The 72,089-nt window shown below is 39.6% G+C and overlaps 1 protein-coding gene across 3 annotated transcripts; it reads right to left on the reverse strand.

The window, feature by feature from the left end:
- Positions 1–5,721: 5,721 nt before the first annotated feature.
- On the reverse strand, positions 5,722–57,837 carry LOC149218870 (1-acyl-sn-glycerol-3-phosphate acyltransferase BAT2, chloroplastic-like). Of its 3 annotated transcripts, none has more exons than XR_016249196.1 (6): positions 57,311–57,837; positions 57,014–57,217; positions 56,484–56,890; positions 55,946–56,047; positions 55,508–55,801; positions 5,722–6,094 (listed from the first exon to the last, which is right to left on the reverse strand). XR_016249196.1 is itself a non-coding variant. In XM_089384169.1 (5 exons), exons 1-5 carry the CDS (start codon positions 57,435–57,437, stop codon positions 55,574–55,576), a joined length of 1,068 nt encoding a protein of 355 aa, XP_089240295.1. In that variant the 5' UTR covers positions 57,438–57,837; the 3' UTR covers positions 55,305–55,573. The 3 variants fall into 3 exon arrangements, 1 of the variants encoding a protein (XP_089240295.1); XR_016249195.1 differs by having other exon boundaries at positions 6,042–6,618; XM_089384169.1 differs by lacking the exon at positions 5,722–6,094 and having other exon boundaries at positions 55,305–55,801.
- Between the last annotated feature and the right edge of the window lie 14,252 nt (positions 57,838–72,089).

Below are 72,089 nucleotides of genomic sequence, written 5' to 3' on the forward strand. Positions count from 1 at the left end.
AGTGTTTGCCGTGTGAATAAACGAATGATATTTAAGTTCAATTAAATATAGAGCATACACAAATGAATTATATACTTAATATCAGAAAGAAAACATTGATATTGCTAACAAGCCAGAGCAGAGAACATTTAAGCAAATTCAGCCCTTAATCTTCTTGCTACAAAAAAGATGTAACCATATGGAAACTGAGAAAAATAAACAATTTTTACATAAGAAAACACATCACCAATTGCTTGCCATGGGAATCCTCGAACAAAACTCTCTGTATTTTTGTAAAATTGATCACTTTGCGTACAATCCACGACTTACATTAATGTAAAGCTCATTTCTTCATTTCTTCATACATGTTCCAACCCTTATTAAGTCTTATTACAAAATATTTATAGGCTTGTTATTGAACTAACTTCGGGTTCCAAAAAGGAATAAAGTACAAAATGATATTTAACAAAATTACATGTTTCTGAAATGGAACTAGAAAATAGGATTTCTGGACAAATTTGGTTGTTTGTTGAAGCTTTCAAAGAAATTTGTCACTCACTGTTTGGAAAAAAAAATAACTGAACAATACACTAAAAATAAAAACAATCACTAAAAAAGTGCAAGAAATCTAGAATCGTTGGAAAAATCTTTAGCCTTCAAATCTGAAAATTAGCTCATTAATGTGGATCCTCTACATGAAGCCTGCAACTACCATAGGAATCATTTTGAGCCATGCACTACAGCACACATTCTTGTCAGTCTGGTTAACATCAATGCCAACATTCATGCACAATACTAGCACAACCACCATCAATTGTCCAACATTCACTCATGACAACTCACTTATGACCCTTTAGAGACCTTACAATTCAAATCAAGACAAAGACATCTTTTGACACACATATTTTCAATCATTGAGTAATTTGAGACCTTAGTACAAAGATAATTTGGACTATAATCCCTGGTAAATTTATAGGGTAAACTTTACCAGCAGATTCCCAAAATAAATAACTAGACAGACAGACTTTGATTACCTATATTATATGACACAGACAAAGTTTGATTACCTATACTATAGGACCCTAACACCTACAAAGATTTGTTATAAATAAGTTTTCATTTATATCTTGTGTTCCATATGTTACATTATTTGGTTATGATCCATGAATGCTTGAATAAGTAAGAAAATGTCTTATATTGATTCACTCTCTCTTCCACCCCCACCCCCTCTTCATCTCTTTGGCTCTTTATATAAGTGTGAATCCAACAAGAATGACTTACCTAAGTTATTTCCATTAATTTACCCATTTATATGAGAATACCATAAATTCATTAATTTTATATTATTCTCATAATATTACCCATTTCAATGTATGCAATTTAACTATTTTCGTTCACTTTATTTATTTACATGAATGTAATTCAATAAATCATTTATTTATAAATTATTTCCACCCATTTTATTTTCTTACATAGAAATAATTTAATAATCATTTATTTATGAATTAGTTTTAACCATTTTACCTATTTGTATAGAAAACATTTATTTTTAATTTATTTCCAACCAATTTACCCATTCATATGGAAATAATCCAGTAAGTCATTAACTCAATAAATCCTCATTTTTTAGTTAATTATCCATAATAAAGGTCATTAACGACCTTTTTGACCTTTTCCTTTTACAAGTAGTTGGATCTTGATTTGATCCAACAAATCATTTTCATTTTTATCATTCAACCTCAAATCTAGTAACTATTTTGTTATAAATTGGAAAGGTTTTGTCCTCATTTCACCATCACCATTTCAATGTCCAATCTTTGTTCTTGCATCATTCAAGTTCTTCTCACTAGTTGAACTCTCCCATTCCTATTTTTTCTTGTATACCATTTGGAGAGATATTTTACTTGTAAATAGTGCATTAACAAAGAACCCTCCGAAGGAGGTCTACGAAGCCACACATCACCTTAGGAGATCTCCCCATAGATGATATTAATTAATAAAATACTTTCCGTGGGTTTAATTTGGAGTTCATTATATGTTTGTTGCTCTTATACTTCTCTCATTTTTATTTATTGGTTTTCACTACAAATTTATAGGTTCTAATAGTTAAATATGCAATCAATAATTTCTTATGGTTAATTTAATCCTCGTAATTAATTGTTGGGCTAGGAACAACCACTAGTATTTGTTATTTGCTAACCATTGCTACAAAAAGCTACCAACATTGTGCATAGTCTAACCCCTCTCGATTTGAACCTATGGCCTCTTAAGAGGAAACACATTATATACCTTGTTCTAGAGAAAATGCTACAGTGTTCAACCTTACAAGCAATCACCATGAAAAAAAATTATCTATTCTTCATTATAAAATAAGCAAAATGTCAAAAATCTTAATTGTGATGTATCACATTTTCTATATATAATTTAAACAATATTAAATATAAATAAATAAATAAATTATATGTATGTCATTTTCATTATAAAAATTTAAACAAATAATTTGTATATTTATCTTTTTTATTAGAAATCTAGAAAAAAAATGTTATAAACTACAAATTTATAATAAATTTGAAATTTGTAATTCATTATCTTTCAACTTATATTGAAATAAGAATTATTTCATTTGATTTTAGAAATACAATGTTATCTATTATATAACTTCAATTTCAAGTAAGTTTATGCCCAAAAATTAGCAATCATGAATTAGATAGGATGTTGGAAACACTGAAAGGGGGTGAATTAGTATTTCATAAATTTCAACAATTTAAGTATCACAACAATTAACCAATAACATCACATCAAATGGAACACAAGATATATATGAAAAATATATTTATCTTACAATGGAAGCTACGGGCTACAACTCCAAGATTTACCAGCACCCATTGGAAGGAGGAAACAACCTCGTAAAGGAAACTACAACTCCCTTCCCTAGCACAACCCTACCACCCTATATAATAAAAGATAAAATCAAATATTATTGGGCTCCTGTACCAGAGACAATGACCCAATTACAACAACATCCCAACCCTCCGATAATTAATGCAAGTACCCTCACTCTATCTTTAACTCATCAACTTGCTCCAAGACTTCACCAAGGGTTTCAAGGATCTGCTACAAGTGTCAAAGTCTACTTGCAAAGACAACCTCAAGATCTGTTGCAGAACAAGCACAAAAAGGTTTGCTACAAATATCAAGGTCTGCTCCAAAAGAGTCTGTTATAAATGATGCCTCTGACTTGCCTTAACACATGTCAAGGGTCTGATTCAATTCATCAAAGATCTGCAACAAATCACATGTCAAGGTCTACTCTCAAGGTCTACTTCAAAACAAATATTAGAGTTTTCTCCCAAAGGATCTGCTTTAGAACAAGTATTAAGGTATGCTCTCAAAGATACGGTTTTAGAACAAGTCCCAAGGTCTGCTACAAGATTTAATTTTATCCCTCAGCTTCAAACTTCAGACTTGTCTCATAATAATGCTTCGAATATACCATAACTTTAATACATCTCTTGCCTCAAGACAAGCCCCAGATTCTGACTCAGATTTCCTTCATACAAACTCAGACCAGTTCAGCAACCCTTAGGTTTGGAACTCCCATAGAATAACTTCAATTGTTTCAGACTTCAAATGGATTTCCTCGAGTACAGTAGGACTTAACAAATCATCAGCAAAGAGGACTTGACCTAGTACACCAGTCAATAATTCTTTATAGAACAGAACCTAAATTGGTCTCTTACAAGCTCAGAAAAATGTGCCCTAATCTAGGCCTAATTCACCTCATAATTTTGCCCTAAGACAAGTCCAAGTAAGGCCCTAAGGACACCTCAAAAAGAACTGTTGTCAGGCCTCATGAAGCCCAAAGATAAGCCTTGGAAGACCCTTGAAATCTCCCTCAGATGGGCCGAATGGGACCTCAAAGAATTTTCTCAGAGAGGTCGAAGGTCTACTTCAGGGAGGCCTCAATTCCAGTGAAATTGACACAGATTTATCCTACCAGAACTCGGATTATCTACAACCTTTGCTTCAGATAATACTCCAGAAACTATGGCCTTCTTTTACATTTGTCTTTTAAGTTCAGCCTGTATCAGAGTACAGGTGGTCTTGTCCTTAATTTGATTTGTCTTCTTGCCACATCTGGAAGTTATGGTGCAAATTTGTTTTAGCTAATAAGGTCAGTGCAATTCAGTCTTTTTCCTAAAACTGGAAGGAAGAGGTATGTATGCAAGTGTTGGCCAAAGGCCTTCTCATTATTAAAGATGCTAAACATTTGGATGCTATTGCGTATCCTGATTTTATTTTCTGCTATAGTAGTGCTCAAGAAGAGGATATAGTTATCAATGTATACACCCTTCCACTTTTGTTTTTTTTCTTGCAAATATTTCTATGTCAATATAAAACATAATTTGCCTAGCCCATTGGGCTAGCTCAAGTGGTTGTGTGCTTTGAGCTTCATGCAAGAGGTCTTAGGGTTACTCCCACTGTGCTGGCTGGCTCTGTTGAGTGCATCATTCAATGTCCTTGCCGGCTTACACACTGTGATCAGCAACAGGGTTTATACTAGGTACCATCCGTGAAATTTGGGGAACTGCTGTAGAGTTTTCCCGCGAGGTTTTCTTTGGGAAAAAAGATGTATTTTGCCAAAGCAAATGGAAGCAAATTCATACAATTCAACCTTGCTGAAGGTATTCAATCTGCAGCAGTCTAGCAACCTTGGCTATTGTTTTTTTCTTTCTTATCCTGACTTAGCTCCCTAGACAGAGTTAATCGAGGTGTTTTAGAAAAGATAGAGAACCACTCAAGACGGGCTAACACTGATGTGATGGGCTCCCTAGAGAGAGTTAATCTAGGTGTTTCAGAAAAGATAGAGAACTACTCGAGACAGGGCTAAAACTGATGTGATGGGCCTATGTAGAAAAAGCATGCCTCGCTAGGAGCTCTCCAGTCTCCTCGCGTAACGCTTGATATAAGCTTGTTGAAAATTCAATGCAGCATACGATGCATTTTATTCCAGTTAAAAAAGACATTAAGAACCATTTGAAGCATATGTCAGCCACGTCTTTTTTTGCACCTATTTATTTATCTATACACACATGCACACAGAGAATAAAGACGAGCACATACATGAATGCGTGCAACTCATATCTCATCGAATTTAACTTGCGTTGACTATTATCTGGAAGTTAGATGGCTATAAAATGCGTTAAAATGTAAGTGCAATATAAAACACAGCTTGTAATTTCATTATACTGTATGTCAACTGTTGAACATTTGTGTACAACCAATTAAAAAGCAAAAGACAATATCATGCTGTCAAGTAGTGCATTTATAGTTAGGTACGGGATAACCTGAGTTTTTGATGGGTCAACATCTGGTGCAGTGTTCAGCAGGTTCAATGCCTACTGTAACGGAATGAATGTATTTGATGGATGCCCGCATATCAAGAGGGAAGGATACTTCCAAAGGAAAAAGGCCATGGGGAGATACCATTAGTGGTCTATGGACTCCGATGCACAAACCATGTCCTAGCTCCATGGTTAGTCTACAGTCCTTGCACTTTAAACACTCAGCAAACTGAACCATCCAAGCACCTAGACGTAGGTAGGGGAATCAACTGAGACACCATTAGTTGAGGAAAAAAAAGCACACATACGTACATGTAACCTATACTTCATCATATAACCTGTACTCGTAAGTCAAATGGGTATAATATATATAACAAGCTACCATGTAAGTAAAATATAAACTGCTAATGCAAGTAGTCTTGAAACTCTATATCTCTATATTTTTTCCATTTACCTAAAGACAGCATATATTATCAAGAATTTATAATTTATTTGGCCAACATATTTTACTATGCATATTTTAAAAGTATGTTTTGTGGTATCTCCGACTCTAGTGGTGGTGGTAGAGTCGTTCTATTATTTGGAATTCACTACTGCTTTTCACCACATACAAAGAAGATCTGTCTCAGCACTGTAGATGGTCCTTCCGCCAGATCTTTTGGTGACACGGTATTGACTAGATGTGTTATTGCTGTAAGTTTCAAAAGCTTTTAAATATTTCCCTTTACTCAAGTTTCAAAAACACCAGAATTTGAAGTCTTCTTGTACACCTGTTCCAGAGGACAATGACTAAGCCATGATACAATATGTTGCCTGCAATGATCATTTAATGTTGCAACATTTAACTTGAGGGATTTGCCAATACAAAGTAATCCCCAAAAAATCATTGGAGAAGAATTGAAGGACAGTTTCCAACTTTCTTTCTGTTGTTACTCTCTTCTAGAACTTCAACAAAAGATGGACCCCTCCCAGGAGGTCTCATCACTATTCTGCATATTATAGAGTTAAGTGAGAATAGTATGCCACTGCTCTAGATTAATGAAGAGATATTTGCTCTTTAAGTGACTAAACTGGCAATGTAACAAATTACATAACTGATTACTCTGCAGCCAGCTTTATTCTGATTCCATAATAGGTGTGCAGCTATGCCTTATTGTGGTACTAGGTAGATTGCTTTGATTCAGTGCATGGCTACCTACTGCCCGATGATTCTTAATGATGCTGCACTTTATTGTGAACATTATGAAACATGTATGAAGCCGGAATTTTCAAGAATTTTCCATATGCATGGTGGCTGTTAACAAGCATGAGAAACAAAGTAAAGGTAAATTGATTATGTAGGTATAAAGTTCTTCTGGAAAGAATATATCGACTTTTACAACTGAAGAAATTTCCTAATATGACTTTTATTGCAAATTAAGAAGGTTCACCTCTCAATAGAGGTTGTCAGCCTTAGCGCTGATCTGAAATAGATAATTACAGCAGCGAACAGCAGTATAGACTTCACTTCACTTCAATGCAGATCATTGGGAAGTTCAAGAGAAGAGATACAAAACAAGTGTACTTCTACTACTACAATTTACAACCCTTATGGAACACTTTTCCATGAATATAATAGATCTGAAATAAGTTTATCGCAGCAGAATTTACAGCAGTAAATCTGCCCCCCTTATATTCAAGATATGTGTTAAATCACTGAATGATTTCAATCCTATGTTATGTCAAATCAGCATGAACAAGAAGTGCTACAAATTAACCAATCAAGAAGACCATGCAAGCTAAAATCAAATCTGCAAGTACACGATCATTGGGCAGCTCAAACACTTCATTTAAACGTAAGAGATGAAGTATATGCAACTAAGTTGCATGAACGTGGAAATATGTACTAGTTTTGTAACAAGAATGCAAGGAAACACACCCCAAAATATGGTACATCAAAACTGTGGTGTGTTTATGTCTGTGTGTGTCTTAAACAACACACCATCTTACAGGAAAATAAGAATAATAGGTTAATTTGTCTCCATTTGCAGGTAGGTTTAGAACTGAATTAGAGGTCGATTTGTCTCTATTTTCCATACATTAGAGATTTTTTAGACTTCTTATGGCCCCTATTACAGTAAAATATCACACTTCTCAAGATGAAGAATGCGAGACCCACTGCACCTCAAAGGGGGCCACTATTACCTCACTAACCCTCTTCTAACTTCTAGCCAGGTCTCCTTCAGATCAAGGGGGGTTCTCCATAGGATTGGGTTGTTAGGGTTTGGTAGTATTGAGGTTCAAGTTTAAAGGTTCCTATGGCCCAATCTAAAGGTTAGGCTCAACCAATAGAGGCTCAAATAGGTTCCCCAAAAACACACACAGTCACGGGATTATTGAATGGTCTTGGATAGGAAACCCTAACAAAATGATTTGAATGATTTATATAAAAGGTATAAGGTGATGGAGAATGAAGAATCAGTGCCTTAGCTTATCAATGAAATTCTGGGAATATGGAGTCAGTCGAGTAAAGTTTCCAAGAGAGATCATGTATGAGATTCACAAGACAATGGTGAGAGAGCTACAACAAGGTCTCTCGCCTCATTAATCATGAATCTAGGGCAAAAGTACGACAGCTAAACTAAGGTTTCCTACCTTTGTTAACCTAGGAGACTCACTTCTTGAGATAAATGAAAGAGAGAGAGCTAAAACAAGGTCTCATACTAATTCAATGTTTTGACCATGAAAACCAAGATACCATTCATCCCTCGTAACACAAACATAAACATATGTTAACTTCATGAGCTAATAATACCATCAAATCCCTAGCACCATTCATCAAAACAAGAGAAATTCCACATCCAAATTTCTGTTGCAAGAAGTTCATTCAACTTGAGACATCCATAGCCAATTTACAACATAAAAATTGTAGAAAATTTCAGACTAGCTATGGAATTTCTCCCCAAAACTCCATGAGAACATGAGGTTAGATCTCTCCCTATTTACGGGAGAGAACCTCAACTCATTATTACAATAAAATAATATTTTCTAAGCTAAAATCCCCTATTTTAGCCTATGAAGGGGAAAAGACCCTCTTCAACAATAAATTAATTGAAGTGACATAATTTGAGAGGCATTTAATGCCACATGTACAAAGTATAGGGGCACAAGCCCTCCAAAAGTAACTTTCTCCAAAAATGAAGACGAATAAGGGGTTGTTGGTGTGGCATTCAGCCTCCAAAGACCCAAAGAGCTTCCTTTTCTCCACAAAACCAGCAAGTAATGTTCCATGTCTTCTCCACACGTGGGTATGTAGGAAATCCTTCAAAGCCCTCAAAGGCTATGAAGTCCTTTCATAATTCGAAAGGAGTCTACCCATGTGAGGCTTAATCAATTCACTTGCTACTGTTATAATATTCTCTAATGAGTTCAGCGAGTATGCATCGTTTGGCACCCAAGGAGGCCTGTATAGTATAAATTATGTCCATCATTGCTAAATCTCCTATGTTTCTGTCCTCAAACAAGCCTAGATTGGTTATCATCATTCTCACATTTGTTGTAAATAGCTTTATTAACTCTACCTGCAGGGGAACCACTTTTGCTCTAAGAGTTCTTACAGGTATATGACCATTCAACTGAGCATCTTTAATACCATCTACAAGACCATTCATCTGAGCATCTTTAACACCAACGCTGAACAAGACCATACCTAAGTTCATCACACTGCACCATCTCCTGTACCTGACTGTTGTCCTAGCACATTACTACTCTCCATACTTTCATGCTTCAATATCATCATTTCCAATTGAAATCCGTTGCTGCTGGTTGGTTTGTGGAAGACCATATTGGGCCAAGGGATATCACTATTGTCCAAACTTATCAAAATTGGTAGTTAAAAGTGAAAATTAACCATGGTACCCCTTGCGCAAGCTATGGGGTAACAGGTCCCATGGCCCTCATGGGCACTTGGGCTTTTCCAAGAAGTTTTGGAGATGTTCCCATTTTTCTGCAAAATTTCGTCACATGTACATGGGTAGATTCAGAGTTTCGTCCACCAGACATACATACTTACTACTTATCACAAGCTAGTACAATTTCAAGCTCTACAAAAACATAGCTAGAGACACCAAAATAAAACTAGCCACCACCTCCTCCTAGCTAGGAATCAATCCTAACCAAAGCTGGTCACTCAACCAAGAATCCTCAACAAGCTAGCATCATCAGCTGCAAGTCCTCATTGACTAAGACAAAACATCTCCTTCTCTTCTTAACAATTGTAACAAGTAGCACTTGGGTTTCCAAAACCCTAGTCTTATTCTCTCACAAGAGCTACAAGATACAATGCTATCTTATCCCTCTAGGGTTTCCGACAAACCCTGCATTCTTTGCCTCCTTAGAGTGAAACCATATATAATATCCTTTGAACTTCTGCAAAAACCTTAACATCAATGTTGAGATTTTAGCTCGGACAAGTGTCTTCCACATTGGCTTGGTGTCTAGCACATGAGAGAATGTCCAAAAGGAGTCTCTAGAACATTAACTTTATTTGTTACGAAGATAAAGTGACTTTTGGTATTATTAAACAATTAAGTGACTTAAGCAATTTAAGTTGTGATAATAAGAGATTATATCAAAACCATAGATCTTACCAGTTTAGGATTTAATCTGGGCCATTAGATCTAGGTTTAGGGTAAATTCATAATAATGGGAGATAAAAGGAGATTCTATTACTGGTTTTCATTGAGAGATAAATAGAGAGCTGAAGAAAGAGGAGAGCAACAATAAGCGGTGCAAATACCAAGAGAGTTGGTGGCATGCAAACCAAGGCAAGTACCATCATTTATTGCAGGCCGTACATTGCATTTATTGCAATCCGTACAACAGAAAATGTGCACAGAAATCGAAACAGAGTTTGACATGATTTTCAAGGCTTGATTGCTGTCAGAAATCCATACATGTATAGAAATTGGGCACAGAAAATGAGGAGCATTTATTGTTGTTAGACCATAATTTTAAAAACCGAAACTGGTGACTGGACCGGTCCATCTAATAAACCGGGTTTCAAACCGGAACTGATCAAACCGGGACTGGTCAGATCACAATGAACCAGTTTTTAAAAAAATACATTAAATAATTAATTTTTAATGAAAAAAAACTACTGATGTTCCAAATAATAGTGATGTAACCTCAATCCAGTCTTATGCTAACAAGTCGTTACAAAATTCCAGTGATCAGAATACTATACAAAAGATTAATCTAGGATGGTCTGATCCCTTCTCAGTGCGACAATTTTGTTTGTCACTAAGAAGATCATATCAGCTTGTATTGACGAAGATGATTGTTCCGAGACAGAAAGACTTTCGAAGCAGAAAAAGAGATCAAGCCTTTTTCATTGACAAGCTTTGAGGACAAAGCTTTTTGAGGAAGAAGGCAATGTAACGAATAAAATAATATAAATATAATGTAAAAGATAATAATCATAAATAATAGTTAGTTAAGCTAGTAATTAGGTTGAAGAGGCATGTCTAATAGGACATGACTCTTCATGAAGAGACACTTGCTTGGTAGATAAGCAAGCCTCTCGTTCTCATTTGTAAATCATTCTTATTCTTATTCATTTTATTTAATATAATATTTATATCCTAAATGGATATCTTGATATTCCAAGTCTTTTGGAGTAATTAATCTGTAGAAGGAGCTTTGTTCGCTTCATTTGGTATCAGAGCAGTTCGGTCCTCTAAGTTGCTTAACCGGTGCACAGAGCTCGTTCTCCGATCCAGGTCCTTGGCTATCGAAATTCGTCAACCGTGTTGCCGTACAATTGAAGCATTTTGCTCAGAATTTGGGAGTTTCTCCTTTTCTCCGTTTTCTAGGCCTTTGGCCATTAAAATTAAATTAAAAGAAAATTCGCTAGTTGGAGGGTCTCCAATTCGCTAGTTGACCTGGCCATAAAAAAAAATTAACCAAAAAAAAAAGGTAAATAAATTAAAAAAAGAAGAAGAAGAAAAAGTTAAAAAAAAAAAAAAAAATAAAAAAAATCAAATTATATAAAAAAAAAAGGATTTAAAATCACCTGGTAGAAGCCCGAAGCCCGTGGTTTTAGAAACAACCCATGGTAATTGCCCATGGTATTTTAAAAGTAAAATAAAAAACAAAAGGGATACAAAATCTCATACCAAGTGATATTTAAAACTTTTTACGTGGAGAAGCCCGTGGTTTTAGAAACAACCCATGGTAATTGCCCATGGTATTTTAAAAGTAAAAGAAAAAAACAAAAGGGATACAAAATCTCTTTACGTGAAAGGTAAGTTTTACTTTTTACTTAAAAAGTTTGGTGAACATCGTGACCTTGTCATATGAAAAGACGTGACCTTTATATTTATTAAGTGTGGTGACATCATAAAAGTTTATATTAAGTGTGGTGACATCATAAAAATTTATAATATTAAAACAAAACAAAAAAACAAAAAACAAAAAAATTAATATACTAAGTCCAAATACAAAAGTCGGGAAGTGCCACAAAATACAAAAGCAATGAGGCTCTAAATGGCCTATAAAGTCCAAAAACAATGCTACAAGCTATGAGGCCATTGGCCTACTACAAGACTACAACTCTACTGGTACATATCAGTGATCAACATGATCATTCCTTGTCATTATCAAATTCATCACCACTACTAGACACAAGATCATCAACAGGAGCAACATAATATGCAGAGTTATATATGCTTGTGTCTTTGGCAGAGTAATGGTGTGATTAGATCAGAACTGAAAAGGGCCAACGACAATACCATACTAGGTTCAGAGACAAAATTTAGAGTTGTCTAAATATTGTTGAGCCTCTTCCTGAAACAAACATGTTGAACTAACCTCGAAGCTTCCTTAAGAATTTGAGCATAGATAATATCCAGTATTATAATACGTTCTTGAAGGAGGTCTATTTGAGTTCATCAATTGCATCATCTCACAATCTCTGTTAAAGTACTTGAAGAAGTGATCTGTAGTACATTGATTCCATCGTCAGTTGATGAAGCAGCAGTGAATAACTCTGGAAGTTAATTAGTAGTAAGGGTTTCATCTAAGGGGCCAGGGCCAGGAGCAGATTTTTCTTCAGGACAAGGGCTTCATATCATTGCAGGCAGATCAATGATAATATATATCTTCAAGACAAAGTCATGTTGTGAGCAGAAATTAGCTAAGGATTTTGAAAGTCTTGAAGGTCTAATCATTGTGAGGAAGGAATACCCTTAGCAACAAGGAGATTGCCTTACAGGGTTCACATCTACTAGTATCCTTAGTGCACATGTTGTTGTTGATATGTTTATGAAGTTGAAGGTAGACTTAAGGGTTGTGGGTCATGCACTAAATTAGTATGACAAAGAAACTATGATGCTTGAGTGACATAATTGTGTGACTTGAATACTGAGATTGATAATATGTTTAGAGGTAGGAGACCTATGAAGGATGTGTTATTTCCGTAAGTTTCAAAAAGTATCGTCGGATTGTAAGTTACAAAAAGTACATACTAAAGAAACACACTTTACCTAACTATACACTAAACCAAGTTGTACTTAATTATTTCATGTGTCGGAATATCCTAACATCCCCCCTTAAGAACAACTTGGGATAGGATTGAAGGATGTACAAAGATGACACAATAGAAGAAGGAAGGAGGCATTAGAGTCTATCCCCCCTTAGTGACAACTTCCTGAAGTTTAGTAAACTTCGCCTCTGTGAGAGCCTTTATAAAGACGTCTGCAACTTGATCATCGGTTCAACAATATTGCACTTCAAGAATATTGTCATGAATGAGCTTTCTAATGAAGTGCATATGTAGTTCAATGTGTTTGTTGAGCTAATGTTGGACTGGATATTTGCATAGTTGAATGGCACTTTGATTATCACACCAAAGTGTAGTCGAATGTTGCTGCTGAAAACCAAACTCTGACAGGATCTGACGAAGCCACAGGGCTTCCTTACTAGCTTCAACGGCGCCACGATACTCTGCTTCTGCTGAAGAAAGAGAAATGTCACTTTGTTTCTTGCAAGCCCGTGTAATAGGTCCAGAACCAAGAGTGAAGACATAACCAACAGTAGACTTCCGATCATCAAGGTCCCCAGCTCAATCAGAATTAGTGAAACCAACTAATAGAGGAATACTTCTGCACTGTAATGAATCCCAAACCGAACTATACCTCGAACATAACGAAGTATTCTTTTAGTTGCTTTCCAATGACTTTCATGTGGGTTTTGCATAAACGAGCAACAAGGCCAACAACAAAGGAAAGGTCAGGAAGTTTGGCTCCAGACTGAAAGGGAGAAGGGGTTGGCTTACAGTGGCGTAGAAGATCACAGGCATACTTGGACTAGGAAAGGGAAATACCTTCTTTGGATTGCAAGACTTGAAGACCAAGAAAATAATGTAAGTGTCCTAAATTTGTCATTTCAAATTGCTTTTTAACGTTGGACTTCACATGGTTTATAAGATTGGGATCACTACCAGTAAGGATAAGATCATCAACATAAAGAACAAGAATGATAAGAGACTTACACACTTTGTTGGTGTAGACAGTATTGTCATAATGACACCTAGAAAAGCCAATATCTAAAAGAAAGCTATCCATTTTGGCATACCAAGCCCAAGGGGCTTGCTTGAGACCCTAAAGGGATTTCTTAAGCCGACATACAAGGCTGAAGTCTGTTTGTATAAAGCCAGAAGGTTGTTCCATATAGATTTCTTCATGCAATTCCCCATGCAAGAAGGCGGATTTAACATCCATCTGATAGACTTCCCATTTGAAAGAGGCAGAAAGGGATCAAACAAGGTGGATAGAGTTCATTTTGGCAACAGGGGAGAAGGTTTCAGTATAGCCAATGCCTTCAACTTATGAAAAACCCTTAGCAACAAGATGAGCTTTATGTTTATCAACTTTTCCATCTGGTCCAAACTTGGTTCTGTAAACCCATTTGCATCTAACAAGTTTTCGTCCCTTTAGAAGAGGAACAAGGTCCCATGTATCATTTGCCAATAATGAACGATATTCTTCATTCATAGTTGTGTCCCAATCTGGATGGCCTGAAGCTTCTGCAAAGGTGTCAAGATCAATATTCATTGAAGCTTGAGCAAGTAAAGAAGAGGCTTTATCGAACTAAGAACGTGTACGACGTTGATCTGTAGGATCACCTGCAAGAGCACTTGTTGCATCCCAAGTAGCGCGGACCCATATTGGAAGCTGAGGCGCTGAAGGAGGATCCCGAGAAGGTGGGGAAGGATTGCCATCATCTAAAGAAGGAATATTTTCAGAAGTTGAAGGGATAGAGAGAGGTGCCACATCCGCCGAACTAGGCTCATAGGCCGATATATTTTCAGCAAACTTTACATCTCTTCTAATGATAACATTTTTGGATTTAGGTTGAAAAAGTCTATATCCTTTGACGTCTTCAGAATATCCAACAAAAATACATTTTTCACTCTTAGGTTCTAAGGCTTTATGTTTCTCATCTGGAATATGGGCCCATGCTTCACTTCCGAAAACACGAATGTGACTTACATCTGGTTTAATTGAGCTCCATGCTTCTTCTGGAGTGATATTCTTTAAAACCTTAGTAGGAGTGCGATTTACTATGTAATTTGTACAGTTAATTGCTTCTGCCCAAAAATTAAGACCAAGTCCTTTAGATTGAAGCATACAATTAGCCATTTCCTTTAAGGTGTGATTCTTCCTTTCATCTACACCATTTTGCTGTGGAGTATATGGAACAGTATGTTCCAATTGAATTCCATGCTCAATGCAAAAGTTGATGAATTTGTTGTTAACATATTCTCCGCCATTATCAGATCTTAGCTTAAGAATTTGATGTCCAGATTGTTTCTCAACAAAGGCCTTAAAGGCCAAGAACATGTTAAAGACTTCACTCTTGAGTTTTAAGAAGTATACCCAAGTGCGTCTAGAGAAATCATTAATGAAAGTTAAGAAATACTTATAGCCAGAGAATGAAACAAATAGAAGTGGACCACATAAATCACTATGCACAAGCTGTAAAAGGGTTGAGGCGTGCCAAGAGGCATGTTTTTCAAAACTATCCCGATGATGTTTTCCGAGTACACATCCGGAACAAACATCATCTCTCCAAGATACCATAGGAAGACTTGTCACCATATTTCCTTTACATAGATTTTGAAGGGAGCGATAGTTTGAGTGACCAAATCGCTCATGCCAAAGTTTGCTCACTTCATCATTATGAGCAACAAATACCGAGGGAGGAGTTGATGACCCAAAGTTGTTAAACTTATACAACCTTGTAGAATCATCAGCAATGGCAGTAGCTAAAATCTGTCTAAGATCACTTAAGTCCTTAAATACACGGTTTTACCTTCACCTGAATGAGTTATATGATGTACAGATAAAAGATTGCAGGGTAAGGTAGGAACACATAATACATCATTAAATTGACCATTGTCTAGATGAATAGTTCCAGTCCCTACAACACTAAGAGATCTATCATCACCAACATATATATTTTTGGTGTTACAATCATTTAAAGAAGAAAATATGGCTTTGTTTTTGGCTATGTGATAAGAACCTCCAGAATCAATGAGCCACTCATGAGAATGAGAAGAAGAAGATACATTTAGTGCATAACCAAATCGAGATGATTGACAACCACATCGAGAAAGTGTTATTCCTGAAGATGAAGTTGAAGTTGAAGAGTGCTCCAAATGATGTTATGTTTCTTCATTGCTGCTTCCAAGGCTCCCATCTTCTTAAAGCATTTGGATTCTAAGTGGTCATCATGATTACAAAAGTTGCAATGTCTATCAGTCTTCTTCCCTTTGTTTTTAGTTGCCTTATCATTTTGTTGAGTTGAATTTTCATTGTGAGACTGAAATGGCTTACAACCCTTGTTTGGTTTAGGACCATTCTTTTTTAGGATGTTGCTTCTTAGGATTCTTTGAACTTGGTTGTTGTTAGGGCTGCTAAGGCTTTCTTAGAAGAATTTTCAATATTAAGAATACCAAGATGTAAGAGTTTTTCTTGTTCTCTTATTAAAGAATCACAAAAGGCATCAAAAGAGAGGGACTTGTAGTCTTGTCCTTGAGAAATAAAGGCTTCTCTAGTAGAATGGAAGATGGAAACAAATACAGAGTAGGCTGGTCCTAACTTAATAAGAATGGAATAGATAAGGCAAACATCTTCTTTCTTAACCTTAACACCTTCCAAGAGAAGTCTAAGGGTCTTGAATTTGGACAAAAAATCTTCAATGGAAGAAAAATTATTGGGGTCCAATGTAAGAAACTCATTTCCGAGTTGATGGGCTCTAATTTCATTTTTAATTCCAAAAACTTTATTGAGTTGTTTCATTGCTTCATCGGGGGTATCAATTTCTGCGATATGGAATCTGAGTTCTGGAGAAATAGACATCCCTATCAACCCACATGTTCCCATTTGGCTTGTTTATCTTCATCTTTAGGTTTAGACTCTTGGCCTGAGGCTATTTTATAAAGAGATTTACTTCTAAGTAAATCCACCATGTAGGATAGCCATTGGAAGTAGTTGTTGTCAAGAATAACTAGGCATGGACTTTCCATTTTAAAAGAAAATAAAATTGTAGATGCTGAAACTAAGTGTTCCAATGGAAAGATCTCAAAAAAATAGGCCGATTCAAAAAAACGGCTCTGAAAATGGCTTTCTGATGAAGAAATTATGGCTTTTTAAAAAAAAATGTTGAAGATGCCGACGAACTACGTGAATGTTGGGAAGTGAATGATAATGTTATATTTAAAAAAAATCCCCCCTTTTCCAAACTTAATATAATTAGCTCACTTTTAAAAAAAAGATTACTTTATGTGACCCACTTTTATAAATAAGTGAAATTCACTTTTACAATGGTACTTTATGAACTATCCACTAAATTGTAGCTTAAATAAAAGATAAAGTGACTTTAAAATTATAAGTGACTCACTTTTTATAATGGGTGAGAACACTTTTACACAAAGTAACTTTAAAACATAAGTTACATGGCTTTTTGAAAAAGTAACTCAACAAAAAATAAAACTTGAACCCAAGACCTCTATTCTCATAAAGTAACTTTGGACCAAGGGAGCTAGTTTAAAAGGTTTGTAATTTTTGGAAAGGAGGAAGGGTTTTCTTTTCTTTTCTTTTTTTTTGCTCACTGAAGCTTTGGAGTGAGTGCTTACTTGAAAAACCCATTTTTGCCTACAAAACAAAAAAAAACCACACAAACCAAAACAAACATGCAAAAGTAATCCAAGTCTTGTGCCTTAAAGTTAGATTTGGCCGGAAACTATATATTTTCCTCAATATTTTTGGTTTTCCGATATCACACTAAGGCGCAACTGAAAAGAGCATACACATGAGAAGAATCATTTCTTTTTGTTTTTGGTTTGCCCAAATCGCACAGAGTCGCAGGGCAAAGAGCATACGCAGAAATGAAAGGTATAGATCCGGTAATAAAAACAATTATAGAGGATTATAAACCGAAATAAACAGATAGATAAATAACTATAACTGCAAATAAACATTTTATACCTCTATATCTTAAAAATGACGTAGCTAGGACTACTGGAAACCTTTTTGCATGAAACGAAAGGGGTTCATCACTAGAACAGATGCTCTTAACACAAAAGAGCATTCATCTTGGCCCGAAAGCAGTCAGAAACAATAGATCTATGAAACGAGAGTCGAATGCAGTTGTACCGGCTTCGGATTTGGATCACCAACGGATGCGGCCTCGAATAGCTCTTATACCATGTAGGAATTTACAAGGTAAGTTCCTTATATAGAACACCAAAAGACATCGCTCACAAACAAATCACAGATCAGTACACCAGTATTCTTGACGTGGTTAAAACCCTCAAAGAGGGAAACAGTCCACGGCCTGAGCCAACACGGCCACTTCAGGCAATTTATTAATGTAAAAGAAAGAAAATTTACATAAGCTTCTCTCATGAACGGTCACCTAACAAATGACCCTCCATGCTCTTTAAATAGAGATCATGGACCAATCGGGTGTTAAGCCACGGATCAAGTGTCGGTAATACCGAGGAGAGAATGAACCGTCAGATCACTTCATGTTTAGAACATATCGTGATTGTCGGATTGTAAGTTAGAAAAAGTACGTACTAAAAAAACACACTTTACCTAACTATACACTAGACCAAGTTGTACTTAATTATTTCCTATGTGTCGAAATATCCTAACAAAGCTCAATAAGGGGGTTAACCAAGGACTATATTAAGTGGTTTCTACCTCTAAAGGAGGTGACATGTGCATGGTACATCCATCAAGAGGTAGATGGATGGCTTGTGATATAATGGTGGAACGGAATGGGGCATCAAGGGAAGGCTCAGTTAATTCGAGTTGAGGGTCTAACTAGAGTCATGCAGAGTGTTTCTTACCTTATAGGAGCCCTAGTTGAGTTTATTTTGATTTAATTATTCAATTTAACTGAGTTAAAGTCAGTTAAACTAGTTCCAACTGATGGAGGAACTAGTAGGAGGTCAGACATTGGGGTGTTGCTTCATGTGTTCAACCAGTTAACTGATGACTCACTCATAAATAACTCATGCATATCATATCTGAGAGTTACCCAGTTGAGATTGGAGTTCAAGCGCAGTGTACTATCAGTTGTATAATCATTCGAATCGTACAAGTGGTGCATGCAGTCAAAGGAAGGCTTATTGAGGATTGTGCACTTCATATTGAGGAATTTCCCTAATTGATAGGGGGCTAATTCCCAACAAAACAACACAAGGAAATAGGGACTTGGGCAAGCCAAATTTTGGTTAAGTATTGGCCTGAGCTTGTCTAGGAAGCTGTGAGACAGATAGAGATAGTGCAAAGGTTGCTCGGGCTTGAGCAAAGCATTTTAATCTTCTCATATTTTCTAACTAATGCAATATACAGATAGCAGGGGTTTTTTAGCTATGGCTTTCCCCAGGAAATCATTGTGTAATGTGTTGATTGAATTCTTTCTCTTGTATGCTTCGTGATTTCGCGATCGTTTAATTGTTTCCGCTGATGAGTAGAGTAGATTCAAGTCTATTGTTTTAGTAAATTACAATTAGCAATTTGAATCTACAACGAATTTCTACATGGTATCAGGCAAAAATCACTCTAGAAGAGGAGAATACGAGTTTGCCTTTTGCAGGTGAAATCGAATTTGCAGTATCATTCTTCAGAGCCAACAGGATGTCATTCTATGGATTGAGACTCAAATATGCCCTTGAGGATAGTTCAAACTATATTGCTTGGAAGGACAGGATGGAGGCAGTGTTGGAAGACAACGAGCTGAAGGAATTCATAGACAAAGATATTCCTAAGCCTCCAGCAACTGATGCTCAAGATCTGGCAGAGTGGAGAAAATGTGTTGCAAAGGCGAGAAGGATCATACTAGAAGGAGTAGATCATATTGTCTCGAACCTCCACGAGAAGGATACACCATATGCAATGTGGCAAGCCTTGATCAACTTGTTTCAGAACAGCAGTGACCACAAGAAGCTGGCACTAAAGGACAAGCTTCGGAAGATCAAGATGGAGAAGGGCGACACAATACCACAATACTTGAGCAAATTCACCCAATGTCGAGATGAGCTTGGGAGTGTTGGTATTATAGTTGTTGAAGATGATCTGGTCAGCCTAGCACTTCTAGGCCTTCCCAAGAGCTGGCACAGCTACCAAGATTCGGTAAATGGGAGGGAGCATCTACCAAAGTGGGAGTGTTTGTGGTCCGACTTGGTGCAAGAAGAGATAAGGTGAAGCACCAAAGATGGAACCTCATCCAAGCATGATGATGAGGAGAATTGTGCCTTAGTTGGAAAGGCGAAGAAAGGGAAAGGAAAGAAATTCCAATCCAAAGGAGATTCCAATCAGGGCAGCAAGAAGGACTTGTCGAAGATTAAATGTTTTCACTGTCATGAGCTGGGACACTATGCCACAAAGTGTCCGCATAAGAAGGCCGACAAGAAGCCCTCAAGAGGAGCGGCAGGTGAAGCTCTTGCTTCACAATTCGAGTTGGATTTCACCCTCATTGCTTGCATGGTGACATCAGTGATGGGTAGTGTGTGGTATCTGGATAGTGGAGCCTCATTCCATATGACTGGCAATAAAGAATTCTTTAGTGACTTGGAGGAGAAGGACCTCCAAATGCACATTGAAATGGGAGATGATGGAAGGTATAGCGCAACCGACATCGGTACTATTACTTTTCAGAGGGAGTCTGGTTCTCTCACATTAAAAGATGTCATGTATGTTCCGGGTCTGAAGAAGAATTTAGTTTCAATTGCTATGTTGGAAGACCGTGGCTACAATGTGATATTTAGCAAAGGAAAGGCTTTCCTTCATCACATAGCCTCAAGACAAGTGAAGTGGATCGGGTTTCGGGTGAAGAACCTCTACAAATTGGATGTAGAAGATTGTGCTGCTTTGAGCACAAAAGCAGAGAAGGTGCAGAGCCAAGACATCGGTGAATTGTGGTATAGAAGATTGGGCCACTTGCACCACGGAGCTTTGAAGATCATGCAGCAGATTTCTACAGGCTTCCCAAGGGTGCACTAGAGTAGAGAGATACATGCAAAGGGTGTACAATGGGGAAGTACACCAAAGCCACCTTTCATGATAAGGACAATCGAGCACAAGCGATCCTTGAAAGAGTTCACTCAGATGTGTGTGGACCGTTCTCGACAACCTCCACAGCCAAGCATAGGTATTATGTAATATTTATAGATGATTTCTCACATAAGTGCTGGATTTTCTTCATGCAAAAGAAAGATCAGACGTTCTCTAAATTTTGTGAATTTAAAGCACTTGTTGAGAAAGACATTAGCAGGAAAGTGAAGGCTCTCAGGAGTGATAACGATGGAGAATATGTGTCGAATGAATTCAATAACTTTTGTGCATCAGAAGCCATTCAACAAGAATTAATAGCACCCCATAACCCACAGCGGAATGGTGTGGCTGAAAGGAAGAACAGAAGTATTGTGGGAGTTGCACAGTCGTTGTTACATGCTCAGGGCTTACTATTGCACTTGTGCTCTTAAGCACACAACACAGCGGTATATGTGCAAAATAGGAGTCCTCATCGGATTCTCGAGATGGGTACACTAGAAGAAGCTTTTTCAAGTAAGAAACCAGATGTCGCACACTTCAAGATCTTTGGTTCATCAGTTTCCTGTCATGTTACCAAGGGTGCAAGGAAAAAGCTAAAGCCAACAGCTGAGTTGGGCATATTTTTGGGGTACATTGATACACCTCACAACTATCGGGTGTACCTGTCATCTCACAGGATGACAGTGGTTCGTAGAAATGTGAAGTTCGATGAAGAGAAAGCCATGAGATGTTCCCTTGAGAGAGAGCTTCAATTGCATGCAAATGAGGAGCTTTTAGCTCCAAAGGAAGAATCTCAGGATGAAGTGGAGCATCCACATATAAAGGAGAAAAGAATGGAAGCACCCACTAATGCAGAGACTTCCAAGGATGGAAGGAAGCGCACCAAAGAAGCTAACAGATTGATGCATGATGCTAAAGAGAATGTGGGAGCACCCACATCACAACGCAGGCAGAGGAGGTCACTAGATCGATACACTGGCTACATGGCTCTGATGAGCAAGAGTGTAGAGATTGAGCCATCCTCATTCGAGGAAGCAGTGCAACAACCAGTATGGGTTGATGCCATGGTAGAGGAGTATGACTCCATTATCAGAAACAGTGTTTGGGAAGTGGTCCCAAGACCAGCAGACAAGTCATTGGTGAGTTCTAGATGGCTTTACAAGGTAAAGAAGCAATAGATGAGAGCGTGGAGAAACACAAGGCCAGATTTGTGGCCAGAGGGTTCTCTCAGGTGGAGGGAATTGATTATGAGGAGACCTTTGCTCCAGTAGCACTTTCATATCTATTCTAGCACTTTCAACGCGGATGGGATGGAAGATACATCAGATGGATGTGAAAACACCATTCCTCAATGGAGTGATTGAGGAAGAGGTGTACATTGAGCAGTCGAAAGGATTTGAGACCTTCAACAAAGAATCGCATCTATGCAGACTCAAGCGAGCGTTGTATGGATTGAAACAAGCACCCCGTGCTTAGTACACCAAAATCCACAGCGATTTCACCAAGTTGGACTTCACCAAAAGTGAAGTAGATGCAAACCTTTACCATATTATGGTTGAAGGTAAATTATTGATTATAGTATTATATGTCGATTTAATTCTAACATGTGATGAGAAGGTGGTAAAATCTTGCAAAGAGGATCTTGCAAAGAATTTGAGATGAAGGACCTGGGTCTCATGCATTACTTCCTTGCTATGGAAGTATGGCAAGGAGATGAGGAACTGTTTGTCTCTCAGGGCAAGTATGCCAACGAGATACTAAAGAAGTTCCACATGGAGAGCAGCAAACCCATGGAGACTCCTCTTGCAGGGAATTGGAGGAAGGAAGAGGCTACTTCAGGTGAAGTAGTGGAGGCTACCATTTACAGGCGGCTTGTGGGTTCACTTATGTATTTGGTGAACACACAACCGAACATATGTTCTGTAGTTAACCAACATAGTCAAGCAATCGTTAAGCCAACCAAACTCTATTGGAAGACAGTTAAACATGTGTTGAGATACCTCATAGACACCACTCAGTTTGGTCTTTGATACAGACAAACAGAGGAAGTGAAGCTGCAAGGCTTTCACAGATGCAGATTGGGAAAGGAGTGCATATGACAGGAAGAGCACATCAGGGGAATCTTCAGTATTGGGTCAAAAGCAATTTCTTGGTACAGCAGGAAGCAGAGATCAGTTGCACTCAGTTCAACAGAAGCAGAGTACATGGTTGCTAGTCAAGCAGCTTGTGAGGTTATCTGGATGAGGAAGATCCTTGTTGGGTTATTTGGTCAGCAAATGGATCCTACAGTGATTTACTGTGACAATCAGAGTTGTATCAAACTCTTTGAGAATCCAGTTTTTCATGATCGGTCCAAGCATATCGACATCTGGTATCACCATCTCAGAGATTGTGTGCAGAGGAGAATCATGTTGCTGGAGTACATTCCTACAGAAGAACAGAATGCAGACATCTTGACTAAAGCACTGTCAAGAGGTAAATTCGAATTCCATAGAGGCAAGATTGGGGTATCTAATAATCCCTTTCTTTTTAAGAGGGAGTGTTGAAAATGCAACAAGAAAATCCTAATTTAATTTTGTCCTTGAATTAAATTAGGAATAAATTCCACATCACAAGACAATTTATATGAGTTAACTAAGTTAATTTGACTTAGTTGGCTCAGTTAATTCGACTTGAGAGTCTAACTAGAGTCATGTAGAGTGTCTCCTACATTATAGGAGCCCTGGTTGAGTTTATTTTGAGTTGTAATTAATTAATTCAGTTTGAAAGAGTTAAACTCAGTTAAACTAGTTCCAACTAATGGAGGAACTAGTAGAAGGTCAAATAGTGGAGTGTTGCTTCATGCGTTCAACCAATTAACTGATGATTCACTCATAAATGACTCATGCATGTCAAGTCTGAGAGTTACCCAATTTAGATTGGAGTTCAAGGGAAGTGTACTATCAATTGTATAATCATCCAAATTGTACAAGTGGTGCATGCAGTCAAATGAAGGTCTATGAGGATCGCACAATTCACATTGAGGAATTTCCCATAATTAATAGGGGGCTAGTTCCCAAGGAAACAACACAAGGAAATAGGGACTTGGGCAAGCCAAAATTTGGTTAAGTATCGGTTTGGGCTTGTCTAGGAAGCTGTGAGGCAGATAGAGATAGTGCAGAGGTTGCTCGGGCTTGGGCAAAGCATTGTAATCTTCTCATATTTTTTTAATAATGCAATATACAGATACTAGGGGTTTTTTAGTTGTGGTTTTCCCAGGAAATCAATGTGTAACGTGTTGATTGAATTCTCTCTTGTATGCTTCGTGATTTTGCGATCATTTAATTGTTTCCGCTGATGAGTACAGTAGATTCAAGTCTATTGTTTTAGTAAATTACAATTAGTAGTTTGAATCTACAAGGAATTTCTACAGACAAATGTGGACCCGAAAGGGAAATATGGTGAATGGGTTATAATGAGCGGAGGGGAGTGATGTATATGGTGCCCGAAAGCAAGACCATACAACCAAAATCAGTGTTTTCCATGTAGTGCCACCCCTAAAGCTAGTAGCCAATAAAAGATATCCCAGGAGACTATGATACAAGGCTAACCATCAAATTGGGCAAAGGAGACAAGAGTACAAACCAAACCCACACTTTGCGCCAAATCCGCCCACCAATCCATGCCCAAAAGTGTCCATGATAACTAAACAAAATTACCCAACTACATAATGAAAAGTCATACCTTCGGGGTTGGAAGGCCCACCTTCAAACATATGATCATAACAGATGGGCGAGGGACCACATGGCTAGCTCAGGTGGCAGAGATAGTGGCACATCAAGCTATCTGGTGGCTGCAAGGGGTTGCTTCCTACCGGCTAAGGACCATCTAGGAGAAAAATTTTCTCCTATGGATAATACACACAAGTGGTGGGTAACATCTGGGTCCAACTGGGACATGATCTCACAAAAGAGTGCACAAACGTACTTGAACAGGGAGGTCATGAGAACACCAGCAATCGCTTGGGACCGCAAACCTGTCACCTGCACATATCAAAGATCAAGCACACGAGGCAGCATGTTTTTTGTGGTGTCTTGTGATCACCCATGCTTAATATTAGGCCATAAAAGCAACACTAAATAAACTTCCATTTTAAATGCAATTTAATCTAAGTGTAGCTAATCTAGTATGATAATATCATATGATGTTAGTTCTAATGCAAAAAAACAGTATGCAATGCATCCTACCCTTACATGCATATAACATTATGTAAGCGTTAAGTATAATCATAGATCCAATGCAACCAACATGTCAATTGATCAGTATAAAAACACATGCTTCTATGATTATTTATGCAACGGATCCAAAAACACAAATGGGAAGAATAATATGAGGAATTACGAGGGTGGGAGGTGGGAAAATAAAAGACCCATATGCCATAGAAAGGAACCATGAAAGAAGGGAAAGACACCAACTGAGAGGATTGAATTTGCTCCTCTAACCAGAAGATGGAAATGTCAATGACCAAGTACATGAACCTTTGATGAAGAACTATCTCAAGCCTATCATCCTCAGGGTAAGAAGGAACGAATGACTTAGACACATTTAGGATGATATTATCTTGGCTATTGGGAAAACATGAGGTGGAACCATCATTGTATTTGGGGAAAACCCATGATTCTTCACTTTTCATAAGGGAAACCAACTCTTTATTAACACTAGGGGAATGAACCTCATCGCAAACATCTATATCTGGGCGAGGGGAGAGCTACTCAAACATGAAGAAAAAACCTTTATCAGTGGCACGGCTAAGCGAAGCATCTTCCTTAATCTCTTTTTCACTAGAGTCATTGAAATTATCCACAAGGTTGGAAGACTCTTCTTTGACCGAGTTACTGTCATCTCATAACATAAAGAAGAGACCCTTCCAATCATTAGGGAGGGCTTCACAAGGACCAATATTGTTAATCGAAAGGAGTGGGGCATTTTCATCTTCCTTGGGCTCATTCTTATGGATTTGAGACAATATGGGGACTTCATTTTTATAATCATACCCAATTCCCCAATCAACAGTCCAAAAACCATTCACAGATTCCTCATCCATTTGATGATCATGATCACCCTCAGAATCATCCCATCCTTCATTATGCATTTGATGTTGGCTAAGTTGCAATTCATTCTGTTCTTTGTTAGACAAGAAGGGCTCTTCCTCTTTCATCTTTTCTCGAAGAATGCTATCTAAGGTCTCCACTACATGAGTTTGATAGAATATTTCAAGGAGAAGGGCATCAGTAGGGTTCTTGTTATATTCACATTTCATATTATAGAGCCTTTCTAATTGTTCATATAAGTGGGAGAAAACATCTTTGGAGTTATATGTAGCCACAAGTTGCTTGCAAGATTCTTCATATTCCATCATCCTTTCTTGCAACACCTGGAGGCTCTTGGGGTCCAGATCTTCTTCATCATCCTCAGAGGACATGCTTTCCAATTCATGAGTCTCTTTTTTGGCACAATCCTCGAGGTATGCATCATTAACTTGATCTTGATGATTTGGAGAAGGATAAGGATACTCTTCCTCAAGCATATAACCATATTCAATAACGTCCTCCTCCCGAAGGGCCACGTCCAGCATTTGGGATATGTCTTCATGAGTTTGCAAACTCGGCCCTTTATGCAAAAGTGCACAACCAACGTCGAGAGAGAAGAAATGCTTTTAAGTTCACATAACTGAAGTCAATCGGTATTTGAGGCAATGAATAGGAGTCATAGGACAAACAATTCCATTTGGTCACAAGGTTGAGTTATATTTTGCCTTGAAACATACCTTATGAACCTTACAACATGATTGGTTGTGGAATGTGGATCCCCACCGAACATTGGCATATTCTTCATGCACTCCGATGTGGGATACTACGGGGTCCCTGTCATGTCTAGGGGAGGAATATATGTGGTCAACATGTTGTTGGACATTTAATGACATGGGAGTTGCCAGGGTGAATGAAATTGCCTTGACAAATGCTTGCTTCACCCTACAAGCATTAACCATAAATTTCAATGAAGAACCAAGGCTTCATTCTTCCAATGGAGTCGTCAAGAATGGTATATCAATATTGTCATATGGGGAACAAGACACACGTCTCGTATCCCCGGCAACGGCGCCAAAAATGTTACTGCTCAAACTAGCAGGGCTCCTAGGAGGATCAACTACTCGGTCAAGTGGCAGCATTGGAGCAATAGCCCACTGTCACCTCAGTTAAAGCTCACTGTAAACGGACTTTCACCGATGGGGGAGTCCCAGTATGAGAGGAATGACTAGAATATGTGGATCAACGATAGGATGCAGGGTGATTCCTAAAGCCTATTCACAAGAGAGGCTCAGGTAATGGGCTTACTTGCTATGGAAGAAAAATGGATGGATCTCTTAGAAGGGCTGAGAGGATACCTAGACCTAGGGTTTGAGGAGTGTTACTTGAAAAGAGGTGCCAAAGATCAAGGAATCCTAAAAGACTAGGTGTTCTAAGTGATCTTTGTGAAATGGAAGTTATAAGGTAGTGGTACCACAAAGAAACCAAAGTGGGCACAAAAAAAGTCAAAAGGTTTGGATTGGAGCAACAATTTGATGATCTTGACAAGTTAAGGAGGAGAATAGGATCAAAGGAATTGGATTTCACTTGGACTTTAAGTACAATGATCCTAATGAAGCCACCAAACAAAGGGAACCTAGCAATGAGAACGGTCTTTGAGCTAGGGCCTGAAATATCTTGAGATTCCACCGTGGGATTGACCTCAAATTTGGAGGACCTCTCATGAATACCAGTGGTTGACCAATTTTCAAGGATTTTCAATGGCTAGAAATAATTTTAGATGATGCCCTAGGAGGCCTACTAGGTTAGGGCCTAGAAAGAAGGAAGGGAAGTGGGAAGAATATTTTTTCATGATCACCTGAGGACTATACCAATGCCTAGCCAATTGGGAGAATGAAGTCAAATGATATCAACATTTAGATAGGCTTCATTCCAGTTGAGGAGTTCCCCAACAACATCGTATGGCCCAAGCAACAACTAGGTTACTAAAGGAAATTTATACTTCTTTTATGTTGCAAATGATGACTTATCAAGGTAAATCATGAACAATCATGTACCCCTAGGACAATAATTCACCATACTTCACAATGATCATATGAAAAATCCCTCACAAAGGCAAGACCAACAACTTCACATAAGCCAAAGAGTAGTTACACCAGCTTCATCAACGAAAATATTTCATAGATAATTTCATGAGACAAAATTACAAAACAAGCATGAAAAAGTACTCAGAAGCATAGCGAAATTATTCCAATCATCAAGATGCAAGAAAATCAAAGCTCCAAGACAAGAAATTAAGCTCTTCCAAACATCGAAATGCATTAAATCTCCAATTCATCCATCAAAAGGCCCAGCGAAATTTCCAGAAGAAACAAATGATCCAAATCCAAGTGATGATGAGATTCAAATGAACTCTCATCAATTTATATCCTTCCTAAAGAGTTTGATTTGCCTAATTAGGCCTAATTAAGCCCCAAATAATAAAATAATGTGTAAAATAACATCCCTTGCTGACAAGCCCACCAAGATAGCTCCATAATACAATAATAAGCCTGCCAAGAGGGCTAAATAATAGATACAATAGGTCAAAGGGTCGTTGAAGAGACCTAATGGAGTCCAATGTGTACCGAAATGAATAAATGAGCTCCAAACATAGTGATCAAGGGGTTGGCCACTTGATATCCAAGCAAACAACCGGTGGTGTCCCCATGTGGCTATGGGGGCACAACAACATCCTCATGGGTCTCCAAGTGGATCGATAATACTTGTATACCATCTGTAAGGGCTAGAATGATGACTTAAGCCCTCCCTGTGTCTCCCATGGTGAGACACATCCTCATCTGGGCCCTATAACATCTGCCAAGTGTGTGGTGCAAGAGTGACGTCGACTGGGCATGGTGGTCCAAGGGCATCGTCCTCATCCAAAAAGGTGGAATACGAGCAGTCAATGAATGGTGTTGAGGGATCCATGAAGTGGCAATCTGCTCTCTGTTATGGTGGAGGCCCATGGCTCTCAACACTCACCCTACAAGTGCCAATATGACCCTCTGGAGGGCTTGGACCCCGTATAGAGAGACCAAACCCCAAATGGAGACCCACCTACAATCATGTATAAGATCCAATGTGTCCCCTTGCCTTCCAGCACAACAAATCATTAGAGTAATTGAGTAAAAGAACTTACAAATCATGGAATCAAATGGACACTTCATAGTGGCATGCCCTTCGATAGTGGGCTTTAGCATGTACAAGTGTCTCCAAGCTCAATAACGGGGTTAACCATGGACCCTATTAAGTAGTTTCTACCTCTAAAGGGGGTGACATGTCCATAGTACGTCCATCAAGCGATAGGTGCCATGTGATATAATGGTGGAACGGAATGGGGCATCAGGGGAAGGCTCCAAGCCACATGCCATAGTACAAGGGTAGCCATAATAAGGGAAGCCCCCACTTGGGTGTATGAATGTAGAAAGGAGCAATTGTGGTACATGAGTTACACTGGCCTTTGTTTTTCCACCCTCCTTCATATGCCTTTTGTCATTTATTTATTTTTATTTTATAATTGCTCGAGGCTCGATGGGATAAGATCATGATGTGTCAGATGTAGCAGGGGATAACCCCTTTAAGGTGGGGCAGTGCATCACCCACTAGGGGTTGGGAAAATCTTGGGTTCCTTAATGATGAAAGGAGTCAATATGGGGGACCCTAAGAACCAGGGTGATGGGCATAATGAAAGGGGTAGATCTCATGTTTGGCTTTTTCCCACATGCTAAATGTGTATGTCCCGACCATCTTTTGCATTTTATGGTACTTTTCCTGTTGAAAGTGGCCAAATTATGCATTTTCTTTTTCTTTTAGATGCATCAACCTCTAAGGTATCGTTCCAGGCTCGACCCGAAGTGTGGACAAGGGAAGGGGGAGGCTCACTCCTTGAGGACCAAATGGACAAATGTGGACCCGGAAGGGAAATATGGTGAATGGGGCTATAATGAGCAAAGGGGAGTGATGCATATCGTGTCGGGAAACGGGACCATGCAACCAAAATCGAGGTTTCCCATGTAGTGCCACCCCTAAAGCTGATAGGCAATAAAAGAGATCCCACGGGACTAGGATATAAGGTTAACCATCAAATTGTACAAAGAGACAAGAGTACAAACCAAACCCACTCTTCCGCCAAATCCCCCCACCAATCCATGCCCAAAAGTGTCCATGATAAGTAAACAAAATTACCCAACTACACAATGAAAATCCATACCTTCAAGGTCGGGAGGACCACCTTCAATCATATGATCATAACAAATGGGCGAGGGATCACATTGGTGGCTCAGGCGGCAGAGATAGTGGCACATCGAGCTATTTGGTGGCTACAACACGCTGTTGGCTGCCGACTAAGGACCATCTAGGAGAAAAAAATTCTCATGGATACTAGCCACAAGTGATTGGCAACAGGGTCGAGATAAAGAGTTGAGATTAGTAAGGAGAAGCCTAGCACTTTCTCAAAGACTGATTGTTGGCTGCAGTAGCAGCATGAATTGTAATAGATCCATTTGCTCAAAGACCAATCAATAAAATACCACAACAAAGAAAACAGGTTTTCCCTTTTGGGTTTCTTGGGTAAAACAAGCGTGTCAATTTTGTGTGCATGTGTTTTTATCTCTGATGTTTTCCTGTTGCGTATAGATTTGTTAAGAAACTTTGTATCTTGGTGAAAGTAAATTTGGTTTCAATTTTCAGTTGCCTTGTTTTCAGTAATTCATTTAAGTAATTGCAGAGTTTCAAGAAAATTAAGATGGTATCAAAGCAGAATTCCACATAAAAACTAGCACCAGAATTGTTCAGTCAGTAGGCTTGCACTAGAGTTTTAAAGAGCAATTTTTAGATAAGCAGTATGTCGTTCCAAGGACTAAAGGCAAATCACGATTTAGAGGGAGCCTCTAACTTCTGCTCATGGAGGGAGTAGATCTCAGTGGTGTTGGAAGATAATGGGGTGCTAGAATTTGCACAGAATCAAATAGTTCCACCCGCAGATCCCCAACAGTTGATCCAGCATAACAAGAATGACACCAAGGCCAAGAGGATCATTCTTAAGGGGCTCAAAGACCATATTATCCCTCATCTCCATGGGAAGAAGACAACATATGAGATGTGGAAAGTCATCTTGGATTTGTATCAGGGTTCTAGTGATGCTATGAAGCTTGCATTGAAGGACAAGCTAAGAAATATCTAGAGCAAAGGAGAGCTCATCATTACGTACCTTTCTAAGTTCGTTCAAGTTCAAGATGAGCTAGTTGGAGTGGGCGAGACTATAGCAAACAATGATCTTGTGAGTCTTGTGCTACTGAGACCTCATAAGTCTTGGGAGAATTTCCAAGATGCAGTCAGTGGCAGAGAAAATCTTCCCAATTCGGAAAGGTTGTGGTCAAATTGCGTCCAAGAAGAAATCTAGTGAGGGAAGAGAATTGGAAGATCAGCAAAGACTGAGGACGAGGAGAACTTTGCCTTTGCAAGCAAAGGTATCAAATCCAAGGGAAAGAAGGGCCAAGGAAATGCTGAGTCCAGTCAAAAGGGAAAGAAGAAGAAGAAATATCTAAGCAAGATCAAATGCTTCCATTGCCACCAATTTGGGCATTATGCCACTAAGAGTCCTAACCAGAAGGAGTCCAGTAAGGACCATGCGGCCACATCAGCTGAGGTATATGTGTTTTCTTCTCAATTCGATAAAGACTTCTCACTCATAGCTTGCATGGCAAGCTCAGTAAGCAATAGTGTATGGTACATTGATTCTGGAGCATCCTTCCACATGACCAGGTATAAGGTATATTTCAGCCAGCTGAAGGAGAATGACATTCAGTTTCACATTAAGCTAGGAGATGATGGCAAGTACATGACTAGGGAAGTAGGTATTGTCAATTTTGAGAGGGAGTCTAGTAGCTCTCTCCATCTCAGGGATGTCCTCTATGTTCCAGGCCTTAAGAAGAACCTTGTTTCTATTGCTACCCTAGAGGACAAGGGTTGTGATGTCATCTTTAGCAGAGGTAAGGCTTACCTCAAGCACTTAGCTTTGGATCCACGAAGTAGATTGGTATGAGAATGAAGATCTCTAGAAACTACAGGTTGAGTCATGTGCAGCCTTGAGCAACAAGGCAAGAAGTGCACAGAGTAGAGACGTGGGGGAGCTTTGGCACAGACGCATGGGGCATCTGCATGATGGGGCACTAAAGATCCTTCAGCAGATAACCACAAGACTACCACATTGCACATTCAACAAGCATGATGTGTGCAAGGTGTGCACACTTGGCAAGTACGCCAAGTCATATTTTCAAGGTCGAGACAACAGATCCAAAGGAATTTTGGAGCTAGTACATTCAGACGTACATGGGCCCTTCTCTTCTCCATCCCTCATGAGGCACAATACTATGTCACCTTCATAGATTACTTTGTAGGAAAACATGGATCTTCCTTATGAAGAAGGAGGAGGAGATCTTCTCCAAGTTCATGGACTTTAAGGCCTTGGTAGAAAACAAAACCAAGAAGAAGATCAAAGCATTAAGGAGTGACAATGGCAGGGAATATGTCTCCAATGCTTTCAAGGACGTGTGTGCAAAGGAGGGCATTAGGAGAGAGCTTACAGCACCCCATAACCCTCAGCAGAATGGGGTGGCTAAGAGGAAGAACCACAACATAGTTGGAGCGGCCAAGGCCATGTTGCATGAACAGGGGCTACCCATGTTCTTGTGGGCAGAGGCATGCGACATTTCGATATTTCTGCAGAACAGAAGTCCACAGAGTGTGCTTGGACGAGTTACACCAGAGGAGGATTTCACAGGCAAGAAACCTGATGTTTCTCACTTTCACATCTTTGGCACCAAAGTTTACTGCCATGTGTCCAAAGAGAGTAGGAAGAAGTTGGAGCCCATGGCTGAAAAGGGAATTTTCGTGGGTTACAATGAGACATCTCAGGCATACAGGGTGTATATACCATCACTCAAGAAGACAATTATCAAGCAAGACATGAGGTTTAAGGAGGAAAGAGCTCTGAGGGAATCCTTGGAGTGAGAGCAGGTTGGAGTACCTGAGGAGTAGCAACTCGCTCCCAAGCAAGAGCCTCAGCCAATATCACAGATTAAGTCCCAGCCAAGTGGTAAGTGGGTCGCACAGCAAGATGACCGGGAGTCATTGCAGGATGAGGAGAGACCAGGATGAGTGTAGGCAGCCACTCAGTTAGTGACTCCCAACACAGGGAGGAAGAGATCCAAGTGGGCCGAGAGGTTGATTCAGGAGGCCCAGGAGCGAGTTGAGACTCCTAGCTCTATGTTCAGGCAGAGCAAGCAGCCACAGAGGTACACCGGATATATGGCACTAATGACTAAGTTATTGGACACAGATCCCTCTTGTTATGATGAGGCAGCCTCTCAACAAGTTTGGCGGAATGCCATGGTGGAGGAATATTCCTCCATCATGAAGAACGATGTTTGGGAAATTGTGCCACAGCCAGAAGGCAAATCAATAGTAGGCTCATGTTGGGTGTACAAGGTGAAGCATGGAGTAGATGGGAGTGTGGAGAAGTACAAGGCCAGGTTTGTGGCCAAGGGCTTCTCGCAGGTTGAGGGCATCGACTATGATGAGATATTTGCCCCAATGGCTCATTATACATCCATCGAGATGATTTTCGCGCTTACAACTCAAATGGGGTGGAAGATCCACCAAATGGACGTGAAGACAACATTCCTTAATGGGGTGGTTGAGGAAGAGATTTATATGGAGCTACCAGAGGGGTTCGAGACTTTCAGCAGAGACACTAATGTATGTTTGTTGAAGAGTGTTGGAAAATCAGAAAGGTAGTAAAGATTTTCTTGATCTTGATAATTACTTGTGATCTTTATTATTATTATGATTCTTTATATCTTCTTTCTTTAGTTCATCAAGCAATTACCAAAAGCAGCAGCACATAAAACAATGGACACAAGATGTAGGCACATGCCAGGGAAAAACCCCCCTCGAGACGAAAACCCAGTCAAAGTAATTCTTCCTTTCAATAGTATTCTTTGAGACTTCACCCTAGACCTTGACCCTTCCCTCCACACCAAGTCAGCCTCCAAATGATTGAACTCATCCCAGCAACTTCGACTATGCAGCAACTAACAGCTTTCAGCAGCAGTCCAACTTGGAAGACTTCGATCTCCCAATCCAGAGCACGAAACAAAGAGAGACCACCACCAAAATTTTGATTTTCCTTGACTCCTTAGACTCACACAAACTCGCATTCACTTCGTCTTCTTGGCAACAGACTTTCCCAACTACCCACTTCACACTTCTGCCCAACAAACAGATTTTCGCACTTCTGCCCAGTGGAGAATTCGAACTTAATGAGAAGTGATGATACAAATGAATTTGATGTCCTTCCTTTTATAGGCTTCTTGTGGGGTCGAATAGGGTCTTAGGCCGACATGGTGTGGAGGTTCCATAATTCATATTTGACTCAATACTAAACATTTTTACATGATTCAAAAGCCCAAGAAGGGTGTCTTTAAATGCACAATAATTCTATAGACTCAGAATAAATCCTAGAAGCCCTCAATGGAGACTTTGACCTAAAACATGGTGGCCCAAGCATGAAACTCATGCTTTAATAAGCCACAATAACAATAATAAAAATTATTTTCTTTATTCTTTTGACAAGTACATTACATAATGACTCAAGTACATTATTGAAGACCGAACATAGTTACATTTTCCAACACTCCCTCTTAACTAGGGAGGTATTCATAATGTACATATACAATGGAAGATCTCAAACTATATGAACCATGAAGAACTTTAGGCACCGCAATGCCATGGACTAGATTCCTGACCAGGGCAATCTATCCAACCAGTCACTCAACAGTTTAGGCACCGCAATGCCATGGACTAGATTCCTGACCAAGGCAATCTATCCAGGTGGGACTAAGATGGACTCAAGCTTTCAGCCCCTCTAGGTACCATCAGGCTTACTTTCTAACCATCAACCCAAAAATCCAGGCGTGTATCCAAAACAGAGCTCAATAATCAACACCACCTTTCCAACCTTGGGACCCAGACATCAGCGCTAAGTGCCAGCAATGTCTGCCCAGGGAATGCTTCGTTTGTAAAGCCTCAACATTCCTAGATCCAGCAAATCAAGTATGTCCAATCTCTCCCAATCAAACTAATTGGTAACCAGCATGCTTTCCTTCGAGAAATTCACCTGTACAAACACAACCCCAATCAATGATATACTTTCACATGTACATAATCAAATACAAACCTCCGAGGTCTTACAAATGTTGCTTCTCAACTTTCCACAGGAAGACTATCAACTGAATCCTTGATAGAAGATTCCTTGATCATACAATTTCCTTCCTACTTCTCATGTAGCAACATAGCACCTCTTTATCCGGACTCCCTCTTAATCTCAGGGAGATCTCTTCTATTCATGCTTCCTTCGGGAGATGGGCTTCTTCTTTTCGACATCGGAGAATATTTCGTGGCTTCCAACCATTTCATCAGAGTTATCATCATCCCCGTCATGCTCATCGCATCTTCACCAAGTTGAAGATTGTGTACCAACACAACTTGCTTTTCACATCAAGCATCTTCACCAAGTTGAAGATTGTGTACCAACACAGCTTGCTTTTCACACCAAGCATCTTCACCAAGTTGAAGATTGTGAACCTGCACATCTTAGATAAACAAGTACAACCAAATATACAGAAGCATCATGTTAGCCATATCAAAATCACAAAAGCATTTCATCTTTATACATATCAAATACCCAAACTCAATAGCAAACAAGAGACATATACTCTTCAACATTTTATTACGGACTTTGCCAAACACCCTAGACTACTTCAACTTTTATTCCATCTAGAGTTTCAATGTTACTTCCAAAGGTATGTCATACCTTCCTTTAACATATAGCAAACCCTAGAAACAATTCAAAACACATATAGATATGCAAAGCATCTAACAACTTTTCAAAATACATAAGTTAGACTTCTCACTAGGGATTCATACAAATCCTAAATTTCATACAGAATTAATCAAAGTTAATCACAACTTAGTCATTAACCTGACCAGCTTCCACTAGGGTTAGTTCCAACCCCTATATTTTCAATCAACCATCAAACAGTCACTAACATGACCAGCTACTACTAGGGTTAGTTGCAAACCCTAGATTTCGAGCAATCATCAATCTCAATTCAAATTTCAACAAATCTCTCACACATCTCAAGCTATCATATAGTTAATATTCATCAGAGATTTCTACTTCGACTAAGGTTTTAAAAACCTTAGAATTCCACAATCTCAACAATCATTAAGTACATAGATCTCAAATTGTTACATTTCACACTAGAGAATGTCACTACTAGGATTTAACTGCAAAACGCTAGATTTTCATTTTCAGCAATCATATCATAGATTTTAGATTGTCATATCACACATACTAGACAATTTTAACTTCACTAGGGTTTAGCTATAAAACCCAAGATTTCCAAATATCATCATCCTAGAATCTTAAACAAGGACTTCCATTAAATCCTAAAACAAGGACTTCCATTAAGTCCTAAGGCTCATGACCATCAATAACTAGGTCACCACACATATCTAGGAATTCATAACCATACATAAGCATATCATATGTCCAACAATATTAATAGATCTTGACCTAGATCAACCTAGGATTTCAACCAAAAAGGACATATCTATATATGCCTAGATTTCATCATCATGCAAATCTATTTCATATCATGTGTTAGTCAAACTCAACCTCACAATAATATCAAATAAGAATTAGACACACAATCATTTTGATTACACTAGGGTTTGATCAGACAAACACGCACATACCAAGGAAAACATTTTAAGACGATATAAGGGTCTTGCTCACACATTCCACCAAACCCCAATGAGCTAGGGTTCCAATGTAGAACACACATTCCACCAAACCCTAATGTGCTAAGGTTCCAATGTAGAACACAGCAAACCCTACATTACCAAAACTTCAAAGGTTCTGGATTTTAGACCTTATCATTCCATCCTAACAAGTTAGGATTTCTCGATCATACCAAAATCCCAGACATGACATCATCAATAAAACTTCAACTAGCATTTCACAATCACCCTAAGCAGCTTAGGATATCAACATTGACATTAGCATACCCTTCCGTTAGGGTTTTCCAGAACTTGTCTTGGGTTCTCCATAGTCTATCAAGTATATGAGTGGGGTGGGTAGATTTATCAAGAGATGAATCACCCAAACAAGAATCACTAAGATTCAACACAGCGAGTCCTAACAGAGTTAGTAATAGATCATCAAATGAATAATTCTTTCAATCAATGTATTCAAAGCATACCTTTGTTTCTTGACTAACCTTGTCTTGAGAGATCCTCCTTCTTGCAAATATTTTCCTATTCAAGACAACAAAGGGAGAAAGGTGATTAGTATTTAATATAATCAAAACTAAATGAGTACATGAAACCAAAACTAAAAAGACATGAGATACTTATCTTTGAGAGTTGTTGGGAGTTCCCTCCAAAGCTTGAGGGAAACCTACAAACTTAAATCAATGCAAAAATGTCTTTTCCAAAGATATGTTAAAAACCTATAAATTGTAAAATATATAAAACAAGTTATGTAAAGAAAATGGGGGAAGAAGATTGCAGGATAACTGGCTTTTGATGGATTATTACATACTATCTGCATCCTCCATAACCCTTAATCTGAGACTTAAGAGGAGGAGCGGCGGCATTCAGTAAATCCAAAAGTGCAAGAGGAGGTATTGGGTGCAGCACATCAAAAAGCACAGAACCAAAACAGAAGCATACAAATGGAGGACTATCCTTCAAGAACATTCTACAAGGAAAAAAATGCAGCCATGGAACCAAAAAAACAAGCAAGAAATACACCAAGTCCATACATAGTGGAGCAACTGAACTACACTCCAGAACTAAACATAGACACTCCAGAAACAAATGAGCATTGTGCCTCTTTTGAAACACAAGCCATTATATGTCGTTTCAACTGCTTCTGGCCAAAACCAGTAGAACTTTTTCACTGGATTTTAACTAATTGGACATTAGATTGTGAAATTCATCTCTGCTCCAAAGGGTTCTTTATTGTAAAATTCCCAACATCTGAGGCAAGAGACATAATCTTACAGGAAGGACCATGGTTTTGGGGATCGACGGGCCTCTTCATCACTCCTTGGTTTCCAGATTTTGATGCAAATACTTTGGTCATCTCCAGAACACTGGTTTGGGTTCGGCTGCACAATCTTACCCTCCATTTCTGGGACGACCGGGTCCTAGCAGGCATAGGAAACGGCATTGGGAATTTCATCAAGACTGACACCCAATGAGTGGTGGAAAGGGTCTACACCTTTGCACGGATATGTGTGGAAGTAGACCTCAGCAAAGGCCTACCGGACAGCATTCACCTAATCCACTGCAAGCAGAACTAGACACATATTTTAGATTATGAGAACACTGCTTTCAGGTGTAGAAATTGCAGGCAAATAGGGCACCTTCATAATATGTGTCCAAAAGCCAAGAAAGACACACAAAGAAAGAAGAAGTTTGGGAAACAGCCTAAAGGTTGGCAATTTCCCCCACCTGAATCCAAAGAGGAGGAGGGCGATGTTGGGGATGATCCCCCACCAAGGGGAATAACCAGCCACCAAATGAACCAGAAACACGGGGGGATCACCCACAAGACCCTTCTACACATCTAAACCATTCGGTGCAATCAGACATGATACCAGAAGAAAGGGACAGCAGTGGGAACAAGCATATTCACTCATCAAACAATTCAGATTCTGATAAGGACAACGCCAGACACGATGATGGGAATCAACTTGCACTTGTCTCTTATGTGCCGTCACAAGGGGAATGGAGAAAGGTCAAGAAAAAGAAGGGGAGAAAAGCCTAGTTTTTTCCCTTCATATGTATATTAGTTTTCTTACTGCATGTTTCTGATTATCATCAGTTATGGACTAGATGATGTTATGTTTCTTAGTAGATGCAACATGTAATTTTGTTTTCATTAATAAAATTACGCCTTTTTCCTGGGAAAAAAAGTTATGGTAAATGACTTAATAGTGTAAGTCCCTAAAGTCGGATTCTTCAAGCTTGACTTTCTTTGAGTCTCCTTCTTCAGCAAAGTTGGCTTTATCTCTTCCTCTCTTCTTATTCCTTTGATTCTCGAGACAGTCACTCTTGTAGTGACCTTTCTTATGACACTGATAACACTCTATCTTAGACATGTCAACTTTCTTCCTTGGTCCCTTCGATCTTTTTCCTTTATGATGAGCAACATAAACATTTGATACTTCTTCAAGATTGGCAACCATTGAGATCTTTAATTCTTCTTGACTACATGCGGTCCATAATTCTTCAAAGGTGGGAGCTACCTTCCAACTGTTGAGACTTGAAGCAAATGCACCCCAAGAGGGTGGCAATCCTAATATAGCAGTGATCACCAATTCTTTGTCTGGAACAATCTCATCGATGGCCAAGAGATCATCCTTGAGTCTAGCTATCTTCACAAAGAAGGTTGCCACAGTATCTTCTTTAGTCATCTTCATATTCCTCAACTCATTCTTCAAACTTGCTACATTCTTCAAACTTGCTACTTGACCAATGTTCTTAATAGTGAACAGCTTTGACAGGGCTTCATACATCCCCTGAGCATGATCGATGTTAGCTATGAACGGGACAATATTGTCTTTTATCCCTTCTACCATCAGAGTCATAGCCACCAATTCTAAATCCCTGAATTTTGCTTTGTCGACATCACTGGCTTCTTCTGTAGGCTTCTTTACATTTCCTTTTACCAAATCTAGCACCTTGTTCTTCTCGAGGATTAGGTCAATCCTCTTCTTCCAGGATCTGAAGTTAGATGCTCCTTCAAGCTTGTTCTCACCCTTGATAGAGTTAGACATCTTCCTTGAATATGATAGACTCCTTCCCTAAGATAGTGCCTATGAATGGATCTGCCTTTTTCTTCTTCACCAAAGCTCTGATACCATGTTGGAAAATCAGAAAGGCAATAAATATTTTCTCGATCTTGATAATTACTTGTGATGTTTCTTATTATTATGATTCTTTATATCTTCTTTCTTTAGTTCATCAAGCAATTACCAAAAGCAGCAACACATAAAACAATGGACACAAGATGTAGGCACATGTCAAGGCAAAACCCCCCTTGAGGGGAAAACCCAGTCAAAGTAATTCTTCCTTTCAATAGTATTCTTTGAGACTCTTCACCCTAGACCTTGACCAGACCTTCCCTCCACACCAAGTCAACCTCCAGAAGATTGACCTCTTCCCAGCAACTTCGACTATGCAGCAGCTAACAGCGTCCAGCAGCAATCCAACTCAGAAGACTTCGATCTCCCAATCCAGAGCATGAAGCAGAGAGAGACCACCACTAAAATTTCAATTTTCCTTGACTCCTTAAACTCACCCAAACTCGCATTCACTTCGGCTTCCCGGCAACAAACTTTCCCAACTACCCACTTCGCATTTCTGCCTATAAAACAGATTTTCACACTTCTGCCCAATAGAGAGAATTTGAACTTGATGAGAAGTGATTATCCAAATGAATTCGATGTCCTTCCTTTTATAGGCTTCTTGTGGGGTTGAATAGGGTCTTAGGCTGACTTGATCTTCCCTTAGGCCGACATGGTGTGGAGCTTCTATAATTCATATTTGACTCAATACTAAACCTTTTTACATGATTCAAAAGCCCAAGAAGGGTCTCTTTAAATGTACAATAATTCTATAGACTCAAAATAAATCCTAAAAGTCTTCAATGGGGACTTTGACCTAAAACATGGTGACCCAAGCATGAAACCCATGTTTTGATAAGTCACAATAATAATAATAATAATTCTTTTCTTTATTCTTTTGACAAGTACATTACATAATGACTCAAGTACATTATTGAAGACTAAACATAGTTACATTGTCCGACAAAGAGAGCTCTTTACAGCCTCAAGCAGGCTCTAAGAGCAAGGTACACTTGCATTGACAGCTACCTTCAGGGATTGGGCTTCACTAAGAGTGAGGCGGATGCCAACCTGTACTACAACACGGTTGGAGGGCTTCTGCTCATTCTAGTGCTCTATGTTGACGATCTTATCTTGACTAGATGATAAATTGGCAACTAGGGACAAACTCCATGTGGTCATCTTATTTATGGCAGTTGATATTTTTCTTGAATCCCTCTCATCGAAAGGTGTAGGATTGATCTAAAGATCATCCGATTTCGATAAGTATTCATGGAGATATGAATTTATTTATGTTATAAGACAGTTTGTCAAAGCCAGCCAACAACCAAATAAACCCCACAAGTGCTCAACGTTTTAGTATAAAAGGAGATGACTTGAGAGTCATTTCTAACACACACTTCTATCTTAATTTCTCTCCACTTGTCTTCGGGTTTTAGTGGAAGGGAAATCTAGGAGTGGAAGCCCTAGACGTTGGAGGAAAGAAGACTAAGGGAGCTGCCCTAGAAGAGATGCCCTAGCCCTAGACGTTGTCAAAGAAAAAGTCAAAAACATTGTCAAGGAATCATGCCCTAGCCGCAGTCTTGGAGGAATCTTATCACAGATAAGGGAGGCCCTAACGCTGTCCAAAAGGCAGCCCTAGACGCAGTCTAAGAGAGGCCCTAACGTTGTCCAAAAAGCAGCCCTAGACATAGTATAATAGAAGCCCTAAACGCTGTCCAAAAGGCAGCCCTAGAAGCAATCTAAGAGAAACCCTAAACGCAGTCTAAAGGGCAGCCCTAAACGTTATCTAAGGCAGCCTTAACACAGTTTAAAGGGAGCCCTAACGCTAACCTATGGTGCCCTAGATGTAGGCCTAATACAGCTGAAAAGGTGGGTTGTAGGTGACCCTCAAAATAGGGACAGCATGAGAGTTTGAGGACTCAAACATGCCCAAGACAGCAATGCTAATAATTGAAACAACAGCAAGACATGGTGCTGCAATAGCAATTGGGACAGCAGCAAGACATGCTGCTGCAATAGCAATTGGGATAGCAGCATACTATGATGGGACAGCGATGACATTGATGGGACAGCAGCATACTATGATGGGACAACAGCGTATTATGATGGGACAGCAATGACATTGATGGGAGAGTAGCATACTATGATGGGGCAACAACAAAAACAATGGGACAGCAAGCTAACATGGAATGGCTATGTCACTAATAGTGGGACAACAGTATGCCACATAGGACAGCAGTGGCTAGCATGGTGCAACAATGGCACATGGGACAACAATGCAGCATAAGGTACAGCAGTATGATGTGTAAGCATGGTCATGAGGTTCAGCGTTGTGATGATGGGTGCAGCATGGTGCAGCATGATGACAAGATGCAGCACAATGATAGGTGAAAGAGTCACCTTGGAGAATCAGTGGAAGCAGCATGTCTTCAACTGATCTCATGTATCATCTTCTTAGAGATGATCTATGCTCTTATCTAGATAAGTCAAAATGTTGACTTCTGTTGTAAATGTACTATCTCTCTCTCTCTCTCTCTCTCTCTCTCTCTCTCTGTTGAACTATTGAAGAACATATAAGAAGAATTGATCAAGGGTTTCCCCACATTGGGGTTTGTCCCTGGCTAGCGCCACATCTTGTGTCCTCTTGTCTTAGCTTGTCTTTTGCGATTTATGTTTATGTTATATCTGCAGTTTACTTTAATGTTGATGTGATTGCTAATCTGGAAAAGATATTGAGCTAACTGTGAAAATTGAAATAAATTGCTCTAAGCATAGAACATACCTAAAATTAACACTAGAGCAAATAGTTTGATTTAGGATTTCAAGGCAGATCTTGCAAGAGAGTTTGAGATGAAGGACATAGGGCTTATGCACTATTTCCTTGGGTTGGAAGTATGGCAGGGTGATGGGGAAATCTTCTTGGGGCAAGGGAAGTACACTACAGAGATCCTCAGGAGGTTTCATATGTAGGATTGCAGGCCCATGACCACGCCTCTAGTCACAAACTGGAGGAAGGTGGATGCTAGCAGAGCAAAGCAAGTAGATGCTACATTATACAGGTAGCTCATCAGGTCATTGATGTACTTAGTCAACACATGGCCTGACATATGTTTTGCAGTGAACTAGTTGAGCCAGTTCATGATGGATCCTACTAGAGTTCACTGGGTTACTGCGAAGCATGTTTTGAGATATCTCAGAGGCACGGCAGATTATGGATTATGGTACAGACAGGTTGATGGAGTGAGGCTTGAGGGCTTCACAGATGCAAATTGGGTAGGGAACTCCACAAATCGGAAGAGTACTTCAGGTTGTGTCTTCAGCATTGGGTCAGCAGTTGTTTCCTGGTTCAACAGGAAGCAGAGATCAATTGCACTCGATTCAGCAGAGGCTGAATACATCGCTGCTAGTTTGGCAACATGTGAAGCTATCTGGATGAGGAAGTTGCTTGTGGGACATTTCAGGCAGAGGATGGAGCCCATTGTGATACACTGTGATAATCAGAGTTGCATTAATTTCTCTGAGAATCAAGTATTTCATGATTGCTTCAAGCATATCGAGATCAGGTATCATCATCTCAGGGACTGCGTGTAGAAATGGATAGTGAAGTTACCATACATTCCAACAAAGGAGTAGACAGCAGATATCTTGACCAAGTCATTGCCAAGAGGCAGTTTTGTTTAGTTCAGAGATAGGTTGGGAGTTGTACATAATCTCTTCCTCGCTAAGAGGGAGTGTTGAAAATGTAGCGATAGGAGGACTTCTAGCTTGTGTCTTAACCAATGAAGACCTCAACTTAGCTTTTCTCTAGCATGGATGTGAGTTCATGAGATAGACTTTAGTTACAATGGGTTGATTTCCAGTTTACTGGAATGGTCATCAAGTTTGCATGCATAGAGTTGGAGCTTCAATTAGTTGAAGTCAGTTGAAGTCTTCTTCAATTAGACTACAATATGAGTTGGTAGTGACAAGAGTTAGAACGAGTTAAGACTTCAGTGTTGATTGAAGAGAGAATGAGTTGAGTTCTCAATTAACTCGCAATCACAACTAGAGTAAATCAAGGAGGAACTCGAGCTAGTTAACTGGGATTTTCTCTAGTTAACAAGCAAAGGAAACTCATGACACTAGTGTGAACTAAAATTCAACTAGGCCACTTGCATGCATTGAATTTTATCTATAAAGAGAAAGACAAAGGCGCACAAGATCACAGATCATTCTTTATTGTGGAATGTGCATCAGTTGAGGAGAAATTGTGCACTTAAATTTAAGAGCAAGTGTGTAAGGATTTAGCAGCCTAAGTGTGCAAGGATTGTGGAGCAAGGGATCAGGATTCTCAAGGCAGGTCGAGACTATCTTCAGCAGATATCAATTGTGCAGGGCCTAGATCAAGAGCTGAGATTATTAAGGACAATCCTAGCGCTTTCTCAGAGAGAGATTGCTGGCTGCAGTAGCAGCATGAACTGTAATAGATCCATTTGCTCAAAGAACAATCAATAAAATACCACAACAAAGAAAGCAGGTTTTCCCTTTTGGGTTTCCTGGGTAAAACAAGCGTGTCAATTTTGTGTGCATGTGTTTTTATCTCTGGTGTTTTTCCGCTGCTTATAGACTGTTAAGAAACTCTGTATTTTGGTGAAAGTAAATTTGGTTTCAGTTTTTAGTTGGCTTGTTTTCGGTAATTCATCTAAGTAGTTGCAGAGTTTCAAAAAAATTAACAGTCCACAAATATGTTAGTGTTGTTTATTGCTGTTGTCAACTTTTTCCAAAATTCATATTTTTTCTATATTTTTTTTCCAAATATTTTGAAACATTTAGCCGCATGTGCTCTAGCCTGAATATATCTCTTACTTATTGGGAAAGGCCGAGTTTTTGCTTATCTCTTTCAGGCTATAGATTTCAGCACTACAACAGAAGATCTGGGCTGTGTTTATCAGCTAATGATCTGATCAGGAACATCATGCAATAATGTTAGCTAGTCAACAAAATCAAGACTAAGTAGTCAACATATGAATCAGTTATGACAACATATACCATCCACGTGCCTGTTTACATGTATCGATAGACACATTGATAGATAAAGCATCAGAGAGATGCAAGGAAATATTCCTATGTACTCTCTCTCTCTTTAATATAATGTATTTTTCCCTTCTGCATCATCCACTTGTTAATACTTGTAGCTATTGTCTATCAGTTATGTTTGCATGTGGGAGGTCACAGATTTCATTGTAGGACTCACCAGTTCAAAAAGCAAAATTTGTATCCTAGTAATATCAAGCACATTGATGAAATATGCATATTTTATGGCAACTGAGGCTGCTTGCAAGGGTAGTCAAGTGGCTGATCACATCAATAAGATATGGATGTTGCATGGACTACCAAACCAAAATGTGACAGGTATTCCAAATTTATTACTAACATTTAAACAGAATTATTCATGAGATTGGGAAGGACGTTGTCTCATTGGAAGTTATTAGCCTCAAACTGATTGGAAAATTGAGATCATTAACAAATCTTTGACAGATTATTTAAGATGGTAGGCAGCCAACAGATAAAGCACTTGGGCTAAATGGGTGCTGTAAGCCTCCATTACTAAAAATACAGATTGATTGACTTATCTCCTACCACTGCAATCTCAGATACATTTCAATAGCAGAAACTGGTTCTTGATCAGCTCAAGCAAATTTTATCCTAAAGTCGCATAAAAATAAAAATAAAAGGAGGAAAGAATGTACATTTGAAGTTGGGGAATGGGCAATCTCAACTACAACCTTGTAGGCTGATATCACTTAAACCCAGAAAGAAAGGGAAGTTGTCAACTGATTGATATCATTTAAAATTAGAAATAAGTTGGAGACTTAAGCCCAGCAAGAATGCGAACTTGTGGCCTCACTGGAATGGACCATCTAAGATTAGAAACAAGTTGGAGTGGGTTGCATATGCTCAAGATAAGAGAAGAAGCCAAGATCTCCAATGTATTCCATGTTTCTTCTTTGAAAGGTTATTACAGCAACTACAGCCTCTGGCAGAGTAACCACTACTGCTGTTGGATGACTAGTGAAATTTCAAAATAGAAACAAAAGTAATAATGGATATAAGAGGAATGTTAGCCCAAGAGGCTAGCTCAACTGGTTGTAGCCAATGCTGCGACAGGGAGTGGAGAATATTTGGAAAATATATATAGAAAAAAAGGGATTTATTTATAATAAAAAAAAAAGTGATTTAAAAAGTATTTAATATTCAAGAAGCAAAATGGAGCCTAATACAGAAATGAAGGCCAAAAGATTCCCCAAAACTTTACCCAAAGATGGTAAAGCACTATTTAACATTAAGGGAACTTTCGCAGGAAAAGATGTTATTATTTCTATTTCTCCGGCAGAAAATTCAAATTATATAACACCTAAAATTGCAAACCAATTAGTGATCCCGAAGTCAAATATAACTGAAAAATTAGACTTTTTTGGCAATAAAATATATGACAAAGCCAATTTACAGTTAAACATTGAAGATTATACATTTGTATTGCAATTCTCAGTTCACACCCTATGGAACAATCAAGGTGACATTATTTTGGGATCACCCTGGATGGAAACGGTAGGATCTATCATCTTAAATACGAAGAAAAAGTTTCTAAAATTTTCTTACAAGAAAAAGCAAATAACATTCCAAGATGTTACATTGAAACCAAATTCAGTAACGCCAGAAGATATATCAGATATTTCAAAAGTAATTTCTCAAGAAGGAAAAAAAAATTTACAAAATATGCAAGGAGAAGTTGACAAGATCATTGCTGACAAAAATGAAGAAGTTTCTCGGCTTAAAAACCATAGTGAAAAATTATTGACGCAAATTAAGAAACCCAAGAAAGATAAGAAGTCATTAGAAAACAAGGTACAACAACTTATTGAAAAGGAAGCATCAAATGTAGGAATTCAAGTTGACGACAAAACAACAGATACCGATCCAATGAAAGTCACAACTCAGGGAGAAGACAAGCAAGTTGAAGAAAAGACACGCTTGGATGTTACAGTTCAGATGATAAACATCCCAAGTGAAGGGTTGGTAACGAATTCAACAACATCATCCCCTGAAGTTAATAAAAAAAAAAATTCACACACTTAATAAGGGAATGTCAAACCAAAAAAGTTCCCTATCGGCATCCGAATCACGAGAGTAGACAAATCAACCATGCTACGTATCAGGACCATTCAGACGAGAAACAACAAACTGATGTCCCAGAGAATAATGACGTAACATCAATCTCGTCTTTTGCTGACAAGTCGTTACAAAATTCCAGTGATCAGAATACTACACAAAAGATTAATCTAGGATGGTCTGATCCCTTCTCATTACGACAATTTTGTTTGTCATTTAGAAGATCATATTAGCTTGTGTCGACAAAGATGATTGTTCCGAGAGAGAAAGATGTTCGAAGCCAAAAAAGAGATCAAGCCTTTTTCATCAACAAGCTTTGAGGACAAAGCTTTTTGAGGGGGAAGGCAATGTTATGAATAAATATATAGGTAATAATGTAAAATAATGTAAATGATAATAACCATAAATAATTATTAGTTAATTAGTAATTAGGCTGAAGAGTCATGTCTAAATGAGACATGACTCTCCATGAAGAGACACCTGCTTGGTATATAAGCAAGCCTCTCGTTCTCATTATAAAATCATTATTCTTAATACATTTTTATATAATATTTGTATCCTCATGGATATCTTTATAATCCAAGTCTTTTGGAGTAATTAATCTGTAGAAGGTACTTTGTTCACTTCATTCCTCCTCCAAGAGATTTCGCACCAAGCCCTAGATGAGCCTCCTTACCTTAAAAGGATGAAAGATATAGGGTAAAAGAGAGATAATTTTGAGTTTTTGGTGACCACCAAGAAAATTTGCCCAGTGCCTAGACCCTTGGAGTCATGAATGATCTTGATATGGGCAATTTTCTCTTCAGACCTAAAGGAACAAACTTTAGCTACCCCTTTAGATATTTATACTCTCAGACGCTTGTTAATGGAATTTCAAGGATAAAATGCAATAATCCCCTAGGAACACTCATTCATTCACTATCAAATGAGTAACATGTGCAAAATTCCTAATAGTTACAATTTGAAACAATACTTCAACAATTAGGGCACATTAATAACCATGAGACATTATTCCATGCATTAGACATTAGCGAAAATCAAAAATTCATCATAAAGAGCACTTACAAGATAGTGAAGAGTATATCCATCCATAACAATGCCATATAGAAGCTCCAAAAATGAGAAAAAATTATCCACACATCAAAATGCATCCATAATCACCAAAAACCCTAAACAAATTGCAAGTTTGAATTTGCCAATAGGCCGAAAATCCAAAGAGTGATGGTTTGAAATGAGAACGAGTCTCTGACTCTCTCCAATATATACATGACTAAGTAGTTCGAATAACAAGTGAACAAGCCCCTCTAACATAACTAAAATGCCAAGTAACCCACCCATGGTTACAAGCCAACCATGATAGCTTTTCAAATTTGATTTATTTCTCTCTTAAGCCCACGCAAGGCTGACGTCCTACATGCCAAGAAGCCTAGAGAGGCAGAGTTGAGGCTTCTTGTGCTAGAATTAGGGTAGAGGGCCTCAAAAATCATGATGAAGAGGGTGACGTCCTCATTACGCTACAAAACATCTCTAGGACCCCTATTTTAGGCTTGGGGCTCCAAAATGGGTCTCATGAATCTCCAAGTGGCCCAAAATCATGTTGATTCTCCATCAATGAGGGCTCAAAGATAACACATGCCCTTCCATGTCTCCCTAGGAAAGACATAACCTCCTTTGGGCCTTGGATTAGCCACCAAGTGTCGGGTGCAATGTGTAGTTGGTCGGGGCATCATGGTCCAAGTGCATCATCTCTCGAATAACTGGGGCAACAAACAAGCTAATAATGGTGCTGAAGAAGCCCATGGTGTGGCAATCAATGCTCTGCATGAATGGAGGCCCATGGCTCTCAACACTCACCTTACAAATGACATCACGATCCTCTGGAGGGCTTGGATCCCATTTAGGGAGGCCAAGTCCAAGATGAAACCCACTTGCAATCCTGTATAAGATCCAATGTGTCTCCTCACCTTCAGACACAATGATTCATTAGTGCAATTGAGTGAATAAGCTTGATAATCAAGGGCAGAAATGAGACTTTATAGTGGGTTTCCCTTCCAAATTTGGGGTTTTGAACATGTAATAATGTTACCTCCCTAGGTAAGAGTGGTTAATGAAGGACCCTATTAGGTGGTTTTGACCTCTAGGGGAATAACATGTCCAAGGCACACCCTTCAAATGGCATGTGTCATGTGAAAAAATGATAGAACAGAGTGGGGACAAAGGGAAGGCTCCAAGCCACATGTCATGGGACAAGGGTAGCTATGATAAGGGGGGCCCACACCTTGGGTATATGAATGTAAGGAGGGAGCATACGTGGATGCATGAGTTACCCCGACCTTTGTTTGCCCACCCCTTTTCTTCTTCCTTTTGCCTTTTATTGAATTTTCTTTTGTTATACTGCTCAAGGTTCCGGGGAATGAGAGCATGATGTGTATGACATAACAATGGTTACACCTTTAAGGTTGGGCAAATCATCACCCACCAAGGGTTGGGACATACATGGTTGCTTAAAGATTCAAGGGGCACTCATAGGGGGGCCTAGGAACTAGGGTGATGCCCATAATGATAAGAGATAGAGCTCATGTTTGGCTTTTTCCCACATGCTAATTTATTGCCCTGACCATATTTTTGCATTTTGTGGTGCATTTCCTTTTGTATGTGGCCATATTATGCTTTTATCTTTTTTTTTCACTGCATCAACTTCTGGGGCATCGTTTCTAGGCCCAAACCAAGGTGTGGACAAGGGGAAGGGGATGCTAACACCTTGTGGACCCAATAGACAAACATGGACCCAAATAGGAAAATGTGAAAAGGGCTTGTAATGATCAGAGGGGAATGAGATATATGGTATCGGGAAGCAATACCATGCAACCAAAATCAAGGTTTCCCATTTAGTGCCCTTCCTAAAGCTAATAGACAACACAGGAGATCCCACAGGACTTGGGTTCAAGATTAATCCCCCCAGTTAATGCAAAGGAACAAGACTATAGTCAAAGCCCTTCCTCCTTCCAAGTTACCCAGCAATCCATAACCAAGTGTGCCCAAGAAAAACAATCATAAACACCCAATTACGTAATGAAAAATCATAACTTCAAGATTGGATGTCCCACTTTCAAACATATGATCAAGACAAATGAGCGAGGAGACATGATGGATGGCTCGGGTGGTGAAGATAAGGTAGTACATCAAAGCTATCTTGGCTGCCAAGGGCTGTTGCGGCCGGCTGAAGGGCAATACATCAAAAAGGAAAGCTCTCCAAAAGGGGTACCCCACTTTTGGTGGGCTACAATGAAGACAACCCGCAATATGAACAATCGAGAGTACAAAGAGATGAGAGTGACCGGCTAAGAAACTAGATTCATCCTCCCTTCCCTCCCCCCTCCAGTGTCCCGAATCCCACGTGTCAGACACGATTCTTGAGGGACACATGTCTGATTAGTGGGTCGAGCGCATCCGAACACGTGGGATTCATTAGGCCCGCGAATCTGATTCACCCAGCAACGTGTCCCAATTTTAGGACATGTGCCCCTCTAGAAATGTGTGTTGCGGCTCCTTAAAAGGTTGATTTGGCTCGTTTTCTCTTCATTGTTGTGTCTCTCTCTTGTTGCGGATTTGGGTCGTTTTCTCTTCATTGTTGTGTCTCTCTTGTTGTGGGTGTGTGGAAGCAAGTAGAAAAGGGTGTAGGAGCATTTTAGGGTGATTCAAGCAACAAATAAGTGCATTTTGCTTCCATTTTTTTTCCATTTTTGCTACAGCGATTTTCCTGTCCATTTTGTTTACATGCTAGTGCATTTTTTCTTTCTTTTTTTAACAGCATTCAAGGCTCAATCAAGGGCAGCAGGGAAGGGGCAAAAGAACGAGAAGAATGCCCCCATTGGTAATGCCCTTCCTATTCCAGTTTCATCAGGGTCTTTCAGTGCCCCCTCTGTTGGAAGTGGGACTATAACAGCAGCTTCAAATGTTGAGGGAAGGATAAATTTAGAAAGACGGCAAAATCAAGAAAGTAAATATCCCTTGTGAAAGTATGTCACAAGAGATCAAGGGCCAAGCAACAAGTTAAAGGGAGGAGACAATGTTCTTTGGGCATGCAGTTATTGCAACAGTTAATTCAAGAGCACTTATTTCTGTGTGAAAGTGCATTTGTTTGGCTTACTAGGTTGTGGAATTGGGGCATGTGCAAATGTGTTTATAGCTAAGAGGAAAGAAATGGAAAAAGAGGCCAATGCTAGTGTGGCAAGGGTGGCTACATCTTCTAAAAAACCAAGAATGAGGATCCCCTTCCATTCTTGAGGAAAAACAACAGCAAATTTCCATTTGAGAGTTTTGGTGGGGGTGTAGGTCAAGCAGCAAAAAGAAAGGCAGTGGCACTTGGTCCAATGGACAAGATTTTTCAACAAGAGAGATGGGAAGAGCTTGATATTACCATTGCCTTCTTTTCTATTTGAACTTTATATCATTTAATGTTGCACGATCACCTTTATTTATTGAGATGTGTCGAGCTCTAACTCAAGGGGCTCCATCAGGGTATGTGCCTCCTGGGTCAAAAAAACTTAGAACCACATTTTGACTAAGGCAAAGAAAGAGGTGGATAAAATGTTTGAGCCTATTAAATCAACATGGCCAAATTATGGGGTTAAGATCCAACACACCCCACTTATCAACTTCATGGTGTCTTCCTTGAATGGACCAGTTTTCTTGAAATCAGTGGATGCACTTAATAACACAAGGATGCACAACATATGGGTTAGTTGTTCATTAGTTATTGAAGATGTAGGTGTTGATTCTTGTGTGTAAATCATTACAAACAATGCACATGTTTGCAAGGTTATTGGCATGATTGTGGAAGCTAACTATCCACAAGTATTTCAGACACCTTGCATTGTCCATTCCTTGAATTTAGCACTTAAAACTATTGTTTCTAATGTGCCTTGGATTGGAAGTGTTATTGAGGATGCATGGCATATCCACAACTTTGTACAAAATCGTACTAATGCCCTCACAATCTACAAAGAGTACACACATATATCATTGTTGAAGATTGCAGATACACGGTTTGCCTCCGCATTCATCATGCTGAAGAGGTTGAGGGAGGTCAAGACCACCCTTGGGGCCATGGTTATTTCAAAGTTTTGGTCTTTTTGGAAAAAGAAAGATCAAGTAACCTAAAAAAGAGTCAAGGACACAGTGTTAGATGATGCTTGGTGGGAGAGGGTAGATCTCACTATTAAAATCACGGACCCTATCATTGCTTTGCTACAATTTGCAAATACAAACCAACCCATCCTAGAAGAGGTTTATGAGGGATGGGATTCCATGATTGAGTCTGTGAGGACCATTATTTTACAGAGTGAGTTTCCTGAGTATGAGACATCATCTGAGGCCTTCTTCACCACCATACAAGATATTATTGTCAGCAAGTGGAAAAAGAATTGCACACCTTTGCATTGTTTGGCACTCATTGAATCCAAAATACTATAGCAATGAGTGCCTGAATAGCGGGACTTCCCATAGATTCCCTCCTCACATGGATGGTGAAATTTCACAGGGGAGGAAGGATTTATTAAGGCGGATATTTCAAGATAGAGCATCCCTTGATGAGGTGGAGAATGCCTTTGTAGAGTTTTCCACTGGCATTGAGCGATTTGCAGACTATGATTTGATTAGACAGACGGGGGGGCTACGAAGCCTTATTCTTGGTGGGCAACCCATGGAGCAACACGCCCTCCTCTACAGTAGTTAGCCATGAGGCTCCTCTCTCAGGTTACTTCATCCGCTTGTTGCAAAAGGAATTGGAGCACATATGAGAATTTGTATAGTATGAAGAAGAGCAGGTTTGAGTAGTCCAAAGCAGAGACAATGGTGTATGTGTACACCAACCTTCGTCTTATTTACAGGCAGGGGGAGGAGTGGTTGAAGGGAAAGACAAAAATGTGAGATGTGCTTCCTAATGATATGGGTTTGGACAAGAGTGTTGAGTTGGCATTGGCTAATGTGTATCTTAATGAGCTAGTGCTAGAGCCCATCACTTTTGATGAAAGGTAATACTCTTGAGGGGTCATCCTCCACACCAGCGAATGCAGAGATTACATTGGATAAAGAGGAGGAGGATGCAAAGAAAGCAGTGGTGACCATGACAGCAATGCTGATTTTGATGATGATGATTGATGAGCTACCTACTACCTTGTAGTTGTTTTGTATTTGTTATTTCTATTTGCCATTGGCATTGCTAGTCAGGAGTCCTCAGGACTTGGTGCCTTGCCTATGTAACACATTTGATTTTGATGACTTAATGAGAAAACTGCAGTTTCTTGTCTTTATCCTAATGGATCATTGATGAATCTGTCACAATTGTATTTGTATGTATAATGTTACAACTAACAAATTTATAATGTAGAATCTAGATATATGTCTGAATTTGTATCATCATGAGAATTTGTGTAATATCAAATATGGAATCATTGAAATATCTATTTAGTATTTTATATATATATATAACGTGTCCTGTTCCGGGGGGTCTACATGCCCCGTGCCGGACACTCAAATTTGTGTAATATCAAATATGGAATCATTGAAATATCTATTTAGTATTATATATATATATATATAACATGTCCTGTTCGGGGGGGTCTACATGCCCCGTGCCGGACACTCAAATTTGTGTGTCCTGTGTGTCCCATGTCCCCGTGTCAGGTGACTTAGGTGACCAGAAATTAACAAGGAACAATAGTTATCTGCTCGCAATTCAGGGAGAACAAGATTACAGGGGAGCTTTTAAAGTAGGCAAGGAAATTGTTAGAGGGAGAACGGGAACAGAAAACACAGGGCACTCAGGGAAAATGGAAAACAAAGGAAAGAAGCATGGTGAAACAACATAGACACAAAGAATTGAGGAGGAACTCGGACTGGAAATTGCCTTGGTCAGTCGGAAGGTTAACAGGCTCACGGTTCAGACAGGCTGTCTAATAGACATCTTCTATTCGCATAGCAGTAGCTAGACGACCTCAAACTTGATCTTCAGTGTCTGCACTCTCAGCAACAAGCTATTATGGACCTAAAACACGGACAATTACAAGATGCAGAGGAGCAAGCTTCAGTCATCAATTCTGTCAAGCTAGGCCAACCTGAGCGCCTTGACCTCAGTCAGGTAGCCCCAGAAAATAACTACATAATTATTGATGATTAGGGGTTAGTTTCAAAAGTTTTTTAGCTTATGCCATCTAAATGTGGTTGTATCCTAGGTAGTTATTTTGATTTGTATCCATATAGGCATAGCTGCCGCAATGTTAATGGAATAAACAGAGATTTGAAGGCTCGTCTCATATTAGCCTTCAAATTTTTTGCCTCTCTCTATGTCAGGGAAAAATTGATGTACTTCTCGAGTGCTTAGGCGCATTTTGTTAAAATAAATTATACTGTTACTGTTTTAAAAAAAAAACATATTTGGTACGGGAAAAAATGAGAAGGTGGGTCAAAAATGATAATGAAAGTAATATAAAAAAATTTATAAAATAAATTCAAAAACCATTGACGATTCTTATTTCAATTCAATTTAGCACTTGTATACTTATTAAGTTCATGTTTCAAGACAACATAAATTCTGTTGTCAAAAAAAAAGAAAAAATTCTATATATGTCACAGATCCAAAGCTTTAATTTCTATACCAAACTCGACGCACACACGCCTAAGATTTTATTTAAATCTTCTATGACCACTGAAAATAGAAGATAACTTTGTTCTAAGTTTATTATCTTCCAAAAGTGATTAGCTCACTGCACCTAGAATGTAAAACGTTTGCTTTGCCAAATGCTGAGATTGTTTAACTTTTGAGATGTGACTTGATCAGTAGGTTGTATTGAGACACCATGATAATTGAACATTTAGTACTCAAATATGTTACTTAAGCTACTGAAATGTTTCCCAAATACTTGCCAAAATTTTGAGTATTTTAGAAAAAACAAAATAAAACCAGAGGCCTACTTTCTGACTTTTATAGTGCTATTTTTAAAATCACCTTATGTAGTTTTGACGGGCACCTTTTATATCTCTGCCATTTCACATTTCAATGGTGTATGACATTAATCTGCCCACTTTTGTGAATGGAAGTACGAAGAATAAGAATTAAACCTTTGTGAGAAGCCTTAAGCCACAACCTAATGTTGGATTATATGCATTATTTCCAACAAATGAAAAATATTTTTTCCAAAAATTAGAGAAAATACGACTAATCAGCAGAAATTTTTGGCAGCAAAAGAAAGAGGCAAGAAAAAACCACGAGTATCACCCATTAGGAAACAGAAGGCATTCGACAAATGCAAGGACATGTTTGACAATCAAACCTCATGCTTTCGTGAAGTGCTTTCTTTAATCAGATGCCACATGTTGTAGCACTAATCTAACAGCATTCAATGTACTCCATAACCATGCATTATGAGCTGTTCGGATATGGCAGTTCTTGCTTTTTCACACAGTTCATCTGCATCAGCGCCTTCTATTGGAGGTTGTACAATAACTTTTACAGAACCCGGCCTCAAAATGCCCTCCATTCCATTTGGCATGATATCACCTGTTCTAATGAGAACGATTGGGACAACAGGTACTCTAGCTTTCACCGCCACCGAAAATGCACCTTTCTAAGACACATAAACAAGAACGTCAGGATTCAATGTGTTAGATTCAATGGAAAGGCTTTGAGTAAGAACTTGCATATACAATAACAAAAATGATGAGAACTGTCCACTTGATGTTAATACCAGGATAATTAAAATTCATCTAACCTTAAAGGCAGCCATCTTCCCATCTTTAGTACGCGTTCCCTCTGGAAAAAACAGTACTGATGCCCCTTGTTTTAGCACATTCAAACACCGTCTAAGGCATTCCTGTATTGAATGCCAAGCATCGGTAATATAACATGAAACATAAATAATAGCACGCCATTTTACATTTAAGGACACTATTCTGCAGAATAACCCACCCATTGAACTAACAGTACTTGTTTTCAAAAATAAACCACCTGCGGGAAAATGCCTTGTTCCAAGTTACCCAAAAAAGGACAAAAAAGTATTGAACATATGAAATATAGATGGGAAGACAACTCCCAACTATAATAATGATTGTGAGTGGCACAACAATTCGTAAAAAATTTAGGAGAAATATATCCCACTAACCCCAAAAGGTGATAATATGAGATAATAATATACGTATGTCTGAACTTTGAATGACGATATTGGCTAGAGGGCTCACACCAGTAAATCAACCCTAAAAGTACTAAAACAATGTAAAAGAAAAAAGGTGCAAGGGAAGGAACATAAATACCATCTGGCTTTTATTGTCCATTCGGCGCAGAGGGATGTGACCAGTCAGAAACATAGACCATCCAACAATTGGGATGAAGAAGATGCTGGTCTTGCTTATGAACTTAAAACTCCTTCCGAGGAGCATCAAAACATATATATCTAAGTAGCTTTGATGATTGGCAACATAGACAGCTGGCATATCACTGGCTGGTAAGTTCTCTATGCCTTCAATAGCCACTTTACAGAAGGGCAAAAGTGTAAGACTTGCCCAAATCTTGCCCATCAAGTGATGAAATTGCCTCCTGCTTTTATCAAGCAGAAGAACCAACGGATGGACCACCAACATCAACAGGAATATAGGAATAGCCAACATGCAGGTTACACTATAGAAGCAGATGCCCCTGAATATTGGACCCAATGAAATATCTGTTTACAAGAATTGCAGTATCAAATGCTCAGCACAAAAGTTAAGAAAAAGCTAATCCACTTACATAATCTTCAAAACTGGTTGAGATCCAGATTTCAAGATGGTCAAGCATATAACATAACCTGTGGAAGAAGGCAAGGTAGGATCAGCCGCTCCTGCAAGTTGACATACTGCAATCCTATGTGTAACTTGTTTTCTTTTTGTTCCAGCATGGAAATGATGAAATCCATACAACCCAATTGTTTTCTGGAGGAAAAACTGCGACCCATCAGAGCAGTTCCTCCTGTTCCTGTGGCATTGTACTCGAAATACAGTTTTTGCCGTACCTGGCAGAACCCACAATGAGTAAACAAACAATAAGTATTTCCAAGTTCAGACACCAATATGATTTTGTTTTTTATTTTGCTCATATATATTACCATTCGGTAGAATGCCGTGGGGAAAATTGAAGTTAGATACGGCGATGATGCAGTTGGCTGCAAACTTGTTCTGTGAGCTTCCACGGCATGGAAGTGAGGTGGCTTGAAGTCCTAACGCTCGCTCCATTTAAAGCCCTCTATTGATCACAAAATCTGATTGAAGCACAGAAAGAGAGAGGTGTGAGATCAAAGACTGGTGGAGGGGTGGATTCTATTGATCACAAAATCCGATTGAAGCACAGAAAGAGAGAGGTGTGAGATCAAAGAGTGGTGGATTTTGATTTGGATTTTGTAATGATTAGAGGCCTTCCCTGCTCTTTTTTTCTTCTGTATGAACTCTAAAAAAATGCTACCATAAACCTAAATGAGGGTGCTCTTTCTTTTCCTTATGTTTCACTGTGAAAATCTGGAGCTGCAACGGCTGTCGAGGTATCATTGCAGAGTTTAATATCTTGTAGAAGTGCTGCATCTGCATAGCTCTTAGAGAGGAGGTTATCAATGTCAATATGGACAATGGATGGGAACTCTTGCCACGTACATAGGATTAAGGACTTTATAAGCCGACCACACCACCACACAGCCAAATAGAAATAGAATTACAACGTATTCTTCTTTTTAGTTATTGCTAAACGCAAAGATTATAGCAATTATTTTATTGTATTAGTTGGTTTGTTTTTTTTTTCTTCCTAGTTACATGTTTCGCAGAGGTTTGAAAATAGGCCTTTTTATTAAGGAAACCTATCCTAGATTTTTTGACATTATAATTATTCTTAGATCTAAGATTTTTTATTTTATAATTATTATTTTATTATTTTATAACAGTTAGTTTTTAATTAATAAAATTATAACATAGATTCTTGCTGGAGCGCGATCCGAGATCCCCGTTGGCCAAGCTCTGCCTCCCGCTTGCTCCCTCGGCCTTCCAATTCTCTGCGAGGCCTAATCTCTCCAGATCCGTCGCGGGTCTGTCTGGCGGATCTCTTCCCTGCGATCTGCCTGGCCATGGGTGTTCGTTTACCCTGAGCAGCTTGCAAGCCTGTTCTCCATGGAGGTGGTGGGCACCCCCCAGGCTCCTCCCTCTCCTCCGTCGAAGATCTCCTCAGCTGAGGCGTTCAGCCGTCTTCTGGAAGGGCTGCCTAAGAAGAAATCTGTTGAAGCGGCGAAATTCGTAAAGAGGATAGATGAAATCCCTGAGATCTCTCTTCCTCCGGAAACTCCGATACAGGTTGCTTTGTCCTTATCCGAGCGAGCTCTCATAGGCCAGTTTACTGGTCTATGGCCATCCCCCAAATCCACAGAGAGCTGGGTCAAAAGAAACTGGGCGCCGCTGATCAAAGAAAGTGTGACCTCTTATTTCCTGGGGCGAGGATTCTTCCTCTTTGAATTTAACACCAAAGAAGACAAAGATCTGATTTTCCGAAACGGTCCTTACTTCATGGGCCCCCAGGGCCTATATCTGAATAAATGGACTCCTGATTTTGATCCAGAAGTGGACGTCCCCAAAGCTGTTCCGGTCTGGGTTAGACTCCCAAATCTCCCAGTTCACTGCTGGAATTGGGATTCTCTGATGCACATCGGAAATGCCCTGGGGAAATTCATAGACCGAGCAAACAGCAAGGACCAATATGACTGTGCTAGGATCTGCGTTGAGGTGGATCTGGAGGAGGGGCTCCCGGAGGCAATCAAAATCAAAGTAGGAAACTGGATGCATGTTCAGAAGCTAGACTACGAACAGTTGCCCTTCAAATGTCGGAAATGCCAGGTTTATGGGCACTTCGCCAGGAACTGCCCATCGGCGAACGAAGCAGCTCAAGGGAAGGAGGCCGGCTGGAACCAAGTCAAACGATCCAAAATGCCATCCAAGACCCAGAAGCCGGGAGGAACCACCGGCAAAGGGATCCATCAAGACCCAGTTCAGCAGATCCAGCAAAGCCAGCCCAAGTCTACCCCAGAGAACAGGTTCGAACTTCTCAGCTCCCAACCAGAGGATCCACATGCAGCTGCAAACCAAAAGTCAGTGTCCCCAGACAAAGGCTCTCCATCTCACATCTTTAAAGACATGGGAGTTCCAGAAAGTTCAAAAGGAACCCCTGATGTAGCCGAGGAGGAGGACCAAGAATCAGAAGACTCGGAGGAGGAAGGAGAAATAGGAGAGTCCCAATCCTCTGTAAGGAGATCTACAAGAGGGCGTAAAACGGATCGGGAAAAAAGAGAGCATGAAACGTACAAGGACAAACTACAGGGCAGCCAACCAACTCTGGAGAAGTTGCTAGCAAAAAAGCCGAAGATGGCAAGAAACCAGCACCAAGGCTCCAAGGGAGCCCAGCCGAGCAAAGGTAAATAATGAAAATAATCTCCTGGAATTGTAGGGGTATGGGCAGCAAGATCAAAGAAGAAGCTATTCGAAATCTAATTAGAATAGAGGCTCCGGACATACTCCTCCTCCAGGAGACTAAAATGGAGGAATCAGATTTCCTTCAGGTAAGCAAAAAACTTTGGAAAAAAAGTAACGCAACAGCAGTCTCAGCCCGAGGAGCCTCCGGAGGGTTGGGTACTCTCTGGAATGAAAGTAGGTTTTCGCTGGTGTCAGAGGTATCAAATATCCACTGGGTGATGTTAAAGATGCAGCACATAATCACAAAAGAAATCTTTTGTCTTTTCAATGTCTATGTACCGGTCAACGCTGGAGAAAAAAAGGTATGTTGGGATTCATTAAGACAGCAAGCAGAGCTGGGCAATCTGGATAATGTCATCATAGCAGGTGACCTGAACATCACGCTGCATTCTTCAGAAAAGCGAGGAGGTTGCATTGTGCGAGACCCGGCAAGGGAATGGGCAGAGGATCTCCTCCTAGATTGGGATCTGATAGATATCAAGCCTGTCTCAGGTAAGTTCACTTGGTCCAATAAAAGATTAGGCCCCGGGCATATCGCTGCTAGGCTGGATAGATTCTTTGTTCATAGCTCGTTTCTCTTGCTTGGTTTAGATGCAAGCATGCACATTCTTCCTTGTAGTACCTCTGATCATAATCCTATTATGCTAACTCTTAGAGCTCACACTGACCTTGGCCCCATACCCTTCAAGTTCAGTCCTTTATGGATCAAGGAACCCAGTTTCATGCAGATTGTCAAAGAAAGTTGGTCCCTGCCTGTCAGTGGATCTCCATTCTATATATGGGAGGAAAAAATCAGAAGATTGAAGTCAAAACTAAAGTGTTGGGCCAAATCTCTGGCCAATCCAGCAACTGAAAGGAAAAATACTCATAATCAGCTAGAAGCCCATTACTTGCACACGGAAGAGGCATATATCACCAGAGACATCTTAGACAAAGAGGCTCAACTCCAACAACAATATCATAAATCATGCCTGGCTGAAGAGGAAGCGTGGAGGATCAAATCACGCTGCCTATGGCTAAAGGCAGGCGACAGAAATACCACTTTTTTCCACAAACAAGCTGAATCCAGGAAATGCTTTAATTCCATAACAGAAATTAAAGAAGGAGATATCACTCACAAAGATTTTGCAAATATTAAACAAGCAGCCCATCATCATTTCAAAAGTTTGTACAGTGTAGAGGAGAATACACATCAGAATTTGCATCTGCTGGACGGGGTTCCCACCCTCGTTTCTGCTGAGGAGAATCATCATCTAGAAAAAAATATCACAATGGAAGAAGTCAAAAGTGCCCTGGCTGCTATGAACCCTGATAAATCCCCAGGACCAGATGGGTTCTCCGCCTCTTTTCCCCAATCCTGCTGGCATATAGTGGGGAAAGATCTGTTCAAAATGGTTCAAAAATCGCAGACTTGTCAGAAATTAGGAGGAGGCACCAACTCTTCATTCCTTGCCCTCATTCCCAAGGAAAAGGGAGCTAATGCTTTTAATAGGTTTCGCCCCATATCCCTTTGTAATATTGGCTACAAGCTGATCACAAAAATTATTGCTAACAGGCTGAAGCAAATCCTTCCTAGAATCATTCCAGAGAACCAAGGGGGCTTTATCCAAGGGAGATATTTGGTGGACAACTTTATTCTAGTCCAAGAGGCTATCCTGTCAAGTCAGAAGCGCAAAGAACAAGGTATGGCTATCAAATTGGATTTAGCAAACGCCTTTGACCGAGTTAACCATTGTTTTCTCTTAAATGTTTTGAAAAAATTTGGGTTTGGAGTAAGATTTATTAATTGGATCCGGGCCTGTATATCGGAACCTTGGATCGCTCCTTTAGTTAATGGTAGATCTGCAGGTTTCTTCAAAGCTACAAGAGGGTTAAGACAGGGCTGCCCTCTGTCCCCTCTGTTGTTCGTTATTCAAGCTTCAGTTCTCAGCTTTCATCTAAACAAAAAAATGCAAGAGCAAGAGATCCCAGGGATCTCCATAGCAAGGGGAGTCCAAAATATAAACCACGCCCTTTTCGCAGATGATACTCTGCTTCTTGGAGCAGCTTCGATTCATTCAGCCAGAAAATTCAAAGAGGCACTTGACGAGTACTGTATCGAGTCTGGAAGCAGCCTCAACAAGGGTAAGTGTCACACTTACTGCTGGAACACCCCCCCTTCTCTGATTATTTCCATCACCAGATGTCTTGGATTTGTCGCCACCACAGATTGGACCTCATTTAAGTACCTGGGTTTGCCTATTTTTCTCAAACGCCCCTACAGCAGGGATTGGCTGCCACAGGTAGAGAAATTTAAAAACAGGCTTCAGGCATGGGGGATTAACTGGTTAAACATGGCAGGAAAGACAATACTCATAAAAGTTGTTCTTAGCAGCCTCCCTCTTTATCAGTTCTCAGTGCTACTTGCGCCCAATGGTATTCTACATAAAATGGATAAGTATATCAGATATTTTTTTTGGAAAGGGGGCAAAAACAATGAAAGGAGATTCCCGTTGGTAAAATGGGAGACGATCCTCAAACCTCTGATGGAAGGAGGGCTCAATATCAAAAAACTACATCTGCAGAATATAGCAATGAGTGGCAAGCTTCTCTGGAGACTAATAGCGCCCAATCCTGGCTGGGCACAGTTAGCAATCTGGAGAAAATACTTCAAAGGCATGCGATCGAGATGCTTAGATGGGCCTCTTCCGCAAGGAACCTCGCCTTTCATCAGTCTCTGTTCCAAAGCAGCCCCGCTAATGCGATCCAGAGCCTATTGGATTCCCGGGAATGGGAAAAAAATAAATTTATGGACAGATCGAATCATGGACAGAGACCCAATTGAAGACTGCCCAAACGTGACTGCATTAAAAAATTGGATGATGGCTACAGGGAAAAACAAAATGTGGGACATTACAGCGTGGAATGGTTCGCAATGGGCGGGCTGGCAGCTGTTGGACGTGCCGTCAAACCTCCAGCAAGAAGCCAACCATCTCCGCGACCTGTTGAACGGTATTGCTCCCTTGCACTGCCGCAAGAAAGACAGGCGAGGCTGGGGTGATCGGTCTGCTGGTTACTCTGTCGCCTAGGCCTATGCGCATCTAGACTCAATCCCCAACGTGCCACCCGATCCGGCCCCGTGGAAGGCCATCTGGGGAATCACATCGCTGCCCAAAATTGATTTCTTCTGCTGGCTTTTATGCCACAGAAAAATATTAACAGAGGACAAACTCCAGAGGCGCGGTTACTATGGACCTTCCAGATGTTCCTTGTGCCAAGAATCAGAGGAGAGCGCCACGCACCTTGTCCTCAACTGCAAATTCTCCATTCAGGTCTGGAGAGAATTGATGGACGATTGGAATCCAAGATTCGAGATCCCTACCTCTATAACAGGCCTATTCGCCACTTGGAAAAATAGCTATCCCGGACCCTCTCCTAAAAACAAATTGATCAAAGCGGCCTGGTCATCACTTCTCAAAATCTGCTGCTGGCAAATTTGGTTAGAGCGAAATGGTAGAATCTTCAGAAGTATTCAGCACAATGCCAAGAAAGTTGCGGCCAAGGTAAAGAGCCAATTAAAAGAATGCTTGGGAGAACAAAAAGACGACTCGAACCTCAGCCAGATAGACATAGATTGGGGGTCCTCCCTGGACCTGCAATTCCGCCAAAAAATCAGAAGCATGGACCTTCCTGAGGAATGGCAAATCAGGGGAAAAAATAGCGAGGAGTTTCAAAACTGGGTCCCCAAACAAAAGGTACACTCCCTATTCTTTGACGGGGCATCAAAAGGAAATCCGGGCAATGCTGGAGCAGGAGGAGTTATTAAAAACATCGATGGAGTATCGATCCTTCAGTTTGCCTGGGGTCTGGGAATCAACTCCAGTATCCAAGCTGAGGCATTAGCCCTCTACCAAGGACTTAACCTGCTCTTGAAGCTGGGAATCAAGGAGGCAATAATTTTTGGGGACTCTGAAGTGATCATAAAAACCATGGTGACCAATTCTAGTCCGCGGGATCTAAGATTAGCAAGGTTGATCCAAAGAATCAGAAGCATGGCGAAGCTGTTCCAAAATTTGAGATACTTTCACGTGCTGAGAGACAACAACAAAGAAGTAGATCTTGAAGCCAACAAAGCAGCACAACTCAAGGCCGGGGCAATGAAAAGTGACGAGGAAGAAACATGGGTCCCAATCCCTTAAATCTTTTCAGCAGTTATGTTCTTTTGTTTGATTCTAAAACGGTTTGTTTGTATATTTAAACTTGGGCAAATAGCAGAAATAAACTCTCTAGATGATTCCAAAAGGAACTGGAAGTGGAATTCAAGCTTCACAGTTTCTCAGAAGGACGAATCCAACTGGATCAGGCCTATTGTAATCAGAAAATTGGTATTCAGACCGATCCAATAATATATTCCATAACCGTTCTTGTTAAAAAAAAAACAGTTAGATTTTAATTAATTATTTAATATTTTAATAAATATTTTTTCACTAATTTTTAAATATTTTTTAACTAATTTATTAATGGCTAATTTATTAATGGATAATTCTAGGCAATGATGTATCCATGCTATTTGCACCTACATCAATTGATTTCTCACTTTGTCTTAAGAATGAACTGCATTAGTTGGTTCGACCAAATCCTAATTATGTGATTAATCCAAAAGACTTATAGCTATATTATAATATTTATTTATTCTTAATATAAAATATCGAGTAAATATTTTTGATCATATATTAAAAAAAATTGTATTAAAAAAAAAAATACATTTTTATTGTAAAATTGAATTGAAAATAGAAAAAGGAAAAAAAATGTATGACTAATGGAAAAAGGTAAAAACTATTTCTATTTTTCTACTTGAAATTCCTAATATTGTGAAAAAAATTTAACAACACTATATATATATATAGAAGTATCAAAATATTGTAATCAATTTGGATCAAAATGTTTTGAGTCTTAATTAATTTGCACATTTTTAGAAACTATTTCCAAAGTTTATTAAAATTTTGGTAAAAATAATTATTAAACTTATTTTTTAAGAATTAAAAATTATTTTTTGAATTTTTAAAAATTGAATTTCTAATTTTTGATAGTTGGATGACTAGTTTTATGTAGTTTAAAATCAAATTTTAAAATTTGTTTAAGAAAAAAAAAAAAAAAAAAAAAAAAAAAAAAAAAAAAAAACAAACCTAATTGCCAAATGTCCTCATAAATTAATTATTGAAAAAAAAACCTCTCAAACACTAATTGTTCCCCGTTAATTTTCATCATATTTTTCTTTTGTTGACTTTTATTATTGAATGGACTTGTTCAATTATTTTCCTCAACAAACCTTACCTATATTTTATATTTTCACAATTCTATTTTAAATCATGATGCAATATAAAAAATAAAATTTAAGTCAATTTTTCTTTTTGTCTTTACAATTTTAATTTTAACTTAAAAATATAAAATAAAATTAACTTTTAGAACAATCACATTTAAGTCGTTATGTACTTAAATGTTTTATTTAATAAACTAGACATTGTGATTATTTATATTAGATATTTTATTAAATGTGAATTCTTTGTCATGCAATTAAGACAACACTAGATACTTCATTACAACTTTATTTTTTTGAGATAGAAATTCTACCATAGATTATTTATTTGTAGTTAAATTAGGATGGGTATAAATGTAAAGTTAAATAAATAGTTTGTTACAATAATTAGCTTTTTAAAAATTATATATATATACATTATTTAATATAAAAATATTAGAAATTGTAATTTCTTCTCCTTATTTGGTTTCATTGAGCTAAAGATGAAATAAAATGTTCACAAACACATTTCAATGATGATGTTGGGGCTAATGTTTCATCCAAAATTATCTATGCACCTATCTCTATTTTGCTCAAAGGTTATCTAGTCCATTAATTACTTATGTTACTTCCCTTGATCGTATTCAAATGTGTTTCATTATTAAAGCATTCAATAATTGTTATCAATTACTTTTTGCATAAGAGCCAAGTACTAAGCAGCAATGCTGCATATTACACTTGTTTATTTAGTTTTCTTCTTTTCTCGAACTAGGTTGAAACTAGGTCGGAGCTAGCCCCAATGTTGGATGGAAGAATGATATGTCCACCAATAGGATGTTATCATTAGGACTATGCAAAGCTCAGTTAAGCTTGGACACCCCTTAAGATAGTTTAATCCCCACAAAGGTGGCTCCCATCCTCAACCCCTCCCCCATGAAATTTGAACCTATGACCAAGTGGGGATAAACCAATAAATTACATATTTATTTTACCTTTGAGATTAATATTGTTTTAGTACTAGTTTATAATAAAATATTGTGATCATGCACCATAGCTAGGGTTTGTGGTTGCAAGTCGTAAGGCTAACCCTCTCTTTGTGCCCTTTCTATGACTCAAACTGGTCTAATCATATTTCTCGTGGCTCTGGCACTCATCAGTTAATATGTTGGAGGGTGAGCTGGATTATTCAATGGACCCTTTGGAAAGGATCTGGATCTAGAGTTCATCTCTCCCACAAAACCCTTTGTAGTCACCTTCCATACTACTGGGCAACCAAGTCTCTTTAATGCCCCCTCTACAACTTGATCTCCTTTCCCCCACATCATTATCCTAGTCCATGCATGTAGAGGTTTCTCAAGTGGATACACTCTTTGGTAGGATGAATGATGCTTCTCCCAAGGTGACCATTGTCTTGTCTTCCTTATCTCTCTTGATCCTTAGCCTTTGCTCACAACTGATCCATTCTCACTCAAATCATTGTTGGATCCCTCATTTTTGGTCCCCATGTCTAGCCTTCATTTGTATTCCCTATCTATTTTTAGCTATCATTCTCCCAACAAACCCCTGGTCTGTTTGCTAAGTAGTTTTCTCAATCTATAAATGCAAAGTGGTTACAGTTTCCCTCTTTTTTCTTTCTCGCCTCCAACTATCAGTGATCCCCCCAAGAAAAATTGGAAATGCATAAAATGGAAAGTTGAGGAACCATCTCTTGTACTAGGTAAAGATGTGCAGTTGAACAATAGTCACAAGTGGAAAAATCTGCAATGGTCGGGCGGTTCGTGAGCAAACACATGTTTATGGCTATGCTCAGGAAATGGATGGAACAAAACTTCTTGCAAGCTCTGGGATACGCCCCATAATGCCCTATTATCGCGGGGGATCTAAATTTTTCCCTACAAGCCTCAAATATTTAGGGGTCAACGACCCAAAAGGATTCCCTCACCAATTTTTTTATTGACCTACTCGAGGACATGGTACTATGCAATATACTACCTACAACGCCAATCATTCTAGTTGCGTTGGAATTGCAAAGCACTTGGATAGGTTCCTTGTCTTTAGAGGATTGATGGACCAAAATATTTAGTTTCAACAATGGACTATTAGGGGAGGAGACCCGAACTACCTGCCTATTCTTCTAGAATTAGCCCCTTTCCCACAAATCCATGCCCTTTCAAGTTAAACCCTTCTTAGTTTGAGGACCCATCTTTACATGATTCACTAAAACAACATTGGTCCCCTCTCAATGGCCATCTCCCAAAATCCTCTCCCCTCCAATTCTAGAAAAAAATTAAAGTGTGCAAAAGCTTTGATCCGAAATTAAATAAGAACGCAACAAATTACAAATATAACCATAAATATAGAGATGCAATAGAAATAATACTTCATTTCATTAATGTAAAATATTGAAATATGCTTACAAACAGAAATGGAAATGAACTAGCTCAGGCGATGGTAGCTTATCTCTGAGAAGAGATGTGGCGGTTACATGCCTTTGAACTGCGTTACAATGAGGCTCAAGGGCCTTTTATTATTGAACAATAAGAGCAAACCCTAAATAACCAAAACCCTAACTCGAGGAGATGTAACACCAAGAGTTTATGGGCCCCATTGGGGTTAGTTGGACAACCAACTTCCTGAGGTCGTGACTTGGTCATATTATATCCATTTGACGCGCATGATACCTTGTTAGAAAGATCTCTTCGAGGAATGCGAAGGAAAAGATGATTTTATCAGAAAATTACTAGGGGTAGATTGCCAAAGAAATGTCGTTTAGGGCCTCAAAACGGCTTCGGAAGTTTAGGACCCGAAAAACTGCTAAAAATAGTAAATTGTGCTACAATTAAGGAAACTGAAAACTGAAAGAAACGATGGTGGGGGTCGAAGTGGAATTTGCGGGTGGCCACCAATATCCACCTGGATCATTCCTCTCCCCTTAGGAAGCAATGGTCCCCATTGTGTTGAATTCCTCCATGAGATGAGGAAACTTCTGCTGAACTTGGTCCTTAGTGAGCCACTTTCCCTGGTGAAGGAGTTGGCCTGCTTTGACAACTCGATACAGTTGGATCTTCTGTTGGCGAGTGTGCTTGATCTGCGTGTTCATGATCCAATCAGTTGCAACTTGTTCCATGCAATCTGGATTTAACTCTATTGGTGTGAGTTGTTCTACAATGTCGGATCTGTCTAGCAATGGTGGAAAGTATGGCCAAAGGCGGTCCACATTGAACACTGGGTGTAGGCAAAGGAATGGGGGAATTTTGAGCTCAAATGCATTGTCTCCCACAGCCTTGTTAATGGTGTAAGGACCATATCAGAGTGGTCTGATTTTCCGATAGGCTCTGGTAAGGCGTTCCTTTTGCAAATGTAACCAGACTTTGTTGACCACCTGAAACTTATGTGGCACCCGATGTTGATCATGTCGCTGCTTGTACTTTGGCATTTGATTTCTCCAGAATGTCATGGAGTTGCTAGCGGATATGTTGGATGTGCTCAATGAAGCTATTTGCCTTATCGATTTCGGATTGGATATGAGCCGAATCTACTTGAGTAGCTGCAAATGGCATGGCCACATCAATGGGACATAATGGCTGGAATCCCAAGCCCACCTAAAAATGGTTGTGGCCAGTCGAGCTGTGGAGAGCCCGGTTATGGCTGTGTTGAACATAGGGGAGGCTCTCGTCCCATGTGCGTGGATGCTTTGAGTTGTACATGTGCAGAATGTGTACGATCATCCTGTTGACGACCTCTATCTGGCCATCAGTTTGGGGATGGAAAGTTGTGGACTTAGTGAGTTTGGTGTCCAACATTGACCAGAGACTGGACCAAAATGTACTAAGGAACCCGTTGTCCCGATATGAGATGATAGACTATGGGATCCCAAAGTGTACCCACATTTGTTCAAAGAAGAGTTTAGCAGTGGCTTTTGTTGTGATATTCTTCTTGTAGGCCGCCATAATGGCCATCTTCAAGAATCTGTCGACGACCACAAAAACACAGTCGTTTCCATGCTTAGTAGAAGGAAGGCCTAACATGTAATCCATGGAGATGGATTCTCAAGGTCAACTAGGGGTAGGCAACAAAGTATAGAGGCCTTGCTTCTTGATGGTCGGTTTGGCAATGGCGCAGGCAGTGCAGGATCTAATGTACTTCCCGACATCCTGTCAAAGATTCGGCCAACAGAAATACTTCTGTAGTACTGGCACCGTTTTCTTGACCTCGAAATGCCCAGAAACCTGACTATAGTGCGCTTCCCAAATCATCTTGGCACGCTCGCTTGAAAGAACACAAAGGTGACCTAGGTGGCATAACAAGACATCCTAGAGGTGAAAATCTGGAACATGTTGACCCTCCAAAAGCATCTGGTATGTGTGGCCGAATTTTGGGTCGCTTTTGTAGAGAAATGGCCAATCAGAAGTCTCATGCCCACAAGAGTTGATCACGGTGGTTAACGCCATGATAGGTGGTCGACTGAGGCAATTTGCAACATTATTGGTGTTGCTCTTCTTATACTTGATATTCAAATGGAACTGTTGCAGGTATGTGGACCACTTCTGATGGCGATCATTCTGCAACTTCCCTTGCGTCTGTATGAACTACAAGGGCCGGTGGTCTGTGTGGATGGTTGTTTCCTTTCCCAAAATGTAATGCTTCCATTGTCGGTAAGCCTGCACAATGGAATACATCTCTTTGTCATAAGTGGGATACTTCCGGACTATGTCTGAAAGTGTCTCGCTGTGATATGCCACTAGATGCCTGTGTTGAGTAAGGATTGCCCCAATAACATAGTCAGAGGCATCTGTCTTGATCTCAAATAGATGTTGCAAGTCTAGTAATGCGAGCACTGGTGCCGAGCAGAGGTGATGTTTCAACTCTGTGAATGCCTTCTGTTGAGATTCAGACCAAAATAATTTTGCTTTTGCTCCTCCCTTGGTGACTTGACTCAAGGGTTAAGTGATATGAGAGAATCCCAACATGAACCTGTGGTAGAAATTGGCAAGACCCAGAAAGTTGCAGAGCTCTGTCAGAGTGGTTGGAGATGGTCAATCCCAAATGACTTGGATCTTGGTTGGATCCCCATGCACCCTCCGTTCATCAATAATGTATCCGAGATACTGAACTTGGGCCATGCCAAAAGTGCATTTCTCCAAATCGACACATAGCTTGTGTTGCTGCAGTGTTTGGAGAACCTGTCGGGTGTGGTGGAGGTGCTCTTCCCAACTCTGGATAAAGATCAGGATGTCATCCAAGTATACCACTACGAATGAGTTGGTGAATGGCCACAAGATGTCATCCATCAGCCTCATGAATGTTGCAGGAGCATTTATCAACGTGAAAGGCATAACCAACCATTCGAAAAGTCCCTCCTTGGATTTAAAGGCAGTCTTCCACACATCGGAGGGTTTGATTGGTACCTAGTGATATCCTGACTTCAAGTCGATATTGCTGAAATATTTTTCCCCCTTTAGTTAGTCCAGAAGGTCATCAATCCTTCGGATTTGGTACCTATTCTGGACAGTGATCTTGTTCAGCGCACGATAGTCAATATAGAGTCTCCAAGTCCCATCCTTCTTCTGTACCAACACGATCGGGCTCCCATAGGGTGATGAACTCGGTCGAATGTGACCTTTCTACAGCAGCTCCTGAATCTGCCTCTTGATTTCGTCGTTCTCCAGAACAGAGCGCCGATAGATTGGTCCATTGGGCAGCGACGCACCTGGGGTCAAATCGATGGAGTGTTTGACCTAACAATGCAGAGGCACCCTTGCGGGGGAGGTGAAGATGTCCTCATACTCCTCCACGACCTTGTCCATCTGTTGTTGTCATGCGGAGGGGCCCTGTCTGGAGGTCATGGCCACCGTCTTCTTCTTTCCTTGAGGGCGTATCATCAGGAAAACAAATCTCTCGATTTTGGAAATGATCTTACTACATTGTTTTGCAGCAACCAAGAGACGATGGTAGGCGATGCTACCTCCAATATCATGTACAACTTATTTCCCAAAGTAGAAATAACAACACGAGGCCTTGACTCACACACAACATGTCGCTTCCACAAGTATGGTTGGCCTAATAATACATCACAAACATAAAGGGGAGCAATGTCACATAATACCTCATCCGTGAAGGGCTTGATGTTGTATGGAAGGCGACACTGCTGGCTCACACGAAGATCCCATCCTTGGTGAAGCCACCCGATGGTGTACGGTTGGGGATGTGATGTGGTCAGTAAGCCTAGCCGCTTCACGACCTCTGCCGAAATGAGGTTCTTTTGGCTCCCGTTGTCGACAATGAACTATAGTGGAGAACCCTTTACCCACATCTGGGAGTGGAAGAGGCGCTCCTCCTCCTCTAGATCTTCGAGTTCCTCCTTTTGGATCTTCGAGGTGGCAACAGTGACGTTGGCCTCCGCATCGATAATCTGCTTCCCTTTGTCATTCCCCTTGTCAGGTTCTAACTCGAAGTCGGAACATGCATCTAATTCCGAAGCCTTTAGCTCGGCCACCAGTGACTGCTTGGCCTGACACTCACTTATGTTGTGAGTGGAGCCCTTATGGAACTCACACCACTTTCTCATGTCCTTCTTCAGCTTCGTGGTTTGTTCTTTGCTTGGGGCTTTGGCAGGTTGTCCCAGGCCACCCCGCCTTGGCTTTGTCCTTTGTTCTGCAGTTTGGGGGCACCTTTCCCTTGCTTCGGATTCGCAGATCCAAAGTCTCGCTTCTTCTGTTTAAACTTATGCTCGATTTTGATGGTGTATCGGTATGTCGTGCTGAGCGAGGAGATGTCCAGGAACTCCATCTCGTCCTGGATGTACCTGTGTAGGCAACCGTGGCATTTGAGTACCAAATGCTGCTCAGAATCTTTGATAGCCAACTTTGTGCGAAGGGTATGAAAAATATTGGTAAACTATGACACATCTTGGTCCCTTCCCTGCTGCAGCATGGTCCACTTTATGTATTTATCTTCATAGCTTCTGACAGGTTAGTATTGCTCCTTGATGGCATCCCGGAATGAATTCCAAGTGGGTGCAGTTGAAAATAGTGAGGTCGTACTTTCATCCTTCTGCTTGCAGTAGGCTTCCCACCATTCCTTGACGTGGGGGGCGGCTTTGAGAAGAG

Source organism: Pinus tabuliformis, chromosome Q (genome assembly GCF_031772625.1).
Source record: "Pinus tabuliformis cultivar Carrire ecotype Pingquan chromosome Q, CPIR1, whole genome shotgun sequence".
Taxonomy (NCBI): Eukaryota; Viridiplantae; Streptophyta; class Pinopsida; order Pinales; family Pinaceae; genus Pinus; species Pinus tabuliformis.

Bases quoted from the DNA above. Each gene is read 5' to 3' on its own strand.
- LOC149218870 (XM_089384169.1), bottom strand. From the start codon at position 57,437: ATGGAGCGAGCGTTAGGACTTCAAGCCACCTCACTTCCATGCCGTGGA. The intron at 57,218-57,310 runs GTAATATATATG...GGGTTCTGCCAG, and splicing joins CCACGGCATTCTACCGAATG to GTACGGCAAAAACTGTATTT. The intron at 56,891-57,013 runs GTTATGTTATAT...TCTTGTAAACAG, and splicing joins TACCTTGCCTTCTTCCACAG to ATATTTCATTGGGTCCAATA.